This window comes from Anastrepha ludens, chromosome X (assembly GCF_028408465.1).
Source record: "Anastrepha ludens isolate Willacy chromosome X, idAnaLude1.1, whole genome shotgun sequence".
Taxonomy (NCBI): domain Eukaryota; kingdom Metazoa; phylum Arthropoda; class Insecta; order Diptera; family Tephritidae; genus Anastrepha; species Anastrepha ludens.
In genome coordinates, this window is record NC_071503.1 from 81,664,521 (window position 1) to 81,736,609 (window position 72,089).

Consider the following 72,089-nt stretch of genomic DNA (forward strand, 5'->3'; position numbering starts at 1 on the left):
GGACGCCAGTTATCCGTAAGCTCCGTTCGAGACTTGGTTATTTATTAGAAGGACCTCAAGCCTGACAGATTCTCGGCACGGCTCGCATCACACCTTAATCCAGCCCTTCACCCCCGACCACGTTAAAAGTACCTTGAGTAGTGCTGTACTATTGAGGAGTATCGAACCCTACCCATAGTACCCTTAACTTAGCTAAGTACCTCCTGAAAATAGGAAAACTCTGGTACTTATTACCAGCTGGCACCCTCGGGGAGGGTTCAGTGGAGGATTTTCGCCAGCCTAACATACGTACATAACTTACATATGATACATACATATTATAATTTAACTAAACTTGCGTTTCCGTCATGTGCCGTCTGGAATTAAGCAATTCCAAAGAATTGCTTTATTAAAACTGCAATAATGCAACTTATACTTTTATTGAACACTTATTAACTTTTTTCTTAACAAAGCCGTCTGTGTTAAATTAAATATTCGAGTTGAATTTTAGTTAGTGGGAACGGAAATGCAAATTATTAATAGCGAACTAAATAAATGGGTAAACAGTTCTTGGAACTGCATTTATGTAAAAATAAAGTAGTAAATTAATGTGAGAAGTACATATTTATGTACGTACTATATGTATATTAGTATTTATATTATATTGGCTTGTGTTAAGGGGTTATATGTACGCAGTTATGACTTTCAAAAAAATCGATTTTTTCTTATTACATTTTTGTAATGTACATATATTCAAAAGTATACGCACGAAATTTGAAGTAGATCTAAGCAATACTTTCGGAGTTATACCTAAATATGTAGAGATGCCTCGGCACGTTTTAAGGTAGGTATTGAAACTTTAAACGTGTTTTTTTCAAAACGGCATTTTTCAAGTCGGTATACACGATATCTCGAAAATGGCTTGTTTGATCAACCGTTTTAACTCAATCTTTAAAGATACATTTTCTAGTAATTAATCGTTCCTTTTGTAAATCTGATACTTATTTTCCATTTTATAATCAATTTACGGCCAAATTTTAACGTAAAAATCGAAATCATTTCTTTTAAAAGCTGCCAATTTGTGAAAATTCACTATTTTGATTAGCCGAACGATTAATTACTAGATAATCTAATATACTAACAAAATTTGTTTGGTTTTTTGATTTCAGATAATCCAATCCTGAGTTACGATGTACACCGTAAATCGTCTTTTTTTAAAGGAGGTTCGAGAAATCGCCTGCAGCGCGCTCTATAATCAACATTTTCATAAATAAAAAATTTTGTTACGTTCTTGAAGGATGCTTTTATAACCGCCAAAAAATTTCAAATTAAAATATTCTGAAGTTTCTTCAGGATAAATCCTTGACAACCCGTCTTTTATTTGCTTCATAACTGCGTATAACCCCTTAAGGGAATAACGGAAGATATTACAATATAACACTCTATCTCAAATCTTACCCCCAATATTTGCTACATGGCCCGGGCTTGGTTAGCTGTACTCATTTTAGAAACCATTCCGCCAATCATTTTCCCCAATGAGTCCGCTGAGTTGTTGGATTTGTTTTCCTTCTCAATACATCTTCTTTTGAAGAGATTGATGGCTCCTCCATTCTATACCTCAGCACTTCTGCCACGTTTTTTTCCATTAGGTTGCTGTGACTGGGGTAGAGCAACTGACGGAGATGAAGCTTAGATTACTGATGTTGATGGCGATGCTGAATCAACATCAATACACTTTCCTGCCATACCGGTCGCGGTATTAAAATAATTGTGTTCTAGAATTAAAAATACTAATAAATACAGGGTCCGGCTCTCGAAATGTAACCAAGCTCAGACCGCTCGCGCAGCTGATGCACGGGCATCAGCTGTCTGTTAGCGCGGAAACATTTTGCCGAGAGTAAGCGCGAAAAAAAATCAGTAATGGATTTCAATAGTGTGATTGCATAATAGGTTGTCTTTTTGAATCCAAGGTTGTTCAAATGGTTTATAACGGTTTGATGACTCGTGCCCAGCTCTTGACCGATGCTACGGCTGCTACTATGCCGGTCTCTTTCGATCAATTCAGCGATTTTATCGCAATTTTTGACGACAGGCCTTCCGGACCGTGGCGCATCTTCGATCACCTCTGCACCAGAACGAAAACGTTGAAACCATCGTTGTGCGGTGGAAATGGAAACTGTATCGGGTCCATAAACTGCACAAATTTTATAGGCAGCATGAGATGCATTTTTGCCTTTATCGTAGTAGTACCAGAGAATGTTAATGCAATGAGAAGGTGCAAATGTTACTGTGAGCTTTTTTTAGTACAATTGAGATTTGAAAGATTTGTAATAAGGTCATTTAGCACACCGAGTTTATAGACACCTCACTGACTTTTGCCCACACAAATATTAGAAACACCACATATCTTTCACCTCAACACACAACACATTTCTCACCTCGACATTAAACCAATTAAATTTTTACTATTTTCGTATTTTTGAAATAATAAGCGAATACGTAAAATTTATTACATCATTTTTTTTTTCAATTACATTAAAAAAAAACGATTTAAAAAAAAAAATTTATAAAAAAAAGTTTGCGCCGGGAATTGAACTCGAGTCTAACATGTGGCGAGGAAAAATAGGCGGTGAGTTTATTTCTTCGAATGCTTATTTTTTGACCATTTTGTTACTTTTGAAATGATAAGCGGATACATAAAATGTATTACAAATTTTTTTACGATTACATTAAAAAAAAAAAATGTGAAAACGAAAAAAAAAAAATATGTGCCGAGAATTGATGGCGAGTCACGTGGGGAGGATAAATACGCAGAGCGTTTATTTATGCGCCTGTGAACAAAAGGTTTTGTGCATGCGCGCGACGCGAATAAATTTTAATAAAGTTCTGAAAGTAATTCATGAAGTTTTTCATTACACACATATGTACATAAATGAACGTATACTTTATATGTAAATAAATGATGGTATATGAAATATACATAAGTACATAATATGTATGTACATGTCAATAGGAGGTATTTGCATTCAGAAAAAAAGAACGGTTTAAGATAAATCAACACTTATTTTATATTGTATGTCAATTTATAGTTTATGTATTCGACAGCATTTACATACATATGTATGTATGTACATTTGTATATGAAAAACAATAATGCACAAGCGCAAGAACATCATATCACATATGCAAGTATGCCCAAATAACCTTGACTTATGTATGTACACATGTCATACCACATCACATTCTTACAAGAAATCAAATACACATACGCACTAGTGAACGAGCTTCTTCCTAACAAGTGCAAAAACAATTCTGCTCTATGTATGCATATATACCGACTTTATGTCCTAGCTATATACATACATACATATATACCTACTTGCCTTCTAAACTTCCTACAAAATAATTGTATTCATATGTTACTACATCCATGCACGTTCATACATTGAAGCATACATATACATATGCGCGAGCACAGCGCTCCCTTCTTGCTTCCGCGTACTTTTGTCTTTCACCAGTCGATATTCCTAATATTGTACTTACAAAAACACAATACTTTGATAGACGCAAAAGCAACAGCAAGCACAACGCGATGGCCGCTTTGCCACCACACATTCTAAAATGTTCTAGAACACAACAAAAACACATACATACCTCACATGCGCATGTCGCCCAAAGCTAAAATCTAAGCCTAGCGACTACAAAAACAAAATACATTCGTAGACGCAGTCGCAGCGGCCATGATTCTATCAGCGACGGCGCTGAACAATTTAGAACAAAAACAAAAAGTTCATTCATAAGTTCGAGTTCATATTTCAATTTCATTCATAAAACGAGCCGCCCAATGCCAATTTTCGCGACCATTCGAAAATAGTCAATATTGGAATATTTCGCGTGGAATTATTTGCCAATATTTCATAAATCTTAAATTTTTGTCATGTCGAGTGGCCGCGGCTCCGTATGTATGTATGCACCCTTATATGTACATATGTAAATATGTCTTCTAACTGTGCGACAGTCGCGAGTTAATGCGACTTCCAGCGAATCACACATTGCTGTCCGCAAAGCCGCATATATGTACCTTATGATCAGAAAGTACCGGGAATGTTTAAATTAAACAAAACTGAGTTAAATTTAAGGCAAATTTATATTATCTCCTTCAAAATATGACCCGTCTGAAGCAACATACATGTGCCAACGTTTAACCCAGTCCTCCAAACACCCCCGGCAGGCCGATTTGTATTCTCTTTGATCAGTGCGATGGCGCGTTATCATCATGCAAAATCTGAGAATTGTTTGCTCACATTTCCGGGGGTTTCCAACACACAGCATCTATCTAAGGTTTCAAAACGGATAAATAATATTCTCTATTGACTGTTTGGCCCGATGGAAGGTACTCATGGTGGACTATGCCTTGGCAATCGAAGGAAACAGTCAATATCACCTTCCCGGTTCTTTTTGCTCATAGGGTATACATATCCCATCTTTTCACTGACGGACAAGAAGACGGTCGCAGTTGCTGTTTTTTATATGCATACATTTTGCGTTCGTTGAAGGTTTGTATATATTTGTATACATATGCGTGTATGCGCGTTTGGCTTTCTGGATGCATCCATGGATATTAGAATATTTTCTCATCAATATGTGTATGTAAGTATTCAGATTTGACTGAAGAGATTAAATATAGGAATGCATATTCATATGATTCCCTTTATGGCTGTTTTACATATAAATTAATTCAAAAGAAGTATGAATAATGTTATATAGAAAATAAATTTCTAAATAACAGGTATTAGAAAAACCTGAATACACTATTTTAAATCAATTCTAATTAAATCAAATATAAAAAATGAAATAAAAATATCGAGCATAAAACTGTATACAGGATTTGAACCTGAGTCAAACCTGAGACTATGTACCGCATACACAACACATCTTTCACGGTTGCGCTAATTTACAATTATTAATGAAGTTATCTAAATCACTCATTTATTCGATTCGCACTTTTATATGCACATATTCTGCGTTAGTTGAAAGTTTCCCAGCAAGAAGAGTGGCGGTCAGGTTACCCTTCACGTAACCGCCACGCGTGGTCGTTAAACTATCACTAACCACGCCCCTTTACAATCACTTTGTTAAAAGCGTTGGGAAAATCGTGCCAAAAATTTTGTGTACGTGTGATTTTTTATCCCTTTCATACATATGGATTCGTTTGCCAGTGCCAGTTTCATATAAACGTAGCGACGAACAAAATAACTTTTAGGCCAGCGCCGGCAGCATAGCGCGATAGCCGAGCGGCTAGCAATGCAATTTTCCAATCCAAAATCCCCGGTTCGAGTCACAAACAAATTTTTTTTTTTTTATATTTATTTCATTTTGTTTTAGTTTAATGGTTTTCTTTTACAAATTGACGACAAATATAACGTAAATAACATTTATTTAACTCTATTAATATATTTACACTTATATTTAAGAAACTGTGTTTTCACGAAACTATTTTAATAACAAAAGTACGTTTACATTTAATTTGATTAGTATTTTTGATTAGTAATTTATTTATTTACTAGTTATTAGTATACCTACTTCTTTATATATATTATAATTATATTTAAAAAATTATATTAAGGCAAAATTAGTGTGAAAATAGTATAAACTGTAATATTTGAAGGCAAAAGGTAAATACATTCATTGATTAATAGTTAATTTTACATTTTTTTTAGTTCTAATTAATAATTTATTTACATATAACTTTTTTATATATATTAAGTGTTAAATATTATTTCTTATTTAAATTCCGCTGCCGATAATTTCGCTGCTTAAAACGGTGGTGACTAAGCTCAATTGACCTACGAATGTTCTTCTCGTAAGTTGCTCGTCCGCATAGCTGAAAAATATCTGAAACAAAAAAACAGATACAATGTTATAGATGCGGTGTATATATGTATATATGTAAATTTTTTTTTTAATTTTTGTGCAAAATTTTAGAACTAGTTATTTACCATATTACAATTTTAAATAAAGTGAATAACCAAAAACAAAAGAAAGTACAAATTTACCTACCAAAAAGTATGTCCGAAACAAGAGAATATTGGGACAATGCTTCATTGTTGCCCCTACCATCCCAGTTGCAAAGCGACAACATTTCATTACTATAAAGTTGACGAAGCAAATCGTCAACAGTCGTTTCAGGACCCTTAATTTTCAAAAGTAAAGTTTTCTAAAAATTAAAACAAAAACATCTATTAGACAAGAACGAAGAAATTATTTTTTTACTAACCATTGCCTCAAGATATTGTTGTTGCAGCAGCTTTTTTTCAAATTCTTCAGCTGCAGCTAGCGTTTGCAATGGTAATGTGGACGATATTTCCGTTTGAATTTCATCCACTTCTTCTCCAGTCATTTTACAAACAGAATGATGAATCCTGCGGAGTAGGACCTTACATTCACGCACCGTCTTAAATTGTGTTAGCTGCTCACTGGCTTCGATTTTCTGTATAGTTATCAAAATAAGAATGTAAATAAATAGTTTGATACGACAGTGGTATGCCGCTAAATACGTACATTTTCATTAAATATGTTTTCTAAATTAGTTAGTCGCTTGCCGAAATGAAAGAATTGGTCCATAACTATTTTCTGGTTTTCCAATAATTTTGCTTGGTTTGTTAAAACCGTTTTTTACAATTCCTCAACTGCTGGGAAAAATTAAAAATTTAAGTTTAAATTAACAATATAAATATAATATATATATATGCATTTAAAAATACCCACTGGCTGCTGAGCCTCAATGCCAATGCTTTCTTCGCTGAACAAAAACTCCATATCTGTAATAATAGCATAAAAAAACAGCAGTATCAAATTTCTTAATATTTTAAATGTTAAATCTAATTTTCAAAAACGTGGAAAAGGTGATGCAGAACTGGTTTGCCTTCATGGGGTATGCAAAAGTATTTGTATGCAATGTCCTCTTTGGGTATTTTTATTTCTTCATTACCTAATTGATCACCTAGTATTATACCTAGTGCCGGAGAAGATTGTACCGGTTGGTCAAAATAGTTTTCTAATTTGCCAAAACTGTATCCTATTAAATAATCACCTATACCTATTATTTTGACAGGCACAACTTTTCTGCTAAAACAGTAGGAATCTTTTTCTTTTTTGTGATCAATTTTGAAAGCACCAATTTTTGAAATATTCTCGACATCATTTCCTTCTTCTAGCCTAAAATGTATTTGCTCAAGAATTTTGTTTGGCTTTTTAACGATTTTCTTTAAATATTGCATATAGTTTTCAAACTTATATGCCGAAAAACTATCAAGAGTTCCATACTGCCTAGCACAATCTGTTATGTGCAACTACCCATGCACATTATAACTAACTAAATAGTCACCAAAGATTTGCCCAAACAAATGAACAAACTCCTGCAAAATATTCTGTGCTACGTCTGCTTCAGTTTTTAATGATTTTTGGCTTGATAATAGCCGTATTCCAGTGTGCAATAGGAGGAAGAGAAAGTAAAAATCACTACCAATACAGTCTTTTAATACAAAAATTCCAATATACAATAAAAATTGTCTGTATTCCGTCGATTTCCAATTATTGATTTCATTGAAATCCCTGCACACGTGACCAAAATCTGTAGGAACATATTTTGACAAAAAATTAATTTTTTCATTAATTTTAGTGATATTAGCTCTCTTCATTAACAACTGAGTCAACTTTTTAGTTACACCAAGATCGACTAGGTGCATTGGATCAAGTGGAAATTGCGACACCATTTTAAAACCTGATTTTTCTAAAATGCTTTCGCAAGTTCTAAAAGTAGAACTATGATGTGCCGGTTCTGCTCTATATTTAAAAGAAACATCAGAGCGTAGGTTATGAACTTTTTTCGAAAAACAAATCCTTTTATTTACATAACTTCCTACTTGATCACACTTTGAGCAACTATTTTTACCATTGTGAGACTGTACACCTGTGACAAAGGCACGGGCAGGTGTATCACAGCAAAATAAACGGATATCAAACTTTTTCTTTATGGGATTTGATCCCACTTGAAGTCCGTTTTCTTTCAAATAAATTACTTCCTCACAAAAATCTTTTAAGTAATCATTGACGTTCCACGGTTTTTCCGTCCCAGAAAAGCAAGCAATGGTAAAAGGGTACTCGTTTGGAAAGCCAACGATTGCCCCAAGGATGGGCCACAAAACTTTACTTGAACTGTTATACAACTTAAGCCCATCAATGCCTACGTCAATTTTTACTTCATCACCTCCTAGGACTAGTTTGCGGTTGTGTGCTTTGCAGTCTTCCACAAGGCTTCTTATTAGCGGCGACGGCAGTGGACCTGTGTCGTCTCCGGCAAAATAGAACGAGGTTAGCCAGATGTTGCTTCCGCTCACTTCCCAGCTAACCGTCGTAGTATCTGCGTTACTGAAATTTTGAATCATAAATATGTTAAGATGTGCTTTTGCAATTATGCATGCTCTTTTAGTACCTTCACAATTGGTCTTGTATACTTTATAACCTCATGTCCTCAGACCGCAGATTTCGCCATTCCGTACCCAGGGTTCCTGGATGAGGACTACATCCGACTGATCTTCTGCCAGACGATCCAGGAGGGCAAGGCAGGCTTCCTTACAATGATGTAGGTTTATCTGCAGAAGATGCATCAGCTGTTAGCGTTATGTCTGGGTCTTCTTTGTTTTCGCATAAAAGTTCCCTTTCGGAATACTTACGCTGTTGTACGGAATACTTACCCTCCCGTTCGAAGTACAACCTCCCTAAGCCCATTTCTGAGCCTGAAGAGGTGTATTCTTCTTCGGTGGGATGGTCGTCTTCGCTCATTGGCTCGGTTTCGCTCATGGGTTCTAGTTCGCTCATGAGCTTTGCACTTTCCTTCGTGGTGAGGAACTCAATTGCATCCGTGTAGGTTTTATAAATGTGAAGCTTCACCTTTACAAAACCGTATCTCAATTGCCCATCGCATTTCGCTAACGGTTCAATTGAGTTTTCTGTGAGGAGCAGGAGAGCCTGCATGGTGGCGCGCTTCTGTTCTTTCGATTCTTTCACGCTGTTTTTGTTGGTAAGTGTTTTGACATACCTTCACTCCTGCGTTGGGATATCCGGATTGCAGACCCGAATGAGCTTCATAATCTCTTCCGGGTCTTCGACGGTTGAAGGTTACCAAACCCTTGCTCGTGGCCTGGACGGAATATCCTTCCTGTCCACGACCATTAGCTTGGCATTTGGGTACACTTCGCCGACTTTGGAGATGGCCTCTTTATGCAGCTGAACCGATCTCTCATCGTCGCACGCTATTATTTTTATCTGGCCTTGGTGCCAGCCTAAGTCTTCGCACGCAGGGGGGGCCGGGGTTCTCCAGAATAACCTTCAGTGCCACTTTCGTTAGCTCGGCTTCGATCCATTTCCATTGGGCCTTGGGGATCGTACCTTCAGGATAGTTCTCGTCCAGGACTCCTATGATAAAGCGGTCTTTTGCAACCTCTGCAAATGATCTTCTGGGCGTCACGCCCATTGATTTGTGCCTTTTTGCGCTTGGCTTATTATCCTCCAAGGACCGCTGTCGTTTTGGAGCCGATTGTATTGGTTTGAAGTCGGGGTTGAAATCAGGAATGATCGCATTCGCTCTTTCAATCGCCTCTTTCAACTCCTGTGACATTTCACCTTCCTTTGGGTGAGTTTCGTGCACCCTCCTTAGGAGCCGAGCTGCGTTTCTGCGATCCTGGTAGCTCGCTTTCGCTGGGTCTACCACCCTCACAAGCGGTCATCCTTCGGTACCGGAGCTAGCAGTAGCAGTGCTTCCGGTCGGGACCGTTTTTGGGGGCTGTACTTGTACTTGGACCTGTGTCCAGTTCTGATTGTGTGGCAACTGGCCTCGCTTTCGCTGAGACTGTCGCTGTATGTTTCGATCGACTTATTAAGCCGATGGATGGCGTTTTCTTCGAGCTCAGTGCGACCGTTGCTTTTATTGCGGAACTGTTTGTTCCTGTCGGTCTATTAGAAGGAGGACCGATCTCCTTTTTTTGTTTGTTTTTGAATTAGGACTCTGCATTTTTGGACCCACGAGTGTCGGAGAAAGGATGTCCGCCCGTGCATAGCTCCGAACTACACGAGTAAGGCTAGTTATTACGGAGGACGCCAGTTATCCGTAAGCTCCGTTCGAGACTTGGTTATTTATTAGAAGGACCTCAAGCCTGACAGATTCTCGGCACGGCTCGCATCACACCTTAATCCAGCCCTTCACCCCCGACCACGTTAAAAGTACCTTGAGTAGTGCTGTACTATTGAGGAGTATCGAACCCTACCCATAGTACCCTTAACTTAGCTAAGTACCTCCTGAAAATAGGAAAACTCTGGTACTTATTACCAGCTGGCACCCTCGGGGAGGGTTCAGTGGAGGATTTTCGCCAGCCTAACATACGTACATAACTTACATATGATACATACATATTATAATTTAACTAAACTTGCGTTTCCGTCATGTGCCGTCTGGAATTAAGCAATTCCAAAGAATTGCTTTATTAAAACTGCAATAATGCAACTTATACTTTTATTGAACACTTATTAACTTTTTTCTTAACAAAGCCGTTTGTGTTAAATTAAATATTCGAGTTGAATTTTAGTTAGTGGGAACGGAAATGCAAATTATTAATAGCGAACTAAATAAATGGGTAAACAGTTCTTGGAACTGCATTTATGTAAAAATAAAGTAGTAAATTAATGTGAGAAGTACATATTTATGTACGTACTATATGTATATTAGTATTTATATTATATTGGCTTGTGTTAAGGGGTTATATGTACGCAGTTATGACTTTCAAAAAAATCGATTTTTTCTTATTACATTTTTGTAATGTACATATATTCAAAAGTATACGCACGAAATTTGAAGTAGATCTAAGCAATACTTTCGGAGTTATACCTAAATATGTAGGGATGCCTCGGCACGTTTTAAGGTAGGTATTGAAACTTTAAAGGTGTTTTTTTCAAAACGGCATTTTTCAAGTCGGTATACACGATATCTCGAAAATGGCTTGTTTGATCAACCGTTTTAACTCAATCTTTAAAGATACATTTTCTAGTAATTAATCGTTCCTTTTGTAAATCTGATACTTATTTTCCATTTTATAATCAATTTACGGCCAAATTTTAACGTAAAAATCGAAATCATTTCTTTTAAAAGCTGCCAATTTGTGAAAATTCACTATTTTGATTAGCCGAACGATTAATTACTAGATAATCTAATATACTAACAAAATTTGTTTGGTTTTTTGATTTCAGATAATCCAATCCTGAGTTACGATGTACACCGTAAATCGTCTTTTTTTAAAGGAGGTTCGAGAAATCGCCTGCAGCGCGCTCTATAATCAACATTTTCATAAATAAAAAAATTTTGTTACGTTCTTGAAGGATGCTTTTATAACCGCCAAAAATTTTCAAATTAAAATATTCTGAAGTTTCTTCAGGATAAATCCTTGACAACCCGTCTTTTATTTGCTTCATAACTGCGTATAACCCCTTAAGGGAATAACGGAAGATATTACAATATAACACTCTATCTCAAATCTTACCCCCAATATTTGCTACATGGCCCGGGCTTGGTTAGCTGTACTCATTTTAGAAACCATTCCGCCAATCATTTTCCCCAATGAGTCCGCTGAGTTGTTGGATTTGTTTTCCTTCTCAATACATCTTCTTTTGAAGAGATTGATGGCTCCTCCATTCTATACCTCAGCACTTCTGCCACGTTTTTTTCCATTAGGTTGCTGTGACTGGGGTAGAGCAACTGACGGAGATGAAGCTTAGATTACTGATGTTGATGGCGATGCTGAATCAACATCAATACACTTTCCTGCCATACCGGTCGCGGTATTAAAATAATTGTGTTCTAGAATTAAAAATACTAATAAATACAGGGTCCGGCTCTCGAAATGTAACCAAGCTCAGACCGCTCGCGCAGCTGATGCACGGGCATCAGCTGTCTGTTAGCGCGGAAACATTTTGCCGAGAGTAAGCGCGAAAAAAAATCAGTAATGGATTTCAATAGTGTGATTGCATAATAGGTTGTCTTTTTGAATCCAAGGTTGTTCAAATGGTTTATAACGGTTTGATGACTCGTGCCCAGCTCTTGACCGATGCTACGGCTGCTACTATGCCGGTCTCTTTCGATCAATTCAGCGATTTTATCGCAATTTTTGACGACAGGCCTTCCGGACCGTGGCGCATCTTCGATCACCTCTGCACCAGAACGAAAACGTTGAAACCATCGTTGTGCGGTGGAAATGGAAACTGTATCGGGTCCATAAACTGCACAAATTTTATAGGCAGCATGAGATGCATTTTTGCCTTTATCGTAGTAGTACCAGAGAATGTTAATGCAATGAGAAGGTGCAAATGTTACTGTGAGCTTTTTTTAGTACAATTGAGATTTGAAAGATTTGTAATAAGGTCATTTAGCACACCGAGTTTATAGACACCTCACTGACTTTTGCCCACACAAAAATTAGAAACACCACATATCTTTCACCTCAACACACAACACATTTCTCACCTCGACATTAAACCAATTAAATTTTTACTATTTTCGTATTTTTGAAATAATAAGCGAATACGTAAAATTTATTACATCATTTTTCTTTTCAATTACATTAAAAAAAAACGATTTAAAAAAAAAAATTTATAAAAAAAAGTTTGCGCCGGGAATTGAACTCGAGTCTAACATGTGGCGAGGAAAAATAGGCGGTGCGTTTATTTCTTCGAATGCTTATTTTTTGACCATTTTGTTACTTTTGAAATGATAAGCGGATACATAAAATGTATTACAAATTTTTTTACGATTACATTAAAAAAAAAAAATGTGAAAACGAAAAAAAAAAAATATGTGCCGAGAATTGATGGCGAGTCACGTGGGGAGGATAAATACGCAGAGCGTTTATTTATGCGCCTGTGAACAAAAGGTTTTGTGCATGCGCGCGACGCGAATAAATTTTAATAAAGTTCTGAAAGTAATTCATGAAGTTTTTCATTACACACATATGTACATAAATGAACGTATACTTTATATGTAAATAAATGATGGTATATGAAATATACATAAGTACATAATATGTATGTACATGTCAATAGGAGGTATTTGCATCCAGAAAAAAAGAACGGTTTAAGATAAATCAACACTTATTTTATATTGTATGTCAATTTATAGTTTATGTATTCGACAGCATTTACATACATATGTATGTATGTACATTTGTATATGAAAAACAATAATGCACAAGCGCAAGAACATCATATCACATATGCAAGTATGCCCAAATAACCTTGACTTATGTATGTACACATGTCATACCACATCACATTCTTACAAGAAATCAAATACACATACGCACTAGTGAACGAGCTTCTTCCTAACAAGTGCAAAAACAATTCTGCTCTATGTATGCATATATACCGACTTTATGTCCTAGCTATATACATACATACATATATACCTACTTGCCTTCTAAACTTCCTACAAAATAATTGTATTCATATGTTACTACATCCATGCACGTTCATACATTGAAGCATACATATACATATGCGCGAGCACAGCGCTCCCTTCTTGCTTCCGTGTACTTTTGTCTTTCACCAGTCGATATTCCTAATATTGTACTTACAAAAACACAATACTTTGATAGACGCAAAAGCAACAGCAAGCACAACGCGATGGCCGCTTTGCCACCACACATTCTAAAATGTTCTAGAACACAACAAAAACACATACATACCTCACATGCGCATGTCGCCCAAAGCTAAAATCTAAGCCTAGCGACTACAAAAACAAAATACATTCGTAGACGCAGTCGCAGCGGCCATGATTCTATCAGCGACGGCGCTGAACAATTTAGAACAAAAACAAAAAGTTCATTCATAAGTTCGAGTTCATATTTCAATTTCATTCATAAAACGAGCCGCCCATATGCCAATTTTCGCGACCATTCGAAAATAGTCAATATTGGAATATTTCGCGTGGAATTATTTGCCAATATTTCATAAATCTTAAATTTTTGTCATGTCGAGTGGCCGCGGCTCCGTATGTATGTATGCACCCTTATATGTACATATGTAAATATGTCTTCTAACTGTGCGACAGTCGCGAGTTAATGCGACTTCCAGCGAATCACACATTGCTGTCCGCAAAGCCGCATATATGTACCTTATGATCAGAAAGTACCGGGAATGTTTAAATTAAACAAAACTGAGTTAAATTTAAGGCAAATTTATATTATCTCCTTCAAAATATGACCCGTCTGAAGCAACATACATGTGCCAACGTTTAACCCAGTCCTCCAAACACCCCCGGCAGGCCGATTTGTATTCTCTTTGATCAGTGCGATGGCGCGTTATCATCATGCAAAATCTGAGAATTGTTTGCTCACATTTCCGGGGGTTTCCAACACACAGCATCTCTCTAAGGTTTCAAAACGGATAAATAATATTCTCTATTTTGAATGTTTGGCCCGATGGAAGGTACTCATGGTGGACTATGCCTTGGCAATCGAAGGAAACAGTCAATTTCACCTTCCCGGTTCTTTTTGCTCATAGGGTATACATATCCCATCTTTTCACTGACGGACAAGAAGACGGTCGCAGTTGCTGTTTTTTATATGCATACATTTTGCGTTCGTTGAAGGTTTGTATATATTTGTATACATATGCGTGTATGCGCGTTTGGCTTTCTGGATGCATCCATGGATATTAGAATATTTTCTCATCAATATGTGTATGTAAGTATTCAGATTTGACTGAAGAGATTAAATATAGGAATGCATATTCATATGATTCCCTTTATGGCTGTTTTACATATAAATTAATTCAAAAGAAGTATGAATAACGTTATATAGAAAATAAATTTCTAAATAACAGGTATTAGAAAAACCTGAATACACTATTTTAAATCAATTCTAATTAAATCAAATATAAAAAATGAAATAAAAATATCGAGCATAAAACTGTGTACAGGATTTAAACCTGAGTCAAACCTGAGACTATGTACCGCATACTCAACACATCTTTCACGGTTGCGCTAATTTACAATTATTAATGAAGTTATCTAAATCACTCATTTATTCGATTCGCACTTTTATATGCACATATTCTGCGTTAGTTGAAAGTTTCCCAGCAAGAAGAGTGGCGGTCAGGTTACCCTTCACGTAACCGCCACGCGTGGTCGTTAAACTATCACTAACCACGCCCCTTTACAATCACTTTGTTAAAAGCGTTGGGAAAATCGTGCCAAAAATTTTGTGTACGTGTGATTTTTTATCCCTTTCATACATATGGATTCGTTTGCCAGTGCCAGTTTCATATAAACGTAGCGACGAACAAAATAACTTTTAGGCCAGCGCCGGCAGCATAGCGCGATAGCCGAGCGGCTAGCAATGCAACTTTCCAATCCAAAATCCCCGGTTCGAGTCACAAACAAATTTTTTTTTTTTTATATTTATTTCATTTTGTTTTAGTTTAATGGTTTTCTTTTACAAATTGACGACAAATATAACGTAAATAACATTTATTTAACTCTATTAATATATTTACACTTATATTTAAGAAACTGTGTTTTCACGAAACTATTTTAATAACAAAAGTACGTTTACATTTAATTTGATTAGTATTTTTGATTAGTAATTTATTTATTTACTAGTTATTAGTATACCTACTTCTTTATATATATTATAATTATATTTAAAAAATTATATTAAGGCAAAATTAGTGTGAAAATAGTATAAACTGTAATATTTGAAGGCAAAAGGTAAATACATTCATTGATTAATAGTTAATTTTACATTTTTTTTTAGTTCTAATTAATAATTTATTTACATATAACTTTTTTATATATATTAAGTGTTAAATATTATTTCTTATTTAAATTCCGCTGCCGATAATTTCGCTGCTTAAAACGGTGGTGACTAAGCTCAATTGACCTACGAATGTTCTTCTCGTAAGTTGCTCGTCCGCATAGCTGAAAAATATCTGAAACAAGAAAACAGATACAATGTTATAGATGCGGTGTATATATGTATATATGTTAATTTTTTTTTTAATTTTTGTGCAAAATTTTAGAACTAGTTATTTACCATATTACAATTTTAAATAAAGTGAATAACCAAAAACAAAAGAAAGTACAAATTTACCTACCAAAAAGTATGTCCGAAACAAGAGAATATTGGGACAATGCTTCATTGTTGCCCTACCATCCCAGTTGCAAAGCGACAACATTTCATTACTATAAAGTTGACGAAGCAAATCGTCAACAGTCGTTTCAGGACCCTTAATTTTCAAAAGTAAAGTTTTCTAAAAATTAAAACAAAAACATCTATTAGACAAGAACGAAGAAATTATTTTTTTACTAACCATTGCCTCAAGATATTGTTGTTGCAGCAGCTTTTTTTCAAATTCTTCAGCTGCAGCTAGCGTTTGCAATGGTAATGTGGACGATATTTCCGTTTGAATTTCATCCACTTCTTCTCCAGTCATTTTACAAACAGAATGATGAATCCTGCGGAGTAGGACCTTACATTCACGCACCGTCTTAAATTGTGTTAGCTGCTCACTGGCTTCGATTTTCTGTATAGTTATCAAAATAAGAATGTAAATAAATAGTTTGATACGACAGTGGTATGCCGCTAAATACGTACATTTTCATTAAATATGTTTTCTAAATTAGTTAGTCGCTTGCCGAAATGAAAGAATTGGTCCATAACTATTTTCTGGTTTTCCAATAATTTTGCTTGGTTTGTTAAAACCGTTTTTTACAATTCCTCAACTGCTGGGAAAAATTAGAAATTTAAGTTTAAATTAACAATATAAATATAATATATATATATATGCATTTAAAATACCCTTGTCGCCAACTGGCTGCTGAGCCTCAATGCCAATGCTTTCTTCGCTGAACAAAAACTCCATATCTGTAATAATAGCATAAAAAAACAGCAGTATCAAATTTCTTAATATTTTAAATGTTAAATCTAATTTTCAAAAACGTGGAAAAGGTGATGCAGAACTGGTATAAGTAAGTGTTTGCCTTCATGGGGTATGCAAAAGTATTTGTATGCAATGTCCTCTTTGGGTATTTTTATTTCTTCATTACCTAATTGATCACCTAGTATTATACCTAGTGCCGGAGAAGATTGTACCGGTTGGTCAAAATAGTTTTCTAATTTGCCAAAACTGTATCCTATTAAATAATCACCTATACCTATTATTTTGACAGGCACAACTTTTCTGCTAAAACAGTAGGAATCTTTTTCTTTTTTGTGATCAATTTTGAAAGCACCAATTTTTGAAATATTCTCGACATCATTTCCTTCTTCTAGCCTAAAATGTATTTGTTCAAGAATTTTGTTTGGCTTTTTAACGATTTTCTTTAAATATTGCATATAGTTTTCAAACTTATATGCCGAAAAACTATCAAGAGTTCCATACTGCCTAGCACAATCTGTTATGTGCAACTACCCATGCACATTATAACTAACTAAATAGTCACCAAAGATTTGCCCAAACAAATGAACAAACTCCTGCAAAATATTCTGTGCTACGTCTGCTTCAGTTTTTAATGATTTTTGGCTTGATAATAGCCGTATTCCAGTGTGCAATAGGAGGAAGAGAAAGTAAAAATCACTACCAATACAGTCTTTTAATACAAAAATTCCAATATACAATAAAAATTGTCTGTATTCCGTCGATTTCCAATTATTGATTTCATTGAAATCCCTGCACACGTGACCAAAATCTGTAGGAACATATTTTGACAAAAAATTAATTTTTTCATTAATTTTAGTGATATTAGCTCTCTTCATTAACAACTGAGTCAACTTTTTAGTTACACCAAGATCGACTAGGTGCATTGGATCAAGTGGAAATTGCGACACCATTTTAAAACCTGATTTTTCTAAAATGCTTTCGCAAGTTCTAAAAGTAGAACTATGATGTGCCGGTTCTGCTCTATATTTAAAAGAAACATCAGAGCGTAGGTTATGAACTTTTTTCGAAAAGCAAATCCTTTTATTTACATAACTTCCTACTTGATCACACTTTGAGCAACTATTTTTACCATTGTGAGACTGTACACCTGTGACAAAGGCACGGGCAGGTGTATCACAGCAAAATAAACGGATATCAAACTTTTTCTTTATGGGATTTGATCCCACTTGAAGTCCGTTTTCTTTCAAATAAATTACTTCCTCACAAAAATCTTTTAAGTAATCATTGACGTTCCACGGTTTTTCCGTCCCAGAAAAGCAAGCAATGGTAAAAGGGTACTCGTTTGGAAAGCCAACGATTGCCCCAAGGATGGGCCACAAAACTTTACTTGAACTGTTATACAACTTAAGCCCATCAATGCCTACGTCAATTTTTACTTCATCACCTCCTAGGACTAGTTTGCGGTTGTGTGCTTTGCAGTCTTCCACAAGGCTTCTTATTAGCGGCGACGGCAGTGGACCTGTGTCGTCTCCGGCAAAATAGAACGAGGTTAGCCAGATGTTGCTTCCGCTCACTTCCCAGCTAACCGTCGTAGTATCTGCGTTACTGAAATTTTGAATCATAAATATGTTAAGATGTGCTTTTGCAATTATGCATGCTCTTTTAGTACCTTCACAATTGGTCTTGTATACTTTATAACCTCATGTCCTCAGACCGCAGATTTCGCCATTCCGTACCCAGGGTTCCTGGATGAGGACTACATCCGGCTGATCTTCTGCCAGACGATCCAGGAGGGCAAGGCAGGCTTCCTTACAATGATGTAGGTTTATCTGCAGAAGATGCATCAGCTGTTAGCGTTATGTCTGGGTCTTCTTTGTTTTCGCATAAAAGTTCCCTTTCGGAATACTTACGCTGTTGTACGGAATACTTACCCTCCCGTTCGAAGTACAACCTCCCTAAGCCCATTTCTGAGCCTGAAGAGGTGTATTCTTCTTCGGTGGGATGGTCGTCTTCGCTCATTGGCTCGGTTTCGCTCATGGGTTCTAGTTCGCTCATGAGCTTTGCACTTTCCTTCGTGGTGAGGAACTCAATTGCATCCGTGTAGGTTTTATAAATGTGAAGCTTCACCTTTACAAAACCGTATCTCAATTGCCCATCGCATTTCGCTAACGGTTCAATTGAGTTTTCTGTGAGGAGCAGGAGAGCCTGCATGGTGGCGCGCTTCTGTTCTTTCGATTCTTTCACGCTGTTTTTGTTGGTAAGTGTTTTGACATACCTTCACTCCTGCGTTGGGATATCCGGATTGCAGACCCGAATGAGCTTCATAATCTCTTCCGGGTCTTCGACGGTTGAAGGTTACCAAACCCTTGCTCGTGGCCTGGACGGAATATCCTTCCTGTCCACGACCATTATTTATTTTATTTATTTATTTATTTATTTATTGTCTTTGAATGGATACATTCTTACAGACTATATTAAGCTAATGTACAATAGTTTAGTAGTATACTAAGAAAAGAACGATTTAAGATGATTGACTAAGATGCCATACGGCCATGTAAAATCAGCACCAGAAGAATTGAAAAACATATTTAAATCTGCACATGTCCTAGGAATCGGAGCATTCACCCCATAGTTGGTTCTCGAGAAGCCAATTTTAAAGGTTTCATACTGTCGGAGCCTCATACTGGGTATATTAAATTGAATTTTACTTAAAAGGGAAGGACAATCAATAGATCCAGAAATGATGCGAATAATAAATGAGCACGATAGAATAGATCGTCTGCTATCAAGTGGTTTTAAGTCAATTAATAAACATCGAGAGCGGTACGATGGAACAGGTTCAGAAAAGTTTAAAGATCGGAGCGCAAAACGAAGAAAGACTTTCTGAACTCTCTCAATCCGATTAGACAGACCTATTTGGTACGGTCTCCAAATAATAGCGGCATACTCTAATCTTGATCTAACAAAAGCACAATACAATGTTTTGAGAGTGTGTGGGTTGGTAAATGCAGAACAATTACGGCGAACGAATGCTAGCATCGCATATGATCGTCTTATGACGTGGTTAACATGGCTGGTGAAATTCAGCTTAGAGTCGAAAATAACGCCTAAGTCTTTAATTTCCTCAACGGATTGCAAAGGTAAGCCAGCAATATTATACGAAGTATGCAAAGTATTGTTTGATTTAGCATATTTTACGTGAAAGCATTTGCTAATATTTAGTGACAAACGGTTTAAATAGCACCAGTTCCGAACATTGTGCAAGTCGGTTTGCAACTTTTCAGAGTCCCTAACACTGTTAATCACCGCAAATATTTTAAGATCATCAGCATACAACAAGTGGTCTGCAAACGAAAAGCAAGAACCAATATCGTTAATAAAAAGTATAAAGAGGAGGGGTCCTAGAATACTTCCCTGTGGGACACCAGAGGATGCAATAAATGCACGGGATGTCGTATTATCAACGGCTACAACGCAGTGCCTGTTGGACAAATATGATTTGATCCATGACAAAAACGTGGAGTGTATACCCAATGATGCAAGCTTCGACAAGAGTATCCGGTGCGATACTTTGTCAAACGCTTTAGAGAAGTCTGTGTAAATTGCATCAACTTGAGATCTGTTCTGGAAGGCTGAAATGCAGTAATCATTGAAAATAGACAAGTTAGTGACAGTGGAGCGACTTGCAACAAAACCATGCTGGTTGGTAGATATTAGGCCTTTGACAGCAAAATATAACTTTTCATTCACTGTTATCTCAAAAAGTTTTGAGACAGACGAAAGCTTCGAAATCGGTCTGTAGTTGCTAACATCGTTTTTATTTCCACTCTTAAATATAGGCGTAACGGAAGTAAATTTCCAGTCGTCAACAAAGATACCAGAGGACAACGATTTATTGAATATAATTGTGAGAGGCTCAGCAAGACACAAGCAATTCTTCAGCAAAATGCCCGAAAGGCCATCCGAGTCAGTTTTCGTTGTAGACTTAAGCTTCATAATACCCTTGACGACATCAGTAACAGATAGGCACAAAGTCCCAAAATTGAGAGGTGAAAAACTATTAGAGGGTAAACTAGAATCGGAGTCTAAGTCGGGTTCAAAATTAGAGCAGAAAAAGTCAGCAAATAAATTGGCAGATTCTATGGCAGAATTTGCATATTTACCATTATAAAAAACATTGTTTGGCACCATTGAGCAAGACTTTTTTGATTTGATGAATTGCCAAAAGGCCTTCGAATCCGAAATAATAGTGTTTTCGAAATTCAAGATGTAATTTCTATATAAGAACTTGTTCAAACAGTTAAACTCTTTTAAATGGCATTGAAATTTTGAGAAGTGCATTGGGTCTCCAGACCTTTTATACAGTTTAGAAAATTTGTTTTTTAGATTCTTTAGATGCCTAAGCCGTTTGGTATGCCAAGGTGACTTATATACTTTCTTACGATAAACAGGAATGTGCTTCAGACACAGCTCAGAAACCTTAGTCTTAAAAAAATGAAAACAAGAGGTAACATCATTGTCGTGGAAGGCATTATCCCAGTCAATACTTAATAAAATTTCGTTTAAAATTGAGAAGTCACATAAGTTGTAGTTGAATTTGATGTTAGGCTCATCGGATACCTCAGAAAACTCATAAAATTCCAACTCAAGAGAGAGAGGAACATGATGTTTATCAGTTAAAGATATGGGAGCAATGCCTTCCGACAACGTGTAGTTGATGTTATTTGAAATGAACACTAGATCTAGGATTCTATTAAGGCTGTTATAAAAACCATTAATTTGTGATAAATCAATGCTTAAAAAGCTATCAATGACATGAATTTCGGCTGAAGAATTTACATTAGAAGCCATAAAAGCAGCCGAGTTTCTAAGTGGGGACCAACTCAGACGACATAAATTAAAATCACCAAGGACACAAAGATGACTGTCACCAGCTATGCTTGATGCTAATGACACAACATTGTCAGAATGTGCAAAGTATAAATGATCCGGACTATTCGGCGGAATGTAGGATCCACACACATAAACTGTTCCAGATGAGCCATAAACACGTACACAAAGCTGATCAATGAGTGTGTCAGAATTGGTAAGAGTAACCAATGATGCCCGAAATTTTCTCCGAACAGCAATGAGAACACCACCTCCTCTGGAACATCCAGATTTGACAGGGTCACGGTCTTTACGGAAAACATCGTACAAATTGAGATCAAAAATTTCACAATCGAAGAAATTAGCTTGGCATTTGGGTACACTTCGCCGACTTTGGAGATGGCCTCTTTATGCAGCTGAACCGATCTCTCATCGTCGCACGCTATTATTTTTATCTGGCCTTGGTGCCAGCCTAAGTCTTCGCACGCAGGGGGGGCCGGGGTTCTCCAGAATAACCTTCAGTGCCACTTTCGTTAGCTCGGCCTCGATCCATTTCCATTGGGCCTTGGGGATCGTACCTTCAGGATAGTTCTCGTCCAGGACTCCTATGATAAAGCGGTCTTTTGCAACCTCTGCAAATGATCTTCTGGGCGTCACGCCCATTGATTTGTGCCTTTTTGCGCTTGGCTTATTATCCTCCAAGGACCGCTGTCGTTTTGGAGCCGATTGTATTGGTTTGAAGTCGGGGTTGAAATCAGGAATGATCGCATTCGCTCTTTCAATCGCCTCTTTCAACTCCTGTGACATTTCACCTTCCTTTGGGTGAGTTTCGTGCACCCTCCTTAGGAGCCTAGCTGCGTTTCTGCGATCCTGGTAGCTCGCTTTCGCTGGGTCTACCACCCTCACAAGCGGTCATCCTTCGGTACCGGAGCTAGCAGTAGCAGTGCTTCCGGTCGGGACCGTTTTTGGGGGCTGAATCGCAGTTGACTGCCGGGCTAGTGCACCTCTACTTGTACTTGGACCTGTGTCCAGTTCTGATTGTGTGGCAACTGGCCTCGCTTTCGCTGAGACTGTCGCTGTATGTTTCGATCGACTTATTAAGCCGATGGATGGCGTTTTCTTCGAGCTCAGTGCGACCGTTGCTTTTATTGCGGAACTGTTTGTTCCTGTCGGTCTATTAGAAGGAGGACCGATCTCCTTTTTTTGTTTGTTTTTGAATTAGGACTCTGCATTTTTGGACCCACGAGTGTCGGAGAAAGGATGTCCGCCCGTGCATAGCTCCGAACTACACGAGTAAGGCTAGTTATTACGGAGGACGCCAGTTATCCGTAAGCTCCGTTCGAGACTTGGTTATTTATTAGAAGGACCTCAAGCCTGACAGATTCTCGGCACGGCTCGCATCACACCTTAATCCAGCCCTTCACCCCCGACCACGTTAAAAGTACCTTGAGTAGTGCTGTACTATTGAGGAGTATCGAACCCTACCCATAGTACCCTTAACTTAGCTAAGTACCTCCTGAAAATAGGAAAACTCTGGTACTTATTACCAGCTGGCACCCTCGGGGAGGGTTCAGTGGAGGATTTTCGCCAGCCTAACATACGTACATAACTTACATATGATACATACATATTATAATTTAACTAAACTTGCGTTTCCGTCATGTGCCATCTGGAATTAAGCAATTCCAAAGAATTGCTTTATTAAAACTGCAATAATGCAACTTATACTTTTATTGAACACTTATTAACTTTTTTCTTAACAAAGCCGTCTGTGTTAAATTAAATATTCGAGTTGAATTTTAGTTAGTGGGAACGGAAATGCAAATTATTAATAGCGAACTAAATAAATGGGTAAACAGTTCTTGGAACTGCATTTATGTAAAAATAAAGTAGTAAATTAATGTGAGAAGTACATATTTATGTACGTACTATATGTATATTAGTATTTATATTATATTGGCTTGTGTTAAGGGGTTATATGTACGCAGTTATGACTTTCAAAATAATCGATTTTTTCTTATTACATTTTTGTAATGTACATATATTCAAAAGTATACGCACGAAATTTGAAGTAGATCTAAGCAATACTTTCGGAGTTATACCTAAATATGTAGAGATGCCTCGGCACGTTTTAAGGTAGGTATTGAAACTTTAAACGTGTTTTTTTCAAAACGGCATTTTTCAAGTCGGTGTACACGATATCTCGAAAACGGCTTGTTTGATCAACCGTTTTAACTCAGTCTTTAAAGATACATTTTCTAGTAATTAATCGTTCCTTTTGTAAATCTGATACTTATTTTCCATTTTATAATCAATTTACGGCCAAATTTTAACGTAAAAATCGAAATCATTTCTTTTAAAAGCTGCCAATTTGTGAAAATTCACTATTTTGATTAGCCGAACGATTAATTACTAGATAATCTAATATACTAACAAAATTTGTTTGGTTTTTTGATTTCAGATAATCCAATCCTGAGTTACGATGTACACCGTAAATCGTCTTTTTTTAAAGGAGGTTCGAGAAATCGCCTGCAGCGCGCTCTATAATCAACATTTTCATAAATAAAAAAATTTGTTACGTTCTTGAAGGATGCTTTTATAACCGCCAAAAATTTTCAAATTAAAATATTCTGAAGTTTCTTCAGGATAAATCCTTGACAACCCGTCTTTTATTTGCTTCATAACTGCGTATAACCCCTTAAGGGAATAACGGAAGATATTACAATATAACACTCTATCTCAAATCTTACCCCCAATATTTGCTACATGGCCCGGGCTTGGTTAGCTGTACTCATTTTAGAAACCATTCCGCCAATCATTTTCCCCAATGAGTCCGCTGAGTTGTTGGATTTGTTTTCCTTCTCAATACATCTTCTTTTGAAGAGATTGATGGCTCCTCCATTCTATACCTCAGCACTTCTGCCACGTTTTTTTCCATTAGGTTGCTGTGACTGGGGTAGAGCAACTGACGGAGATGAAGCTTAGATTACTGATGTTGATGGCGATGCTGAATCAACATCAATACACTTTCCTGCCATACCGGTCGCGGTATTAAAATAATTGTGATCTAGAATTAAAAATACTAATAAATACAGGGTCCGGCTCTCGAAATGTAACCAAGCTCAGACCGCTCGCGCAGCTGATGCACGGGCATCAGCTGTCTGTTAGCGCGGAAACATTTTGCCGAGAGTAAGCGCGAAAAAAAATCAGTAATGGATTTCAATAGTGTGATTGCATAATAGGTTGTCTTTTTGAATCCAAGGTTGTTCAAATGGTTTATAACGGTTTGATGACTCGTGCCCAGCTCTTGACCGATGCTACGGCTGCTACTATGCCGGTCTCTTTCGATCAATTCAGCGATTTTATCGCAATTTTTGACGACAGGCCTTCCAGACCGTGGCGCATCTTCGATCACCTCTGCACCAGAACGAAAACGTTGAAACCATCGTTGTGCGGTGGAAATGGAAACTGTATCGGGTCCATAAACTGCACAAATTTTATAGGCAGCATGAGATGCATTTTTGCCTTTATCGTAGTAGTACCAGAGAATGTTAATGCAATGAGAAGGTGCAAATGTTACTGTGAGCTTTTTTTAGTACAATTGAGATTTGAAAGATTTGTAATAAGGTCATTTAGCACACCGAGTTTATAGACACCTCACTGACTTTTGCCCACACAAAAATTAGAAACACCACATATCTTTCACCTCAACACACAACACATTTCTCACCTCGACATTAAACCAATTAAATTTATACTATTTTCGTATTTTTGAAATAATAAGCGAATACGTAAAATTTATTACATCATTTTTTTTTTCAATTACATTAAAAAAAAAACGATTTAAAAAAAAAAATTTATAAAAAAAAGTTTGCGCCGGGAATTGAACTCGAGTCTAACATGTGGCGAGGAAAAATAGGCGGTGCGTTTATTTCTTCGAATGCTTATTTTTTGACCATTTTGTTACTTTTGAAATGATAAGCGGATACATAAAATGTATTACAAATTTTTTTACGATTACATTAAAAAAAAAAAATGTGAAAACGAAAAAAAAAAAAATATGTGCCGAGAATTGATGGTGAGTCACGTGGGGAGGATAAATACGCAGAGCGTTTATTTATGCGCCTGTGAACAAAAGGTTTTGTGCATGCGCGCGACGCGAATAAATTTTAATAAAGTTCTGAAAGTAATTCATGAAGTTTTTCATTACACACATATGTACATAAATGAACGTATACTTTATATGTAAATAAATGATGGTATATGAAATATACATAAGTACATAATATGTATGTACATGTCAATAGGAGGTATTTGCATCCAGAAAAAAAGAACGGTTTAAGATAAATCAACACTTATTTTATATTGTATGTCAATTTATAGTTTATGTATTCGACAGCATTTACATACATATGTATGTATGTACATTTGTATATGAAAAACAATAATGCACAAGCGCAAGAACATCATATCACATATGCAAGTATGCCCAAATAACCTTGACTTATGTATGTACACATGTCATACCACATCACATTCTTACAAGAAATCAAATACACATACGCACTAGTGAACGAGCTTCTTCCTAACAAGTGCAAAAACAATTCTGCTCTATGTATGCATATATACCGACTTTATGTCCTAGCTATATACATACATACATATATACCTACTTGCCTTCTAAACTTCCTACAAAATAATTGTATTCATATGTTACTACATCCATGCACGTTCATACATTCAAGCATACATATACATATGCGCGAGCACAGCGCTCCCTTCTTGCTTCCGTGTACTTTTGTCTTTCACCAGTCGATATTCCTAATATTGTACTTACAAAAACACAATACTTTGATAGACGCAAAAGCAACAGCAAGCACAACGCGATGGCCGCTTTGCCACCACACATTCTAAAATGTTCTAGAACACAACAAAAACACATACATACCTCACATGCGCATGTCGCCCAAAGCTAAAATCTAAGCCTAGCGACTACAAAAACAAAATACATTCGTAGACGCAGTCGCAGCGGCCATGATTCTATCAGCGACGGCGCTGAACAATTTAGAACAAAAACAAAAAGTTCATTCATAAGTTCGAGTTCATATTTCAATTTCATTCATAAAACGAGCCGCCCATATGCCAATTTTCGCGACCATTCGAAAATAGTCAATATTGGAATATTTCGCGTGGAATTATTTGCCAATATTTCATAAATCTTAAATTTTTGTCATGTCGAGTGGCCGCGGCTCCGTATGTATGTATGCACCCTTATATGTACATATGTAAATATGTCTTCTAACTGTGCGACAGTCGCGAGTTAATGCGACTTCCAGCGAATCACACATTGCTGTCCGCAAAGCCGCATATATGTACCTTATGATCAGAAAGTACCGGGAATGTTTAAATTAAACAAAACTGAGTTAAATTTAAGGCAAATTTATATTATCTCCTTCAAAATATGACCCGTCTGAAGCAACATACATGTGCCAACGTTTAACCCAGTCCTCCAAACACCCCCGGCAGGCCGATTTGTATTCTCTTTGATCAGTGCGATGGCGCGTTATCATCATGCAAAATCTGAGAATTGTTTGCTCACATTTCCGGGGGTTTCCAACACACAGCATCTCTCTAAGGTTTCAAAACGGATAAATAATATTCTCTATTTTGAATGTTTGGCCCGATGGAAGGTACTCATGGTGGACTATGCCTTGGCAATCGAAGGAAACAGTCAATTTCACCTTCCCGGTTCTTTTTGCTCATAGGGTATACATATCCCATCTTTTCACTGACGGACAAGAAGACGGTCGCAGTTGCTGTTTTTTATATGCATACATTTTGCGTTCGTTGAAGGTTTGTATATATTTGTATACATATGCGTGTATGCGCGTTTGGCTTTCTGGATGCATCCATGGATATTAGAATATTTTCTCATCAATATGTGTATGTAAGTATTCAGATTTGACTGAAGAGATTAAATATAGGAATGCATATTCATATGATTCCCTTTATGGCTGTTTTACATATAAATTAATTCAAAAGAAGTATGAATAACGTTATATAGAAAATAAATTTCTAAATAACAGGTATTAGAAAAACCTGAATACACTATTTTAAATCAATTCTAATTAAATCAAATATAAAAAATGAAATAAAAATATCGAGCATAAAACTGTGTACAGGATTTAAACCTGAGTCAAACCTGAGACTATGTACCGCATACTCAACACATCTTTCACGGTTGCGCTAATTTACAATTATTAATGAAGTTATCTAAATCACTCATTTATTCGATTCGCACTTTTATATGCACATATTCTGCGTTAGTTGAAAGTTTCCCAGCAAGAAGAGTGGCGGTCAGGTTACCCTTCACGTAACCGCCACGCGTGGTCGTTAAACTATCACTAACCACGCCCCTTTACAATCACTTTGTTAAAAGCGTTGGGAAAATCGTGCCAAAAATTTTGTGTACGTGTGATTTTTTATCCCTTTCATACATATGGATTCGTTTGCCAGTGCCAGTTTCATATAAACGTAGCGACGAACAAAATAACTTTTAGGCCAGCGCCGGCAGCATAGCGCGATAGCCGAGCGGCTAGCAATGCAACTTTCCAATCCAAAATCCCCGGTTCGAGTCACAAACAAATTTTTTTTTTTTTATATTTATTTCATTTTGTTTTAGTTTAATGGTTTTCTTTTACAAATTGACGACAAATATAACGTAAATAACATTTATTTAACTCTATTAATATATTTACACTTATATTTAAGAAACTGTGTTTTCACGAAACTATTTTAATAACAAAAGTACGTTTACATTTAATTTGATTAGTATTTTTGATTAGTAATTTATTTATTTACTAGTTATTAGTATACCTACTTCTTTATATATATTATAATTATATTTAAAAAATTATATTAAGGCAAAATTAGTGTGAAAATAGTATAAACTGTAATATTTGAAGGCAAAAGGTAAATACATTCATTGATTAATAGTTAATTTTACATTTTTTTTAGTTCTAATTAATAATTTATTTACATATAACTTTTTTATATATATTAAGTGTTAAATATTATTTCTTATTTAAATTCCGCTGCCGATAATTTCGCTGCTTAAAACGGTGGTGACTAAGCTCAATTGACCTACGAATGTTCTTCTCGTAAGTTGCTCGTCCGCATAGCTGAAAAATATCTGAAACAAGAAAACAGATACAATGTTATAGATGCGGTGTATATATGTATATATGTTAATTTTTTTTTTAATTTTTGTGCAAAATTTTAGAACTAGTTATTTACCATATTACAATTTTAAATAAAGTGAATAACCAAAAACAAAAGAAAGTACAAATTTACCTACCAAAAAGTATGTCCGAAACAAGAGAATATTGGGACAATGCTTCATTGTTGCCCTACCATCCCAGTTGCAAAGCGACAACATTTCATTACTATAAAGTTGACGAAGCAAATCGTCAACAGTCGTTTCAGGACCCTTAATTTTCAAAAGTAAAGTTTTCTAAAAATTAAAACAAAAACATCTATTAGACAAGAACGAAGAAATTATTTTTTTACTAACCATTGCCTCAAGATATTGTTGTTGCAGCAGCTTTTTTTCAAATTCTTCAGCTGCAGCTAGCGTTTGCAATGGTAATGTGGACGATATTTCCGTTTGAATTTCATCCACTTCTTCTCCAGTCATTTTACAAACAGAATGATGAATCCTGCGGAGTAGGACCTTACATTCACGCACCGTCTTAAATTGTGTTAGCTGCTCACTGGCTTCGATTTTCTGTATAGTTATCAAAATAAGAATGTAAATAAATAGTTTGATACGACAGTGGTATGCCGCTAAATACGTACATTTTCATTAAATATGTTTTCTAAATTAGTTAGTCGCTTGCCGAAATGAAAGAATTGGTCCATAACTATTTTCTGGTTTTCCAATAATTTTGCTTGGTTTGTTAAAACCGTTTTTTACAATTCCTCAACTGCTGGGAAAAATTAAAAATTTAAGTTTAAATTAACAATATAAATATAATATATATATATATGCATTTAAAATACCCTTGTCGCCAACTGGCTGCTGAGCCTCAATGCCAATGCTTTCTTCGCTGAACAAAAACTCCATATCTGTAATAATAGCATAAAAAAACAGCAGTATCAAATTTCTTAATATTTTAAATGTTAAATCTAATTTTCAAAAACGTGGAAAAGGTGATGCAGAACTGGTATAAGTAAGTGTTTGCCTTCATGGGGTATGCAAAAGTATTTGTATGCAATGTCCTCTTTGGGTATTTTTATTTCTTCATTACCTAATTGATCACCTAGTATTATACCTAGTGCCGGAGAAGATTGTACCGGTTGGTCAAAATAGTTTTCTAATTTGCCAAAACTGTATCCTATTAAATAATCACCTATACCTATTATTTTGACAGGCACAACTTTTCTGCTAAAACAGTAGGAATCTTTTTCTTTTTTGTGATCAATTTTGAAAGCACCAATTTTTGAAATATTCTCGACATCATTTCCTTCTTCTAGCCTAAAATGTATTTGCTCAAGAATTTTGTTTGGCTTTTTAACGATTTTCTTTAAATATTGCATATAGTTTTCAAACTTATATGCCGAAAAACTATCAAGAGTTCCATACTGCCTAGCACAATCTGTTATGTGCAACTACCCATGCACATTATAACTAACTAAATAGTCACCAAAGATTTGCCCAAACAAATGAACAAACTCCTGCAAAATATTCTGTGCTACGTCTGCTTCAGTTTTTAATGATTTTTGGCTTGATAATAGCCGTATTCCAGTGTGCAATAGGAGGAAGAGAAAGTAAAAATCACTACCAATACAGTCTTTTAATACAAAAATTCCAATATACAATAAAAATTGTCTGTATTCCGTCGATTTCCAATTATTGATTTCATTGAAATCCCTGCACACGTGACCAAAATCTGTAGGAACATATTTTGACAAAAAATTAATTTTTTCATTAATTTTAGTGATATTAGCTCTCTTCATTAACAACTGAGTCAACTTTTTAGTTACACCAAGATCGACTAGGTGCATTGGATCAAGTGGAAATTGCGACACCATTTTAAAACCTGATTTTTCTAAAATGCTTTCGCAAGTTCTAAAAGTAGAACTATGATGTGCCGGTTCTGCTCTATATTTAAAAGAAACATCAGAGCGTAGGTTATGAACTTTTTTCGAAAAGCAAATCCTTTTATTTACATAACTTCCTACTTGATCACACTTTGAGCAACTATTTTTACCATTGTGAGACTGTACACCTGTGACAAAGGCACGGGCAGGTGTATCACAGCAAAATAAACGGATATCAAACTTTTTCTTTATGGGATTTGATCCCACTTGAAGTCCGTTTTCTTTCAAATAAATTACTTCCTCACAAAAATCTTTTAAGTAATCATTGACGTTCCACGGTTTTTCCGTCCCAGAAAAGCAAGCAATGGTAAAAGGGTACTCGTTTGGAAAGCCAACGATTGCCCCAAGGATGGGCCACAAAACTTTACTTGAACTGTTATACAACTTAAGCCCATCAATGCCTACGTCAATTTTTACTTCATCACCTCCTAGGACTAGTTTGCGGTTGTGTGCTTTGCAGTCTTCCACAAGGCTTCTTATTAGCGGCGACGGCAGTGGACCTGTGTCGTCTCCGGCAAAATAGAACGAGGTTAGCCAGATGTTGCTTCCGCTCACTTCCCAGCTAACCGTCGTAGTATCTGCGTTACTGAAATTTTGAATCATAAATATGTTAAGATGTGCTTTTGCAATTATGCATGCTCTTTTAGTACCTTCACAATTGGTCTTGTATACTTTATAACCTCATGTCCTCAGACCGCAGATTTCGCCATTCCGTACCCAGGGTTCCTGGATGAGGACTACATCCGGCTGATCTTCTGCCAGACGATCCAGGAGGGCAAGGCAGGCTTCCTTACAATGATGTAGGTTTATCTGCAGAAGATGCATCAGCTGTTAGCGTTATGTCTGGGTCTTCTTTGTTTTCGCATAAAAGTTCCCTTTCGGAATACTTACGCTGTTGTACGGAATACTTACCCTCCCGTTCGAAGTACAACCTCCCTAAGCCCATTTCTGAGCCTGAAGAGGTGTATTCTTCTTCGGTGGGATGGTCGTCTTCGCTCATTGGCTCGGTTTCGCTCATGGGTTCTAGTTCGCTCATGAGCTTTGCACTTTCCTTCGTGGTGAGGAACTCAATTGCATCCGTGTAGGTTTTATAAATGTGAAGCTTCACCTTTACAAAACCGTATCTCAATTGCCCATCGCATTTCGCTAACGGTTCAATTGAGTTTTCTGTGAGGAGCAGGAGAGCCTGCATGGTGGCGCGCTTCTGTTCTTTCGATTCTTTCACGCTGTTTTTGTTGGTAAGTGTTTTGACATACCTTCACTCCTGCGTTGGGATATCCGGATTGCAGACCCGAATGAGCTTCATAATCTCTTCCGGGTCTTCGACGGTTGAAGGTTACCAAACCCTTGCTCGTGGCCTGGACGGAATATCCTTCCTGTCCACGACCATTATTTATTTTATTTATTTATTTATTTATTTATTGTCTTTGAATGGATACATTCTTACAGACTATATTAAGCTAATGTACAATAGTTTAGTAGTATACTAAGAAAAGAACGATTTAAGATGATTGACTAAGATGCCATACGGCCATGTAAAATCAGCACCAGAAGAATTGAAAAACATATTTAAATCTGCACATGTCCTAGGAATCGGAGCATTCACCCCATAGTTGGTTCTCGAGAAGCCAATTTTAAAGGTTTCATACTGTCGGAGCCTCATACTGGGTATATTAAATTGAATTTTACTTAAAAGGGAAGGACAATCAATAGATCCAGAAATGATGCGAATAATAAATGAGCACGATAGAATAGATCGTCTGCTATCAAGTGGTTTTAAGTCAATTAATAAACATCGAGAGCGGTACGATGGAACAGGTTCAGAAAAGTTTAAAGATCGGAGCGCAAAACGAAGAAAGACTTTCTGAACTCTCTCAATCCGATTAGACAGACCTATTTGGTACGGTCTCCAAATAATAGCGGCATACTCTAATCTTGATCTAACAAAAGCACAATACAATGTTTTGAGAGTGTGTGGGTTGGTAAATGCAGAACAATTACGGCGAACGAATGCTAGCATCGCATATGATCGTCTTATGACGTGGTTAACATGGCTGGTGAAATTCAGCTTAGAGTCGAAAATAACGCCTAAGTCTTTAATTTCCTCAACGGATTGCAAAGGTAAGCCAGCAATATTATACGAAGTATGCAAAGTATTGTTTGATTTAGCATATTTTACGTGAAAGCATTTGCTAATATTTAGTGACAAACGGTTTAAATAGCACCAGTTCCGAACATTGTGCAAGTCGGTTTGCAACTTTTCAGAGTCCCTAACACTGTTAATCACCGCAAATATTTTAAGATCATCAGCATACAACAAGTGGTCTGCAAACGAAAAGCAAGAACCAATATCGTTAATAAAAAGTATAAAGAGGAGGGGTCCTAGAATACTTCCCTGTGGGACACCAGAGGATGCAATAAATGCACGGGATGTCGTATTATCAACGGCTACAACGCAGTGCCTGTTGGACAAATATGATTTGATCCATGACAAAAACGTGGAGTGTATACCCAATGATGCAAGCTTCGACAAGAGTATCCGGTGCGATACTTTGTCAAACGCTTTAGAGAAGTCTGTGTAAATTGCATCAACTTGAGATCTGTTCTGGAAGGCTGAAATGCAGTAATCATTGAAAATAGACAAGTTAGTGACAGTGGAGCGACTTGCAACAAAACCATGCTGGTTGGTAGATATTAGGCCTTTGACAGCAAAATATAACTTTTCATTCACTGTTATCTCAAAAAGTTTTGAGACAGACGAAAGCTTCGAAATCGGTCTGTAGTTGCTAACATCGTTTTTATTTCCACTCTTAAATATAGGCGTAACGGAAGTAAATTTCCAGTCGTCAACAAAGATACCAGAGGACAACGATTTATTGAATATAATTGTGAGAGGCTCAGCAAGACACAAGCAATTCTTCAGCAAAATGCCCGAAAGGCCATCCGAGTCAGTTTTCGTTGTAGACTTAAGCTTCATAATACCCTTGACGACATCAGTAACAGATAGGCACAAAGTCCCAAAATTGAGAGGTGAAAAACTATTAGAGGGTAAACTAGAATCGGAGTCTAAGTCGGGTTCAAAATTAGAGCAGAAAAAGTCAGCAAATAAATTGGCAGATTCTATGGCAGAATTTGCATATTTACCATTATAAAAAACATTGTTTGGCACCATTGAGCAAGACTTTTTTGATTTGATGAATTGCCAAAAGGCCTTCGAATCCGAAATAATAGTGTTTTCGAAATTCAAGATGTAATTTCTATATAAGAACTTGTTCAAACAGTTAAACTCTTTTAAATGGCATTGAAATTTTGAGAAGTGCATTGGGTCTCCAGACCTTTTATACAGTTTAGAAAATTTGTTTTTTAGATTCTTTAGATGCCTAAGCCGTTTGGTATGCCAAGGTGACTTATATACTTTCTTACGATAAACAGGAATGTGCTTCAGACACAGCTCAGAAACCTTAGTCTTAAAAAAATGAAAACAAGAGGTAACATCATTGTCGTGGAAGGCATTATCCCAGTCAATACTTAATAAAATTTCGTTTAAAATTGAGAAGTCACATAAGTTGTAGTTGAATTTGATGTTAGGCTCATCGGATACCTCAGAAAACTCATAAAATTCCAACTCAAGAGAGAGAGGAACATGATGTTTATCAGTTAAAGATATGGGAGCAATGCCTTCCGACAACGTGTAGTTGATGTTATTTGAAATGAACACTAGATCTAGGATTCTATTAAGGCTGTTATAAAAACCATTAATTTGTGATAAATCAATGCTTAAAAAGCTATCAATGACATGAATTTCGGCTGAAGAATTTACATTAGAAGCCATAAAAGCAGCCGAGTTTCTAAGTGGGGACCAACTCAGACGACATAAATTAAAATCACCAAGGACACAAAGATGACTGTCACCAGCTATGCTTGATGCTAATGACACAACATTGTCAGAATGTGCAAAGTATAAATGATCCGGACTATTCGGCGGAATGTAGGATCCACACACATAAACTGTTCCAGATGAGCCATAAACACGTACACAAAGCTGATCAATGAGTGTGTCAGAATTGGTAAGAGTAACCAATGATGCCCGAAATTTTCTCCGAACAGCAATGAGAACACCACCTCCTCTGGAACATCCAGATTTGACAGGGTCACGGTCTTTACGGAAAACATCGTACAAATTGAGATCAAAAATTTCACAATCGAAGAAATTAGCTTGGCATTTGGGTACACTTCGCCGACTTTGGAGATGGCCTCTTTATGCAGCTGAACCGATCTCTCATCGTCGCACGCTATTATTTTTATCTGGCCTTGGTGCCAGCCTAAGTCTTCGCACGCAGGGGGGGCCGGGGTTCTCCAGAATAACCTTCAGTGCCACTTTCGTTAGCTCGGCCTCGATCCATTTCCATTGGGCCTTGGGGATCGTACCTTCAGGATAGTTCTCGTCCAGGACTCCTATGATAAAGCGGTCTTTTGCAACCTCTGCAAATGATCTTCTGGGCGTCACGCCCATTGATTTGTGCCTTTTTGCGCTTGGCTTATTATCCTCCAAGGACCGCTGTCGTTTTGGAGCCGATTGTATTGGTTTGAAGTCGGGGTTGAAATCAGGAATGATCGCATTCGCTCTTTCAATCGCCTCTTTCAACTCCTGTGACATTTCACCTTCCTTTGGGTGAGTTTCGTGCACCCTCCTTAGGAGCCTAGCTGCGTTTCTGCGATCCTGGTAGCTCGCTTTCGCTGGGTCTACCACCCTCACAAGCGGTCATCCTTCGGTACCGGAGCTAGCAGTAGCAGTGCTTCCGGTCGGGACCGTTTTTGGGGGCTGAATCGCAGTTGACTGCCGGGCTAGTGCACCTCTACTTGTACTTGGACCTGTGTCCAGTTCTGATTGTGTGGCAACTGGCCTCGCTTTCGCTGAGACTGTCGCTGTATGTTTCGATCGACTTATTAAGCCGATGGATGGCGTTTTCTTCGAGCTCAGTGCGACCGTTGCTTTTATTGCGGAACTGTTTGTTCCTGTCGGTCTATTAGAAGGAGGACCGATCTCCTTTTTTTGTTTGTTTTTGAATTAGGACTCTGCATTTTTGGACCCACGAGTGTCGGAGAAAGGATGTCCGCCCGTGCATAGCTCCGAACTACACGAGTAAGGCTAGTTATTACGGAGGACGCCAGTTATCCGTAAGCTCCGTTCGAGACTTGGTTATTTATTAGAAGGACCTCAAGCCTGACAGATTCTCGGCACGGCTCGCATCACACCTTAATCCAGCCCTTCACCCCCGACCACGTTAAAAGTACCTTGAGTAGTGCTGTACTATTGAGGAGTATCGAACCCTACCCATAGTACCCTTAACTTAGCTAAGTACCTCCTGAAAATAGGAAAACTCTGGTACTTATTACCAGCTGGCACCCTCGGGGAGGGTTCAGTGGAGGATTTTCGCCAGCCTAACATACGTACATAACTTACATATGATACATACATATTATAATTTAACTAAACTTGCGTTTCCGTCATGTGCCATCTGGAATTAAGCAATTCCAAAGAATTGCTTTATTAAAACTGCAATAATGCAACTTATACTTTTATTGAACACTTATTAACTTTTTTCTTAACAAAGCCGTCTGTGTTAAATTAAATATTCGAGTTGAATTTTAGTTAGTGGGAACGGAAATGCAAATTATTAATAGCGAACTAAATAAATGGGTAAACAGTTCTTGGAACTGCATTTATGTAAAAATAAAGTAGTAAATTAATGTGAGAAGTACATATTTATGTACGTACTATATGTATATTAGTATTTATATTATATTGGCTTGTGTTAAGGGGTTATATGTACGCAGTTATGACTTTCAAAAAAATCGATTTTTTCTTATTACATTTTTGTAATGTACATATATTCAAAAGTATACGCACGAAATTTGAAGTAGATCTAAGCAATACTTTCGGAGTTATACCTAAATATGTAGAGATGCCTCGGCACGTTTTAAGGTAGGTATTGAAACTTTAAACGTGTTTTTTTCAAAACGGCATTTTTCAAGTCGGTGTACACGATATCTCGAAAACGGCTTGTTTGATCAACCGTTTTAACTCAGTCTTTAAAGATACATTTTCTAGTAATTAATCGTTCCTTTTGTAAATCTGATACTTATTTTCCATTTTATAATCAATTTACGGCCAAATTTTAACGTAAAAATCGAAATCATTTCTTTTAAAAGCTGCCAATTTGTGAAAATTCACTATTTTGATTAGCCGAACGATTAATTACTAGATAATCTAATATACTAACAAAATTTGTTTGGTTTTTTGATTTCAGATAATCCAATCCTGAGTTACGATGTACACCGTAAATCGTCTTTTTTTAAAGGAGGTTCGAGAAATCGCCTGCAGCGCGCTCTATAATCAACATTTTCATAAATAAAAAAATTTGTTACGTTCTTGAAGGATGCTTTTATAACCGCCAAAAATTTTCAAATTAAAATATTCTGAAGTTTCTTCAGGATAAATCCTTGACAACCCGTCTTTTATTTGCTTCATAACTGCGTATAACCCCTTAAGGGAATAACGGAAGATATTACAATATAACACTCTATCTCAAATCTTACCCCCAATATTTGCTACATGGCCCGGGCTTGGTTAGCTGTACTCATTTTAGAAACCATTCCGCCAATCATTTTCCCCAATGAGTCCGCTGAGTTGTTGGATTTGTTTTCCTTCTCAATACATCTTCTTTTGAAGAGATTGATGGCTCCTCCATTCTATACCTCAGCACTTCTGCCACGTTTTTTTCCATTAGGTTGCTGTGACTGGGGTAGAGCAACTGACGGAGATGAAGCTTAGATTACTGATGTTGATGGCGATGCTGAATCAACATCAATACACTTTCCTGCCATACCGGTCGCGGTATTAAAATAATTGTGTTCTAGAATTAAAAATACTAATAAATACAGGGTCCGGCTCTCGAAATGTAACCAAGCTCAGACCGCTCGCGCAGCTGATGCACGGGCATCAGCTGTCTGTTAGCGCGGAAACATTTTGCCGAGAGTAAGCGCGAAAAAAAATCAGTAATGGATTTCAATAGTGTGATTGCATAATAGGTTGTCTTTTTGAATCCAAGGTTGTTCAAATGGTTTATAACGGTTTGATGACTCGTGCCCAGCTCTTGACCGATGCTACGGCTGCTACTATGCCGGTCTCTTTCGATCAATTCAGCGATTTTATCGCAATTTTTGACGACAGGCCTTCCAGACCGTGGCGCATCTTCGATCACCTCTGCACCAGAACGAAAACGTTGAAACCATCGTTGTGCGGTGGAAATGGAAACTGTATCGGGTCCATAAACTGCACACATTTTATAGGCAGCATGAGATGCATTTTTGCCTTTATCGTAGTAGTACCAGAGAATGTTAATGCAATGAGAAGGTGCAAATGTTACTGTGAGCTTTTTTTAGTACAATTGAGATTTGAAAGATTTGTAATAAGGTCATTTAGCACACCGAGTTTATAGACACCTCACTGACTTTTGCCCACACAAAAATTAGAAACACCACATATCTTTCACCTCAACACACAACACATTTCTCACCTCGACATTAAACCAATTAAATTTATACTATTTTCGTATTTTTGAAATAATAAGCGAATACGTAAAATTTATTACATCATTTTTTTTTTCAATTACATTAAAAAAAAAACGATTTAAAAAAAAAAATTTATAAAAAAAAGTTTGCGCCGGGAATTGAACTCGAGTCTAACATGTGGCGAGGAAAAATAGGCGGTGCGTTTATTTCTTCGAATGCTTATTTTTTGACCATTTTGTTACTTTTGAAATGATAAGCGGATACATAAAATGTATTACAAATTTTTTTACGATTACATTAAAAAAAAAAAATGTGAAAACGAAAAAAAAAAAAATATGTGCCGAGAATTGATGGTGAGTCACGTGGGGAGGATAAATACGCAGAGCGTTTATTTATGCGCCTGTGAACAAAAGGTTTTGTGCATGCGCGCGACGCGAATAAATTTTAATAAAGTTCTGAAAGTAATTCATGAAGTTTTTCATTACACACATATGTACATAAATGAACGTATACTTTATATGTAAATAAATGATGGTATATGAAATATACATAAGTACATAATATGTATGTACATGTCAATAGGAGGTATTTGCATCCAGAAAAAAAGAACGGTTTAAGATAAATCAACACTTATTTTATATTGTATGTCAATTTATAGTTTATGTATTCGACAGCATTTACATACATATGTATGTATGTACATTTGTATATGAAAAACAATAATGCACAAGCGCAAGAACATCATATCACATATGCAAGTATGCCCAAATAACCTTGACTTATGTATGTACACATGTCATACCACATCACATTCTTACAAGAAATCAAATACACATACGCACTAGTGAACGAGCTTCTTCCTAACAAGTGCAAAAACAATTCTGCTCTATGTATGCATATATACCGACTTTATGTCCTAGCTATATACATACATACATATATACCTACTTGCCTTCTAAACTTCCTACAAAATAATTGTATTCATATGTTACTACATCCATGCACGTTCATACATTCAAGCATACATATACATATGCGCGAGCACAGCGCTCCCTTCTTGCTTCCGTGTACTTTTGTCTTTCACCAGTCGATATTCCTAATATTGTACTTACAAAAACACAATACTTTGATAGACGCAAAAGCAACAGCAAGCACAACGCGATGGCCGCTTTGCCACCACACATTCTAAAATGTTCTAGAACACAACAAAAACACATACATACCTCACATGCGCATGTCGCCCAAAGCTAAAATCTAAGCCTAGCGACTACAAAAACAAAATACATTCGTAGACGCAGTCGCAGCGGCCATGATTCTATCAGCGACGGCGCTGAACAATTTAGAACAAAAACAAAAAGTTCATTCATAAGTTCGAGTTCATATTTCAATTTCATTCATAAAACGAGCCGCCCATATGCCAATTTTCGCGACCATTCGAAAATAGTCAATATTGGAATATTTCGCGTGGAATTATTTGCCAATATTTCATAAATCTTAAATTTTTGTCATGTCGAGTGGCCGCGGCTCCGTATGTATGTATGCACCCTTATATGTACATATGTAAATATGTCTTCTAACTGTGCGACAGTCGCGAGTTAAAGCGACTTCCAGCGAATCACACATTGCTGTCCGCAAAGCCGCATATATGTACCTTATGATCAGAAAGTACCGGGAATGTTTAAATTAAACAAAACTGAGTTAAATTTAAGGCAAATTTATATTATCTCCTTCAAAATATGACCCGTCTGAAGCAACATACATGTGCCAACGTTTAACCCAGTCCTCCAAACACCCCCGGCAGGCCGATTTGTATTCTCTTTGATCAGTGCGATGGCGCGTTATCATCATGCAAAATCTGAGAATTGTTTGCTCACATTTCCGGGGGTTTCCAACACACAGCATCTCTCTAAGGTTTCAAAACGGATAAATAATATTCTCTATTTTGAATGTTTGGCCCGATGGAAGGTACTCATGGTGGACTATGCCTTGGCAATCGAAGGAAACAGTCAATATCACCTTCCCGGTTCTTTTTGCTCATAGGGTATACATATCCCATCTTTTCACTGACGGACAAGAAGACGGTCGCAGTTGCTGTTTTTTATATGCATACATTTTGCGTTCGTTGAAGGTTTGTATATATTTGTATACATATGCGTGTATGCGCGTTTGGCTTTCTGGATGCATCCATGGATATTAGAATATTTTCTCATCAATATGTGTATGTAAGTATTCAGATTTGACTGAAGAGATTAAATATAGGAATGCATATTCATATGATTCCCTTTATGGCTGTTTTACATATAAATTAATTCAAAAGAAGTATGAATAATGTTATATAGAAAATAAATTTCTAAATAACAGGTATTAGAAAAACCTGAATACACTATTTTAAATCAATTCTAATTAAATCAAATATACTACGACGGTTAGCTGGGAAGTGAGCGGAAGCAACATCTGGCTAACCTCGTTCTATTTTGCCGGAGACGACACAGGTCCACTGCCGTCGCCGCTAATAAGAAGCCTTGTGGAAGACTGCAAAGCACACAACCGCAAACTAGTCCTAGGAGGTGATGAAGTAAAAATTGACGTAGGCATTGATGGGCTTAAGTTGTATAACAGTTCAAGTAAAGTTTTGTGGCCCATCCTTGGGGCAATCGTTGGCTTTCCAAACGAGTACCCTTTTACCATTGCTTGCTTTTCTGGGACGGAAAAACCGTGGAACGTCAATGATTACTTAAAAGATTTTTGTGAGGAAGTAATTTATTTGAAAGAAAACGGACTTCAAGTGGGATCAAATCCCATAAAGAAAAAGTTTGATATCCGTTTATTTTGCTGTGATACACCTGCCCGTGCCTTTGTCACAGGTGTACAGTCTCACAATGGTAAAAATAGTTGCTCAAAGTGTGATCAAGTAGGAAGTTATGTAAATAAAAGGATTTGCTTTTCGAAAAAAGTTCATAACCTACGCTCTGATGTTTCTTTTAAATATAGAGCAGAACCGGCACATCATAGTTCTACTTTTAGAACTTGCGAAAGCATTTTAGAAAAATCAGGTTTTAAAATGGTGTCGCAATTTCCACTTGATCCAATGCACCTAGTCGATCTTGGTGTAACTAAAAAGTTGACTCAGTTGTTAATGAAGAGAGCTAATGTTACTAAAATTAATGAAAAAATTAATTTTTTGTCAAAATATGTTCCTACAGATTTTGGTCACGTGTGCAGGGATTTCAATGAAATCAATAATTGGAAATCGACGGAATACAGACAATTTTTATTGTATATTGGAATTTTTGTATTAAAAGACTGTATTGGTAGTGATTTTTACTTTCTCTTCCTCCTATTGCACACTGGAATACGGCTATTATCAAGCCAAAAATCATTAAAAACTGAAGCAGACGTAGCACAGAATATTTTGCAGGAGTCTGTTCATTTGTTTGGGAAAATCTTTGGTGACTATTTAGTTAGTTATAATGTGCATGGGTTGTTGCACATAACAGATTGTGCTAGGCAGTATGGAACTCTTGATAGTTTTTCGGCATATAAGTTTGAAAACTATATGCAATATTTAAAGAAAATCGTTAAAAAGCCAAACAAAATTCTTGAGCAAATACATTTTAGGCTAGAAGAAGGAAATGATGTCGAGAATATTTCAAAAATTGGTACTTTCAAAATTGATCACAAAAAAGAAAAAGATTCCTACTGTTTTAGCAGAAAAGTTGTGCCTGTCAAAATAATAGGTATAGGTGATTATTTAATAGGATACAGTTTTGGCAAATTAGAAAACTATTTTGACCAACCGGTACAATCTTCTCCGGCACTAGGTATAATACTAGGTGATCAATTAGGTAATGAAGAAATAAAAATACCCAAAGAGGACATTGCATACAAATACTTTTGCATACCCCATGAAGGCAAACACTTACTTATACCAGTTCTGCATCACCTTTTCCACGTTTTTGAAAATTAGATTTAACATTTAAAATATTAAGAAATTTGATACTGCTGTTTTTTTATGCTATTATTACAGATATGGAGTTTTTGTTCAGCGAAGAAAGCATTGGCATTGAGGCTCAGCAGCCAGTTGGCGACAAGGGTATTTTAAATACATATATATATATATTATATTTATATTGTTAATTTAAACTTAAATTTTTAATTTTTCCCAGCAGTTGAGGAATTGTTAAAAACGGTTTTAACAAACCAAGCAAAATTATTGGAAAACCAGAAAATAGGTATGGACCAATTCTTTCATTTCGGCAAGCGACTAACTAATTTAGAAAACATATTTAATGAAAATGTACGTATTTAGCGGCATACCACTGTCGTATCAAACTATTTATTTACATTCTTATTTTGATAACTATACAGAAAATCGAAGCCAGTGAGCAGCTAACACAATTTAAGACGGTGCGTGAATGTAAGGTCCTACTCCGCAGGATTCATCATTCTGTTTGTAAAATGACTGGAGAAGAAGTGGATGAAATTCAAACGGAAATATCGTCCACATTACCATTGCAAACGCTAGCTGCAGCTGAAGAATTTGAAAAAAAGCTGCTGCAACAACAATATCTTGAGGCAATGGTTAGTAAAAAAATAATTTCTTCGTTCTTGTCTAATAGATGTTTTTGTTTTAATTTTTAGAAAACTTTACTTTTGAAAATTAAGGGTCCTGAAACGACTGTTGACGATTTGCTTCGTCAGCTTTATAGTGATGAAATGTTGTCGCTTTGCAACTGGGATGGTAGGGGCAACAAGGAAGCATTGTCCCAATATTCTCTTGTTTCAGACATACTTTTTGGTAGGTAAATTTGTACTTTCTTTTGTTTTTGGTTATTCACTTTATTTAAAATTGTAATATGGTAAATAACTAGTTCTAAAATTTTGCACAAAAATTAAAAAAAAAATTAACATATATACATATATACACCGCATCTATAACATTGTATCTGTTTTCTTGTTTCAGATATTTTTCAGCTATGCGGACGAGCAACTTACGAGAAGAACATTCGTAGGTCAATTGAGCTTAGTCACCACCGTTTTAAGCAGCGAAATTATCGGCAGCGGAATTTAAATAAGAAATAATATTTAACACTTTATATATATAAAAAAGTTATATGTAAATAAATTATTAATTAGAACTAAAAAAAATGTAAAATTAACTATTAATCAATGAATGTATTTACCTTTTGCCTTCGAATATTACAGTTTATACTATTTTCACACTAATTTTGCCTTAATATAATTTTTTAAATATAATTATAATATATATAAAGAAGTAGGTATACTAATAACTAGTAAATAAATAAATTACTAATCAAAAATACTAATCAAATTAAATGTAAACGTACTTTTGTTATTAAAATAGTTTCGTGAAAACACAGTTTCTTAAATATAAGTGTAAATATATTAATAGAGTTAAATAAATGTTATTTACGTTATATTTGTCGTCAATTTGTAAAAGAAAACCATTAAACTAAAACAAAATGAAATAAATATAAAAAAAAAAAAACTTGTTTGTGACTCGAACCGGGGATTTTGGATTGGAAAGTTGCATTGCTAGCCGCTCGGCTATCGCGCTATGCTGCCGGCGCTGGCCTAAAAGTTATTTTGTTCGTCGCTACGTTTATATGAAACTGGCACTGGCAAACGAATCCATATGTATGAAAGGGATAAAAAATCACACGTACACAAAATTTTTGGCACGATTTTCCCAACGCTTTTAACAAAGTGATTGTAAAGGGGCGTGGTTAGTGATAGTTTAACGACCACGCGTGGCGGTTACGTGAAGGGTAACCTGACCGCCACTCTTCTTGCTGGGAAACTTTCAACTAACGCAGAATATGTGCATATAAAAGTGCGAATCGAATAAATGAGTGATTTAGATAACTTCATTAATAATTGTAAATTAGCGCAACCGTGAAAGATGTGTTGTGTATGCGGTACATAGTCTCAGGTTTGACTCAGGTTCAAATCCTGTACACAGTTTTATGCTCGATATTTTTATTTCATTTTTTATATTTGATTTAATTAGAATTGATTTAAAATAGTGTATTCAGGTTTTTCTAATACCTGTTATTTAGAAATTTATTTTCTATATAACATTATTCATACTTCTTTTGAATTAATTTATATGTAAAACAGCCATAAAGGGAATCATATGAATATGCATTCCTATATTTAATCTCTTCAGTCAAATCTGAATACTTACATACACATATTGATGAAAAAATATTCTAATATCCATGGATGCATCCAGAAAGCCAAACGCGCATACACGCATATGTATACAAATATATACAAACCTTCAACGAACGCAAAATGTATGCATATAAAAAACAGCAACTGCGACCGTCTTCTTGTCCGTCAGTGAAAAGATGGGATATGTATACCCTATGAGCAAAAAGAACCGGGAAGGTGATATTGACTGTTTCCTTCGATTGCCAAGGCATAGTCCACCATGAGTACCTTCCATCGGGCCAAACATTCAAAATAGAGAATATTATTTATCCGTTTTGAAACCTTAGAGAGATGCTGTGTGTTGGAAACCCCCGGAAATGTGAGCAAACAATTCTCAGATTTTGCATGATGATAACGCGCCATCGCACTGATCAAAGAGAATACAAATCGGCCTGCCGGGGGTGTTTGGAGGACTGGGTTAAACGTTGGCACATGTATGTTGCTTCAGACGGGTCATATTTTGAAGGAGATAATATAAATTTGCCTTAAATTTAACTCAGTTTTGTTTAATTTAAACATTCCCGGTACTTTCTGATCATAAGGTACATATATGCGGCTTTGCGGACAGCAATGTGTGATTCGCTGGAAGTCGCATTAACTCGCGACTGTCGCACAGTTAGAAGACATATTTACATATGTACATATAAGGGTGCATACATACATACGGAGCCGCGGCCACTCGACATGACAAAAATTTAAGATTTATGAAATATTGGCAAATAATTCCACGCGAAATATTCCAATATTGACTATTTTCGAATGGTCGCGAAAATTGGCATATGGGCGGCTCGTTTTATGAATGAAATTGAAATATGAACTCGAACTTATGAATGAACTTTTTGTTTTTGTTCTAAATTGTTCAGCGCCGTCGCTGATAGAATCATGGCCGCTGCGACTGCGTCTACGAATGTATTTTGTTTTTGTAGTCGCTAGGCTTAGATTTTAGCTTTGGGCGACATGCGCATGTGAGGTATGTATGTGTTTTTGTTGTGTTCTAGAACATTTTAGAATGTGTGGTGGCAAAGCGGCCATCGCGTTGTGCTTGCTGTTGCTTTTGCGTCTATCAAAGTATTGTGTTTTTGTAAGTACAATATTAGGAATATCGACTGGTGAAAGACAAAAGTACACGGAAGCAAGAAGGGAGCGCTGTGCTCGCGCATATGTATATGTATGCTTGAATGTATGAACGTGCATGGATGTAGTAACATATGAATACAATTATTTTGTAGGAAGTTTAGAAGGCAAGTAGGTATATATGTATGTATGTATATAGCTAGGACATAAAGTCGGTATATATGCATACATAGAGCAGAATTGTTTTTGCACTTGTTAGGAAGAAGCTCGTTCACTAGTGCGTATGTGTATTTGATTTCTTGTAAGAATGTGATGTGGTATGACATGTGTACATACATAAGTCAAGGTTATTTGGGCATACTTGCATATGTGATATGATGTTCTTGCGCTTGTGCATTATTGTTTTTCATATACAAATGTACATACATACATATGTATGTAAATGCTGTCGAATACATAAACTATAAATTGACATACAATATAAAATAAGTGTTGATTTATCTTAAACCGTTCTTTTTTTCTGAATGCAAATACCTCCTATTGACATGTACATACATATTATGTACTTATGTATATTTCATATACCATCATTTATTTACATATAAAGTATACGTTCATTTATGTACATATGTGTGTAATGAAAAACTTCATGAATTACTTTCAGAACTTTATTAAAATTTATTCGCGTCGCGCGCATGCACAAAACCTTTTGTTCACAGGCGCAGAAATAAATGCTCTGCGTATTTATCCTCCCCACGTGACTCGCCATCAATTCTCGGCACATATTTTTTTTTTTCGTTTTCAAATTTTTTTTTTTTAATGTAATCGTAAAAAATTTGTAATACATTTTATGTATCCGCTTATCATTTCAAAAGTAACAAAATGGTCAAAAAATAAGCATTCGAAGAAATAAACGCACCGCCTATTTTTCCTCGCCACATGTTAGACTCGAGTTCAATTCCCGGCGCAAACTTTTTTTTATAAATTTTTTTTTTAAATCGTTTTTTTTTTTTTTAATGTAATTGAAAAAAAAATGATGTAATAAATTTTACGTATTCGCTTATTATTTCAAAAATACGAAAATAGTAAAAATTTAATTGGTTTAATGTCGAGGTGAGAAATGTGTTGTGTGTTGAGGTGAAAGATATGTGGTGTTTCTAATTTTTGTGTGGGCAAAAGTCAGTGAGGTGTCTATAAACTCGGTGTGCTAAATGACCTTATTACAAATCTTTCAAATCTCAATTGTACTAAAAAAGCTCACAGTAACATTTGCACCTTCTCATTGCATTAACATTCTCTGGTACTACTACGATAAAGGCAAAAATGCATCTCATGCTGCCTATAAAATTTGTGCAGTTTATGGACCCGATACAGTTTCCATTTCCACCGCACAACGATGGTTTCAACGTTTTCGTTCTGGTGCAGAGGTGATCGAAGATGCGCCACGGTCCGGAAGGCCTGTCGTCAAAAATTGCGATAAAATCGCTGAATTGATCGAAAGAGACCGGCATAGTAGCAGCCGTAGCATCGGTCAAGAGCTGGGCACGAGTCATCAAACCGTTATAAACCATTTGAACAACCTTGGATTCAAAAAGACAACCTATTATGCAATCACACTATTGAAATCCATTACTGATTTTTTTTCGCGCTTACTCTCGGCAAAATGTTTCCGCGCTAACAGACAGCTGATGCCCGTGCATCAGCTGCGCGAGCGGTCTGAGCTTGGTTACATTTCGAGAGCCGGACCCTGTATTTATTAGTATTTTTAATTCTAGAACACAATTATTTTAATACCGCGACCGGTATGGCAGGAAAGTGTATTGATGTTGATTCAGCATCGCCATCAACATCAGTAATCTAAGCTTCATCTCCGTCAGTTGCTCTACCCCAGTCACAGCAACCTAATGGAAAAAAACGTGGCAGAAGTGCTGAGGTATAGAATGGAGGAGCCATCAATCTCTTCAAAAGAAGATGTATTGAGAAGGAAAACAAATCCAACAACTCAGCGGACTCATTGGGGAAAATGATTGGCGGAATGGTTTCTAAAATGAGTACAGCTAACCAAGCCCGGGCCATGTAGCAAATATTGGGGGTAAGATTTGAGATAGAGTGTTATATTGTAATATCTTCCGTTATTCCCTTAAGGGGTTATACGCAGTTATGAAGCAAATAAAAGACGGGTTGTCAAGGATTTATCCTGAAGAAACTTCAGAATATTTTAATTTGAAATTTTTTGGCGGTTATAAAAGCATCCTTCAAGAACGTAACAAAATTTTTTATTTATGAAAATGTTGATTATAGAGCGCGCTGCAGGCGATTTCTCGAACCTCCTTTAAAAAAAGACGATTTACGGTGTACATCGTAACTCAGGATTGGATTATCTGAAATCAAAAAACCAAACAAATTTTGTTAGTATATTAGATTATCTAGTAATTAATCGTTCGGCTAATCAAAATAGTGAATTTTCACAAATTGGCAGCTTTTAAAAGAAATGATTTCGATTTTTACGTTAAAATTTGGCCGTAAATTGATTATAAAATGGAAAATAAGTATCAGATTTACAAAAGGAACGATTAATTACTAGAAAATGTATCTTTAAAGATTGAGTTAAAACGGTTGATCAAACAAGCCATTTTCGAGATATCGTGTATACCGACTTGAAAAATGCCGTTTTGAAAAAAACACGTTTAAAGTTTCAATACCTACCTTAAAACGTGCCGAGGCATCTCTACATATTTAGGTATAACTCCGAAAGTATTGCTTAGATCTACTTCAAATTTCGTGCGTATACTTTTGAATATATGTACATTACAAAAATGTAATAAGAAAAAATCGATTTTTTTGAAAGTCATAACTGCGTACATATAACCCCTTAACACAAGCCAATATAATATAAATACTAATATACATATAGTACGTACATAAATATTTACTTCTCACATTAATTTACTACTTTATTTTTACATAAATGCAGTTCCAAGAACTGTTTACCCATTTATTTAGTTCGCTATTAATAATTTGCATTTCCGTTCCCACTAACTAAAATTCAACTCGAATATTTAATTTAACACAGACGGCTTTGTTAAGAAAAAGGTTAATAAGTGTTCAATAAAAGTATAAGTTGCATTATTGCAGTTTTAATAAAGCAATTCTTTGGAATTGCTTAATTCCAGACGGCACATGACGGAAACGCAAGTTTAGTTAAATTATAATATGTATGTATCATATGTAAGTTATGTACGAATGTTAGGCTGGCGAAAATCCTCCACTGAACCCTCCCCGAGGGTGCCAGCTGGTAATAAGTACCAGAGTTTTCCTATTTTCAGGAGGTACTTAGCTAAGTTATGGGTACTATGGGTAGGGTTCGATACTCCTCAATAGTACAGCACTACTCAAGGTACTTTTAACGTGGTCGGGGGTGAAGGGCTGGATTAAGGTGTGATGCGAGCCGTGCCGAGAATCTGTCAGGCTTGAGGTCCTTCTAATAAATAACCAAGTCTCGAACGGAGCTTACGGATAACTGGCGTCCTCCGTAATAACTAGCCTTACTCGTGTAGTTCGGAGCTATGCACGGGCGGACATCCTTTCTCCGACACTCGTGGGTCCAAAAATGCAGAGTCCTAATTCAAAAACAAACAAAAAAAGGAGATCGGTCCTCCTTCTAATAGACCGACAGGAACAAACAGTTCCGCAATAAAAGCAACGGTCGCACTGAGCTCGAAGAAAACGCCATCCATCGGCTTAATAAGTCGATCGAAACATACAGCGACAGTCTCAGCGAAAGCGAGGCCAGTTGCCACACAATCAGAACTGGACACAGGTCCAAGTACAAGTAGAGGTGCACTAGCCCGGCAGTCAACTGCGATTCAGCCCCCAAAAACGGTCCCGACCGGAAGCACTGCTACTGCTAGCTCCGGTACCGAAGGATGACCGCTTGTGAGGGTGGTAGACCCAGCGAAAGCGAGCTACCAGGATCGCAGAAACGCAGCTAGGCTCCTAAGGAGGGTGCACGAAACTCACCCAAAGGAAGGTGAAATGTCACAGGAGTTGAAACAGGCGATTGAAAGAGCGAATGCGATCATTCCTGATTTCAACCCCGACTTCAAACCAATACAATCGGCTCCAAAACGACAGCGGTCCTTGGAGGATAATAAGCCAAGCGCAAAAAGGCACAAATCAATGGGCGTGACGCCCAGAAGATCATTTGCAGAGGTTGCAAAAGACCGCTTTATCATAGGAGTCCTGGACGAGAACTATCCTGAAGGTACGATCCCCAAGGCCCAATGGAAATGGATCGAGGCCGAGCTAACGAAAGTGGCACTGAAGGTTATTCTGGAGAACCCCGGCCCCCCCTGCGTGCGAAAACTTAGGCTGGCACCAAGGCCAGATAAAAATAATAGCGTGCGACGATGAGAGATCGGTTCAGCTGCATAAAGAGGCCATCTCCAAAGTCGGCGAAGTGTACCCAAATGCCAAGCTAATGGTCGTGGACAGGAAGGATATTCCGTCCAGGCCACGAGCAAGGGTTTGGTAACCTTCAACCGTCGAAGACCCGGAAGAGATTATGAAGCTCATTCGGGTCTGCAATCCGGATATCCCAACGCAGGAGTGAAGGTATGTCAAAACACTTACCAACAAAAACAGCGTGAAAGAATCGAAAGAACAGAAGCGCGCCACCATGCAGGCTCTCCTGCTCCTCACAGAAAACTCAATTGAACCGTTAGCGAAATGCGATGGGCAATTGAGATACGGTTTTGTAAAGGTGAAGCTTCACATTTATAAAACCTACACGGATGCAATTGAGTTCCTCACCACGAAGGAAAGTGCAAAGCTCATGAGCGAACTAGAACCCATGAGCGAAACCGAGCCAATGAGCGAAGACGACCATCCCACCGAAGAAGAATACACCTCTTCAGGCTCAGAAATGGGCTTAGGGAGGTTGTACTTCGAACGGGAGGGTAAGTATTCCGTACAACAGCGTAAGTATTCCGAAAGGGAACTTTTATGCGAAAACAAAGAAGACCCAGACATAACGCTAACAGCTGATGCATCTTCTGCAGATAAACCTACATCATTGTAAGGAAGCCTGCCTTGCCCTCCTGGATCGTCTGGCAGAAGATCAGCCGGATGTAGTCCTCATCCAGGAACCCTGGGTACGGAATGGCGAAATCTGCGGTCTGAGGACATGAGGTTATAAAGTATACAAGACCAATTGTGAAGGTACTAAAAGAGCATGCATAATTGCAAAAGCACATCTTAACATATTTATGATTCAAAATTTCAGTAACGCAGATACTACGACGGTTAGCTGGGAAGTGAGCGGAAGCAACATCTGGCTAACCTCGTTCTATTTTGCCGGAGACGACACAGGTCCACTGCCGTCGCCGCTAATAAGAAGCCTTGTGGAAGACTGCAAAGCACACAACCGCAAACTAGTCCTAGGAGGTGATGCCAATGCCCACCATACCGTATGGGGGAGCTCGGATACAAACGAACGAGGTGAGTCTCTCTTTAATTATATTATGTATATGTAGTAAGCTTGCAGTGTGTAACAAAGGCAACGAACACACATTTATTACGCGCAATAGACAAGAAGTTCTTGATATTACGCTAGCATGTCACACCCTCTACGGAAAGATGACGAAGTGGAGGGTTCTGAATGAACACTCTTACTCCGATCATCGCTACATAGAAATAAAATTTGATGGAAACAGCTCACCAGCAGGAACTTGAAAAAGACCAACTGGCATATATATAAACGGGAACTTAAGGAAATACTTCCAAATTCCCAAAATATTACTATTGAAGACAGCGAATCACTGAACGAACACGTACAAGTCCTTACGGAGGTCTGTAGAACTGCGCTAAACAAGGCTTGCCCTTTAATTAAGTATAAGGGGAAGAAAAAGCCGCCATGGTGGTCAGAAGACCTGACTACATTAAGAAACGACAGCAGAAAACAGTTTAATAGAGCGAAAGCGACATGAGAGAGTAAAGTCTGGGACTGCTATTACAGTAAGCTAAAAATTTACAAAAAGGAAGTTAGGAAAGCAAAAAAGTTTGGTTGGAGAACGTTCTGTGGAGAAATCGAAGGAACCACAGAGGCTTCCAGACTGCATAAAATCCTTTAAAAAAAAACGCTATTCCACCGGAAACCTCCAAAAACCGGACAGAAGTTGGACTACTTTGAGTGACGAAACTCTGAAGTTGCTAGTGGACACACACTTTCCCAGCAACGAATCATCTAACGTATTAATCAACAATAGTACAGAAAGACCAAATTCTGACATTGAAGAAATAATCACTGAAACCAGGATAACCTGGGCAGTGAACACGTTCAAACCATTTAAATCACCGGGTCCAGATGGATTATTCCCGGCCCAAATACAACATTCACTCAACTACATCATGGAGTGGTTGACGGCCATATTTAAGGCTGCTCTGAAGCTTAAAAGTGTCACATCAGTATGGAAAGTGGTATTTATCCCTAAAGCGGGAAAAAGTTCACACACAACACCTAAGGATTTTAAGGGAATTAGCCTATCCTCCTTTCTGCTAAAAACATTAGAAAGAATTTTAGAAGAGCATATTAGGGCTAACATCAGCCCTAATAAGCTCAGTATCTCACAACATGCGTATTGTAAAGGGAAATCTACTGAAACAGCACTTAACTCACTTGTTACAGAAATCGAGAAGTCAATGTATAATAAAGAATTCACACTGGTAGCCCTTCTAGATATCGAGGGCGCGTTCAACAACATCCTACTGGATACCATAATAAAGGCACTGACGGATTTCGGGATCTCTGGCGCTCTGGTTGAGTTCATCAAAAACATGCTCTTGAGCAGATTTGTGATCGCAACCCTAGGGGCCTCAGAGATCAAGAAAAAAGTTAGCAGAGGAACACCTCAAGGCGGTGTGCTGTCCCCTCTCCTATGGGTGCTGGCACTAAACTCATTGCTAAAGAGCCTAGAGGAGAGGGGACAACACGTCGTAGCATATGCGGACGATGTTGCAATGGTAGTAAGAGGGAAACATGGTTGAAAACTGGTCAAAAGAAAATGGGCTAAGCGTCAACCCCAATAAAACTGAACTCATCCTATTTACCAGGAAACACAAAATTTCAAATATAGCTCCTCCGACTCTAGGTGGAACGGCACTGTCATTTAGTGATGAGGCCCGCTACTTAGGTCTAATACTAGACCGAAAGCTAACTTGGAAGGCAAATGTCGAAGATAGAGTAAAAAGGGCGACAATAGCACTATACTCTTGTAAACAGCTGATAGGACTAAGTTGGGGTCTCTCCCCTTCTATCGTATACTGGCTTTACACGGCAATTGTCAGACCAATCCTAACATACGGCATATTAGTATGGTGGCCAGCTCTAGATAAATTGTACATTAAAAGAACCATGGCACACGTACAAAGAATGGCCAGTCTTTGCATCTGCGGGGCCCTCAGAACCACACCCACAGATGCACTAAATATTATGCTTAACATTTTACCAATAGAGCAGTACGGTAAGCAAACAGCTGCCAAAGCAACTCTCAGACTAAGAGAAATCGGCCTACTCAGAAGGAACCAAAGAGGACACTCCTCAATTTTAGAACAATTCCCCTGCATTCCCAACACAACGGATTTCTGTAGGACCAAGGACATCAGTTTTAATAAATCCTTTGTCACAGTATTTCCTTCCAAAGAGGAATGGGATAACGGGCTCATTGTTAAGATAAATGACTTAAACATCTACACAGATGGCTCAAAACTGGACAACAAAGTAGGTGGAGGGGTCTACTCCGATAAACTCAGAGTATGCCAATCATTTCGCTTACCTGATCATTGCAGTGTATTTCAGGCGGAAGTCACTGCCATAAAATAGGGACTTAAAGAAATAAAAACTAAAGTAATATATTATCCACAAATGAAGTCTTCATTTACTCGGACAGTCAAGCAGCAATAAAAGCGCCGGAATCAAAAACGCACTCGTCAAAAACAGTTCTAGAATGTTTTAAACTACTAGATGACATATCTAAGTGCTACAAGGTGCACCTTATGTGGGTACCAGACCACAGGAACATTGCAGGAAACTGTAAGCCGGATGAACTTGCAAGAACCGGCACAACGCTCGATCTCGAACCGGATAAGACGCTGATACCCATGCCCATAGCCACTTGTAAATTACTTATAGACAGGGAAACCATCCAAAAGGTAAATACAAGCTGGCAAAACCTCACAACATGCGAACTAAGCAGACAGACATGGCCGAACTGGAACAGCGGTCGATCGAAGATCTTGCTAAGATTCAACAGAGAATCTATAAGAAAAATGATAGGTGTATTAACTGGTCATTGTTTAATAGGCAGCCACGCTAGAAGGTTAGGACTCCCGTACTTCGATTTCTGTAGAAGCTGTCTTAATACAGAAGAAGAGGAAACAGTCAGACACCTTTTATGTGAATGTGAAAGCCTAGCTACGAGGCTAAGGCTGCGCACTCTTCATACAGCATTTCTAACCGATGTAGCGGATATAGCCCATCTAAAACTAACGAAGCTCTGCTCGTTTATTAAAGCAACCGGATGGTTTGAAAAGGAACACGTAGAGTAAGGGTAAGCTCCAGTGGTATCACAATGGACCTGTGGAAGGTCTAAGTGTGTCTTATGACAACCACCCTACCTACCTACCTACGTATGTTAAGTGTGTATTATAGAAATGGAAGTTTGGTTTTAGTTTGCAACAATCCATTGCATTATCTTCTATAGTATTATTTTAAAACATGGCGCTTATTCTGACTAAACTACAATACAATATATACAGATATGAAATATATATCAAAAGAAAGGTTTTGATGAGCATATTTCCGGAAAATTATAAAAATTAAAATTGGTTAATTTGTTCATGAAATATTTGCGTGTAAAGTTATCAAAATTTTCATATTGATGACAGCGATGTCTATGCAAAGCGAGACACACAAATATACGCATATATATGAGTACGTTTGCTTTGTTTAGTTCTCTTTCTAATGAGCACAGCATTGTATGGGCAAAGAACTCTTTAATTGTTTTGTTTTGTTCTCTTTACTAATAAATATGTATTCATGAACATAGTCCCTGCGAATTTTTTTCAAAATTTTGTTGTGATGGCAATAATTGGTATGAATTGACAATTGACTTGAAATTTGTCAATTCACTTAAAACAACGGTAACAGTGCAAATTAGAAAGAGTTTTGGACAAACGCAAAATAGAATTTATTTTAAGATAAAAGTACATCCATATTTAATTTTAAAATATGCCTAGAGGACGACCAAGAAGAGTTCGTAGAAGAGTTCCTACTTTAAGTGGAGGAATCGAGCAGGTAAGTAAGTGATAAATGTTTGAAACGTCACGTATTGGATATGATTGGTAGAAGTATCCACTTTTGTTTTCGTTCATATATGGTACAATTGAACTACAATATATAAACGTATGTATGTATTTAAAAATTTTGTGTGCGTTTGATCATTTTTGCAAAACTCAAAATTTTAAATAGTTTTAAAAAATGAGGAGAGAGAGACAAATTAGTTATTTATTTGATACTATTTCAAAGGTAGACTGTATTTGGGCTATTCTCAGAAAAATTTTATAGTAATAGACGATGCCCAACGCCATTTAAATGAACACTATTACCTATCAAATCAACGAACTTTTTGACACAGATATACATTTTTAAGTGTTTTTTTTCTTTGTATTGTATTCTATGTGTACATGTATATTTTTATGTATGCAGCCATTATCAAATCATATATGAATATGAACTTTGAAAATTTTGTTTACCATTCTTCTTAACATTTTTTAAAACGTAAAGATCTGTGAAAAAAAAATGTCACATATGCTGTTTACTTTCCGTGGGAAAAAAGCCCACCCGATTTTCGGGGGTTACATACTAGTTAATATGATTAGTAAGCAAACTTGATGAGAAAATATTTATATTTATATATTAGGTGCGCAACTAAGTTCCCGCTGTTTTTTTGATGAAAATACAACTTTATTCTGAAAAAAGTTTACAAGTGACTCATTGAAAGTATTGCCCATCGTTGGCTACTACTTTTTCCCATCTTTCTGGTAGATCTCGTATACCGTCGCGGTAAAACTGTTCATCTTTTGAGGCTATCCACGGATTAATCCATTTTTTGACGTCTTCATATAAATGAAACTGCTGTGCCATCGATCGGAACAGGTGATAATCGGACGGCGCAATATCTGGAGAATATGGCGGGTGGGGTAGGATTTCCCATTTCGTATTGCGGCTGCTTCTCGGGCAGTGCTCAGCTCAATCGCATCAATTGAAGTCGATACCGATCCCCAGTGATGGTTTCGCTTGGTTTTAACAGTTCATAATAAATAACACCAACTTGGTCCCACCAAATACATGGCATACCCTCCGCAGCGTGAATATTCGGCACAGGCGACGACGTAGAAGCATGACCGGGGAGTCCTCATGACTTTCTTTTCCTTGGATTGCTGTAATGAACCCATTTTGCATCACCCGTCACGATGCGATGAAGAACACCCTTCCTTTTTTGCCGCTAGAGCAGTTGTTCACAGGCGAAAAAACAACGTTCAACATCCCTTGGTTTTAACTCATGAGGAACCCAAGTGCCCTGTTTCTGAATCATTTCTAAAGTAGGCAATCGCTTGGAAATAGATTGGCGGGTAACTCCTAATACTGAAGCAAGCTCTTCTTGCGTTCAACACGGATCCTCATTGAGCAATGCCCCCAATTCAGCGTCTTCGAAGGTTTTTGGCCTTCACACGGACGGTCGTCAGCATTAAACTCACCGTCTTTGAAGCGACGGAACCAATCTCGGCACGTTGTTTCTCCTAAAGCAGCATCTCCATAAACTTTTTGTAGCTCTCGATGAGCTTTAGCAGCCGTTTTTTTCGAATGAAAGAGGAAAATCAACACTTCCCGTAAATGACGACAGTCCTATCCAACATGAAAGTAAAAAGTGAAAAGCTTTTTTCATTTGGGATAGTACTAGGATTTTTATCCTTAATACGGACTCTACAAAAATAAAGATATTAAGATATATTCTTAGAGAAAATAAATAATGAAAAGGATAACAAGATTTATCCTTTAAATAAAATAAGGATATAAAGATATGTTCTTGAAAAAAGGCTTACCCCTAACAAAAAAAGCAGGACGAAAACCAGTTCACGCCGGGAACTGCACCGCATTGAATAGCAACAACTCACGAGAGCTTCAAATTCATCAAGAAAATGCTAACTAAAAACAACTGCATTAGTTCCAAGAAGACAACCCCTTCAAGAGGACGACAGTATCAACTAAAAGTAAGATTAGATTGATTTTTATTGTTTACTAGCGGACCCTCTGCCTGCTTCGCTAGGCGTTTCAAAATTAGAAATGAATAATGAACACTCGATTTAAATTCACTCTATGTGTATTTATTCTTTTTTTACAATATTAAATTAATGTCAATTTTAAACTCAAACTAACACGGAGCCTTTGCGTAAACTACATTTTTTGTTTTGCCCTGAGTTGTGGTATAAATAAACAAAACTGATGGCTTACCTCGTGAACATGATACATATAATTGTCCGTGGGAGAAGCATTGATATTCTAAGTCAATTCCTTGTGTTTTGTTTATTGTCATTGCAAATGCAAGACGTATTGGAAATTGCAATCTTTTGAAGTCAAAAGCTAAATCTGGTGGAGTCAGCGGAATACGCTTCACCTTTGAATTTTCCTTTTAAAATTGTTGCTTCAATAAGATTCTTCATGACCTTTTTGACTGCTAATCTTGTTCCGTTACACAATCGTGGCTGATTTAAATTTCTAAGTAAAATAATTGGTGCACCAACTTTCAATTGTAAGCGATGAGCCGGCAGTCCAGGTAAATCCAAGGAATTTAAAAATTCTTCTTATAACTGTATCAATTGATTTAAATGTTACAATCTCACTAGGCACATCATTTAAAATATTCGCATTCAATTGACCAACATCCTTATTTTTCGCCGCCAGTATTGCCTTTCAGCTAACCAATTGTGATTTTGATAATTTTGCGCAATATTTGGAAAAACATTTGAAACTAATTCTTGTTTTGTGTGTGCGAAATTACAAAAATTATCTGGCAAAGTGATTAAGCCAGTAGCAGCCTCAATAGGAATTTGTCCATTTCCTATTTTCAGAAGTTGTCTTGAAAATTCGTCTGCCGATGCATAATTTTGCAAATAAACTCGGAGATTTGTTTTCAAAGTCAAAGTTTTTACGTGCCTCCATAAATGGGATGTCTTTAAACATGCTTTTAATTCATCTGCTGGTGTTGAGCGGGGAATTACTGGCAAAGTTTGCAGAAAATCACCAGACAATAATATTAAAGCGCCACCAAATATTTCTTGATTATTACGTAAATCTTTCAAAGTTCTATCCAATGCTTCTACTGATTTTTTATGTCCCATTGTACATTCATTAGACTTTCACCACAAAAAAATTACTCAAACCCATGAACAAAGTTATACTAATAGAAACCAGATCTTAATACTCGAGCTACCATCAAATTAACACATTTTATTTTTTAAAAGAACATTTATGGCGACTGTCGATCCATATTGATGGATTTCAAAAAATGTATGGATTCAACCGCTGAATAATTTCGTATATTTTAAATCCATCTGAACTTTTACATTTGCGCATTTATATAATATATGTATATGTATTTAACATTTAATTTAAGTAAACGTTTCAATATTTGACCAAAAACTTTGAATTTCGAAAAATACAGGCTTTGGTTATTAATGGAATCAAATATATTTAACGAATTTTTATTTTATCTAAATCATAAAACGTTCAAATGAAGCTCAAAATATTTTCCCAGTTTAAAAAAAAAGCAATGGGCTTTGATGCCGTGTCACGCATGCATAAAAAGGAAAGAAAAGAGAGGACAACTATTGCGTTACGAATAATACAGTCGCATACGTCACTCAACATCGAAACAATGTTATTCATGTCTGTGTATATTCTATTCATTTGCGTGTATTCTCATTCCGTATACGTAATGCCCGTATAAGGGAAACACGCAAATATTGTATTTTTCACACTTACACAACGCACGCATACTTTTACCGATTTCTTTAAAACTTCACATAAACCATCTATGGACCAATACCAATGATCTGTGAAAGTTTGATTGAAATCGGTGAATGCGTTTAGGCGTGAATCGGCGACTAACGAACACAAAAAAACGTCTCCATTTTTATATATAAGATATATGTAAATAGGATATAAACATTTTTTATAATACATTTACTTTTTATTTAGATTGAGTGAAGTTGAAAAAAATGCGTATTTCAAACAGCTACCAAGCGAGGACGATGACGATAGTTCGGACCCTTCGGACAGTGAAGACGACGAGTTGTTTCCAAGCGGCAATAGAACGCATAATTCTCGATATACTGAAGCGTGAGATAATGTAGAATTTGAAAATGAAGAAAGTGCAAAGTCGGAGAGGAAAAACAGCAACAAAAAGAAGAAGAAGACGACGACGATGACGCCGAAAGAGAAGGTGACGCTGAGGAGCGGAGCGAAGATGAAGCAGCCGCACCCACAGGTACTTTTTGTTTTCTATTATTGTGTATACCGAAATATTCCTCATAGTACAATAAGGCTAGAGCCCAACGTGTCTCTTCGTTTTGCAGCACGTAAATACTCTCTCTCTCTCGTCAAGTAAAATCGATGTATGCACACTGGTGGGGCTCGTCCGCCCCTATGTTACAATACATTTCCGGCAAATTTATCTATAATCATACAGCTGCTATACTGCACTGCAGCCAAGCCCCGCCAGTGTGCATACACAGATCCTAATTGGCGATAGATACAGTGTCTTTGACTATACAAAACAGCTGAGATACACTCTATGCCTACCATACTATACTTATCCGATCATTGTTTAGATAGTGGTAGGGTAAAAGTTGGTATCTTATATCTGGTGGTGAAAATCATAAGTTCTGTTTTACGCGGGTTTAGACCTAGGCCACAGCCTGTGGCGCAAGAGCTCGCCTAACGCCCTTTGGATGATCCCACTGATCGTATTGGGACACAGTCCTGCCGCTATTAACACCACATCATCAGCGTACGCCACCGCTTTTACCCCACATCTATTAAGTTTTGTTAAGACTTTGCTAATAACGCATAACCAGAGAAGTGGAGACAATACTCCCCCCTGTGGAGTGCCACTGTGGACCTTCTTGGTTATGCTGATGTTACCCATATTAGCTTTGATGATCCTGGTTTCTAGCATCTGTACTAACATTGTTAAAGGCGCCTTCTATATCCAAGAATGCCGCCATGGTTTAATGTTTGTTCTCTAGAGAGCACTCTATTGATCGGATTACCTCGTGAAGCGCTGTCTCCGTAGATTTGCCTTTCAGGTACGCATGTTGTGCTGTTGATATACCCGAGCTCTCCAAAGAGCTTCTGAGATATATATCCAAAAGTCTTTCAAAGGTTTTTAACAGGAAAGACGAAAGACTGATTGGCCTATAGTCCTTCGCTGATTAATGTCCCCTCCTGTCTTTTTTTGGAATGAAGACGTCCTTGACTAGTTTCCAACTACCTGGAATATGACCTAGGTTTAAACACGCTTTAAAAATTTCTTCTAGCCATAGTAGAATACACTCCAAGGTTTCCTGTAACATCTTTGGAATAATCCCATCTGACCCCGGAGATTTAAAAGGTGAGAAAGATTTAATTGCCCATGCAACTTTCTCCTTCGTAATTATTTCTTTTGCAAGATGCTGTGGATTGTATTGGCTCCGCCTCCCACTTTCGTGGACGCTGCACCCCGGGAAATACGTGTTTAGCAGAAGTTCTAACGACTCTTCTGTCGTAGCAGTCCAAGTACCATCAGGCTTCTTGACCCAAGAAGCCATTGAATGGTCTTTGGACAAAACACGGCTAAGCCTAGCAGAATCCCTGGTGGATTCGATTGACGAACAAAATTCGCTCCAGCTCTCTTTCTTGGCGGCCCTAATTGCCTTCTTGTACTGTCTCCGACTATCTTTGTAAAATTGTCACTTTCCTGTCGAGTAGCTGAGGTTAAACGTTGATCTAGATTTTTCCCTTAGTTTTGAGAGCTCACTGCTCCACCAAGGAGGATGGGATTATTTGCTAAATTTTATGGGGCAGGACGTTTCGGTGAGAGTGATTTGGTGGATGGGAATCTCTCCTATCCTTTTATTGACTATGTTTCTGAACCTCTTGCAGTTGGCTTTTTAGTGGATTTCCATACGGTAAGGGCGGATCAACATTAAGTTCCAGATCGTACAAGATCCACCTGTGATCCGAAAAAGACCTTTTATTAGAGACCAATTGTCTAACCTTACTTCCTCCCATCTCCTGAAGTACTCCGTACTGAGAAAGATGAAAGTGGGAGTGGTACTTTGAAAAAACAAAAAAAAAAGGTCCGAAAAACAAAGCCGTGATTCTTCTTAGTACGATGCGGCAAACTTTCAGATGGCCGCTAGCTTTCTTCTACAATATGTTGGATATTGCTTGTGTTGCTGCTTACCTCATTTATTATGAAAATAATAATATGCTTTCCAACAAAAGTAATCGACGCAGAATCTTTTTGCGCCAGCTTTCAGAAGAGTTAGCTATGCCGGTAATTCAAGAGCGATTCCAACCAGCAGGTTATGCGAAACCACGCAACGAAGCATGCAGTCGAAAGTTACTCCGAAAAACCAGTAGCGGTGATAGTAGCTGCCGACAACCAACGTCGAGACGTCACTGGCAGAAAAGTTGTAGTTGGGTCATGCTACATTTACAACGAGCATCCTATTCGTAAGCGAAGAAAGACAAGGAAGTGTTGTGCCGAGTTCGAGAAGACCGTTTGTGATGAGCACTCAGTAATGATCAATAAATGTTTACATTGCGATCAGTAATTTTGAATTACGCTAAAGATTAATCATTAAGATTTAATTATTTATGTTTATTTCTCTAATTTTTACTTTTATTAATTTTCGCGTATTACTGACGATGCCTATAGTGCAATGTCGATGTTTTTTTCGTAACAATCACATTGCAAAATGTCATAATTATTGTTATATACAGTATATTTATTCAATAAACAATTTAATAAGAAATTAATTTATAATTAATTACTAATAATCTTATTTACTTTTTATTTGTATAAATAAAGATATTTTCATGACTAATACATGAATCTCGTGTTTTCTGTATAGGGGCTAATACATTTAATTTTTTCGAAATGCAAAAATCTCAAAAAAGTCTAACAATTTTTCAAAATATGTTCAATTTATATTTCGATACAAAATTAGTCCAGTCATGCGGATCTATGAGGAGGTTGACCTATCTCTCATAGTTATTCAACAAAATGTACGCCGATGGCCACCCGGGTACCGGGTGTCAACACAAGGATTAAATATTTATGTATGTCACATAAAAGTGAATAGTTTTAAACTTACTTATGCTATACACCACCAAGGTGGAGCTTAGAAGATTTTGAAAACATGATGACAGCACTGGAATTCGAGCTAAGAGGAAACCGGCCGATTCTCATCGCAGAAGACTTCATTGCATGGTTGAGGCCATGGGGTAGTCGGTACACAACTCCGAAAGGGCGATTATTAGAAGATACTATGGCAGCAATGGACCTTGTTCTGCTCAACGTCCCAGGAGAGAACACATTCGACTGCGCCAGTGGGCAAGCAATCGCTTTTACGGATTCCACCATGAGGAAGGAAACTAATGACCGTCATCAAGTGGTGACTGACATCGACTACATTCCGCAACAGAAGAAGTCTTAAGCACGTTAAGGCGTATAAAAGACAACAAAGCACCAGACCCAGACGGCGTTCCTAACATCGTCTTTAAGGCAGCAGTGCAGGCGACACCAGAAATCTTTGCGAGTATGTTTAAGCATGCCTTAATGAAGGGACCTTCCCGCGCAGATGGAAATTGCAACGACTAGTTCTGTTACTCAAAGCAGGCAAGCAACCAAATCAATCCTCGGCATACAGACCCCTGTGTATGCTCGACACGGTGGGTAAAGTGCTTGAGCGCATCATTTGTGACCGGCTATAAAGCTATCTGGAATGCCCAACCGGCCTATCTGGCAAACAATTTGGCTTCAAACGGGCTAGATCGACTGTGGACGCTATTAGAACGGTGGGAAATAAAGCGCGCGAAGCCATTAGCGGAGGACACACACGGATGCAGTTCTGTGCAATTATCACGCTAGACGTCAAAAATGCGTTCAATTCGGCGAGGTGGTCAAACATTTTGCTGTCTCTAAGAAATCTCCAACTCCCTGGATATCTAATACGCATAATACGAAGCTACTTTAGGGATAGAATCTTGCAGTATGATTAGGATGACGTTCTAAAGACATATAAAGTCACTGGTGGCGTCCTTTAGGGATCAGTCCATGCACCCTCACTGTGGAATGCCATGTACGACGGAATACTTAGGTTAAAATTGCGGGATAAAGTAACACTGGTAGGCTATGCCGATGACATTGCTCTCGTGGTCACGGACAAGAGGCTAGACCACCTGCAGAAGGAGTGTAATGATGCAGCAGCTAGGGTCCAACTATGGCTTTCTGCAGCGGGGCTGAAGTTGGCCGTACAAAAAACAGAAGCGGTCCTCGTAACTGCGCGAAGAAAAAACAGAGTGCATGAAATTGCAAATAGGTGCACCGGCGAAATGCACTAAGAGTCGCGTGCGTATACAGGACCGTATCAGACGACGCCATCGCTGGAAAGCTCCCAATAGATATACTTGTGCAGGAAATGGGACAACTTTATGACAGACAAGGAGTAAAGCCGACAACTGAAGAGAAAGCTGCAGAACGTCTGCATTCGTTAGAAAAATGGCAAAGCAGATGGGACTCCTCTGTTAACAGACGTTGGACTTATAGACTTATCTCCAAAATTAGCCAATGGGTGACCAGAAGGCACGGTGACGTAGATTAGTATTTAACTCAAATATTGAGCGGCCACGGATGTTTCTTGGAGTACCTCCATCGTTTTCACATGGAGAACACTTCCTTCTCTCCAAGCTGCAACAATGCAATAGAAAACGCGGAGCACGAGTTTTTCTACTGCGATCGTTTCAACGAAGAACGCCGAACACTTGAGTTAGTCTTGGGTTTACAGCTTAATCAATAACATGTGTGCATCATATGACTGTTGAGACGCAGTTAAAGTTTTGCAAAGAGGATAATGCTGCACCTGCAACGCGCGGAGTGGCAGCGAAACGCAGCGAAAAGCAAATCAGCCCTCGATAGGAGGAGGACTGTCTACGAACTGACGACAAATAACAGACGGCCGAGTCATGGGATCTCGACGGCAAAAGACGGTATAATATTACCACAACATCTTTTTTGCTGCAGATGCAAAAGAAACCTCGAAAGCGTATAATATCGATACGCCCATGTGAGAGGAACCTGAGAGCATGCCACACGTACCACTGTCATGACGGCACTGAGACATTAGAAAGACATTAAAAGTCGAGCCTATAGCATGAAGCTGGCTACAAATATGGTCGATCCAGACGTGGGTGAATAGTATTGGTCCATTTAATGAACATCGTTCTGGGCCTTTCCGAAGTAATGCAAGCTATTTCGGGAAGGGAGTCTCCCCAGAAGAGGAAGAGAAATTGTTTTAGTGGTTACACCATTCGACGCAGTTGACGACGGTCGCTGTAAGTGCGAAGGCATTTTAAACCCGCCACACCCCCCACAAAAAAAAAAAAAATATTTACTTATATTACCATTAAACGACCTATGCTCCAACTAAGAGTTACGGGATCTTATATATATTTATGTATACATACATAAATACATGTCCGCTCATATTTGTATTTATCTATAAAGGTTATGTTGAACCAATGATTATTTTCCTAGGCAGCACAAAACTTAGGTAGTGGGGGTGCACAAATGTTGACCAGAGAAGCGACAATTCTGCGGTAAGGAAGCCACAATCCTGCTGTTGAATCAAAATCCTGTTGTTTCCGATGAAATGATGACAAAATCCTGTAGCCTATATGAGACGAAATGAGTACAAAGCCAAAATCCTTAAGGAAACCAAAATCCTTCAGCTTCAGACGAAACGACGACAAAAAATATTAGCTATTTTTTTCAGCACTCCAAATTACGATTTACAATTTACAATATATTTTCAAAAATGTTCCCCTTTATATACAAAAAATATTTCAATCAAAGCCTATTTCTTTTTACAGAAAAACAGAACCTACTTATTTTCACATATAACAAGTGCTGATAAACCTTAAAGTATATAACCCACACGTGTCATATACTGTTTCAGTTTACATTATGACTGAATATTTGAGTATTTTAGTATTCCCTGAAAGTACCCTCTTTCAAGATACAGGTAAGACGGCTAATTTCTGTATCGGGCGATAGGAAGGCCCATTAGCCGTACGAAGATATACAACGCGTACATAACCATCTTGCCCAAGAACGGTGGATTCGACACGACCAAGTTTCCAGCATTTTGGTGGTAAATTGTCGTCGTGAATTATGACTAACGCTCCAACTGTGAGGTTTGGTGTAGGTGTCGTCGACTTGACCCTTGCCCGTAGATCATTAATATAGTATGCAGACCAGCGACGCCAAAATCGTTATTTAATTGAAGTGATCATTTCGAAATGATCCAAGTTAGAAATATTTTTATGTTCCATGGAAGGCTCAGAAAGAGCACGTGATGAATCACCAACCAAAAAGTGTCGAGCTCCAAAATCGTTCGGGTCTGACGGCAGCGACGAAAGTGGACGGGAGTTGAGTATTTCTTCTATTTCAGCGATGACGGTGCTCAGCTCTTCAAAAGGTAATTTCGTGTTTGCCAACGTGAGGTAAAGCAGACCATTTGTGCTTTTTACAGCTGCTTCCCAAAGGCCGCCAAAATGAGGTGACCTGGGAGGTATGAAGTGAAAATTAATGAAGTCTGATGAACAAAATTTGAAAACTTCTTCTTGTGTCTTAGTATTAAACAGATATTTTTTAAGCTCCTTAAGGTGATTGGCTGCTCCGACGAAATTCGTGGCATTATCACAAAATATATCGCATGGCATCTTCCGATGACTACCCATGCGTTTAAGTGCTTTTAAAAATGCCTTCCTTGATAAGTCTGAGACTACCTCAATATGAATCGCTTTGGTCAAAACAAACGAAAACGGCCAGATATGTCTTGTTTGGCGGCTTTCCACGAATCCGTAAAAATGTGTTGATGGCCACATAAATCAATTCCGCAACGTTCAATTGCACGACGAGGTGTGAGACGTGCAGCTGGCAGGGGTCCCATAATTCGCTGTGTTAACTTTGGTCTGTAGCGAACGCAATGTACACACGAATGAGCAATACGGCGAGCGACATCTTTAGCGTTAAATATCCAGAATTGGTGACGAATTAAGGCTACCAATGCCTTGGGACCTGCATGGTAATTTTGCAGATGTAAACGGCGAACATATTTTATAACAAACTGCGAGTTGCTGGGCAGCAACATTGGATGCTTTTGAGAGTCTGGTAGATCTGTGTTATCCAAACGACCACCAACCTTTATAAGCTCGAAACCGGTTGAGTTGTCTAGAATGTTACAAATTTCCAGCTGCTTTTTAATGGAAGACCTTTTCTTAGTAAATGAAATGCTGCTGTTGAATAATCCAAATGAGACAATATAACGAATGTCGCAGTTCCTGAGGTGTTGGCGAAGAATTTGTTGGCTTGGATCTCTTTCTGCATGTGTCACTAAACGTAAACATCCATGTAACGAGACTTAGACGGCGATTGTATGAATTAATTTGCTCGATGGTTTCTAGGATGTAATTAGTTTCCACAACGACAGCAAATAAGTTTTTTCGCTTTTTGGCGGTGATGATTTCAATATCGATGTAAAAGTTTGTCCCCTTTAACGGGCTATTTTTAAAACCATTTCGAAGTTTTTAAGTCAGCGACAGTGCAACCACGCAATACCAAATCTGCGGGATTTTGTTGAGTGGGTTCGAATCTCCACTGGCCTTTTGCTGTTAACTGTATGTTGAAGACTCTGTTGCCGACAAACGTTGACAACGTCGCCGAGTGTTGTTGCAACCAATGAAGAATTGGTCCAAAAACAAGCGAAAGTGAGTTTGTCTGAAAAAATGTGCTTTACTTTATTATAAAGGGTGGTTAAGTTTCAAGGGCCGGTCTAGATTTTGAATAAAATACAACTTTTTAAAGAAATTGTTGACACTTCTCTTTATTATGATAATATTGGTATGGCTCAATTACGTATGGAACAAAATATTGGCCAAGTGGCTGCCGCGGCCACGGCGGCACACCTCCATCCGATGGTCCAAATTTTCGATGACGCTGAGGCAAAATTGAAGTTCTACGCCGTTAATGTGCCGAATTATCTTTAACACTATTCACAGTAACTGCCTGATCGGCCCCATTTTGGAAAAAAATACGGCCCAATGATGCCGTCGGCCCATAAACCGCACCAAACAGCCACTCTTTGTGGGTGCATTGGTTTTTCGGCTATCACTCTTGGATTATCATTCGCCCAAATGCGGCAATTCTGCTTATTGACAAATCCACTGAGATGAAACTGTGCTTCATCACTGAAGATGATTTTCTTCGAAATGCATTTTCATTTGAACGCCCGTTTTTATAATAAGCCTGAATAACTTTATCGCGTTGCTCGATTGTGTATCTTTCCATGTTTCAAATTGAATTAGTCTGAAATTGAAAAATGTTAAATGAAATGCCAAAAAAATCTGACGTTTAGGCTGGGTTTACATTCAACATCGGCCCTTGAAATTTAACCACCCTTAATAATTGAACGAGAATAGGTGCTCTGCAAAGCTCGAGCTTCGGAAATGATTGTTTTTTGACTGAAGCCACTCGTGACTTCGATGTCAGCAGGTGAACAACAATATTACCATCAGCGTCTTCGACGCGTAAGTACAATGAGCAACCATGCGCCCGAAGCGACGCGTCGCAAAAGCCGTGAATTTGAAAATTGCACGTGCTGGTTGTGGGCAAAAACGAGGCACCGCAAGCGTTGTTAGCAAACTGAGTGACGATAAATATTTGCCCCAAGCGAGTTGCAGATTTTGTGCCACAGACTCATCCCGATCGAGCTTTAAAAGCCCAAGCTCTTGCAGTATAATTTTAGATGTGATCAGCAGTGCTGCCAACAATCCGAGTGTATTGAAGAGTGATGAAGCAGTCGAAAGAATTATCCATTTTGTAATCGTAGTATGGATTTGCTTTGGTAAAAACTCGAATAGCAACATGTCACTATGTTGATCATGTGTTATGCTTAACCGTTTCGGGACGGGAACTTTTGTGACGTACAATCTCAAAGAAAAGTGTTTATTTCGTCTCCTATGGCTATTTTAAGAAAAGTAATTTGATAATATATTTTTAGCGCATCCCTAAAAGGAGATATTGTCCTGGGACAAAAACATCCCAAATCCATCTGTATTCAAAAATATTAATAAAAAAGGTGATATGATCCTGGGATAAAAACATCCCAAATCTATCTGTATTCAAAAATATTAATAAAAATTCTAGACTTAAATTCACTCGATTTCATTTTATTTTGTCGTTTATATATTCAATTTTATCTTATAAGACATTATATTTATATCTGATGGCAAGGAGTAAAACATTTTTTACAAAATGCCATGTTGCAAGCAATGCAAATCTGATTCGTTCGGCTCTCTTTGCCATTTTTAGCACAATTTACGCATCGTTGTCTCTTGTTCGTTCTTTGTGGCAAATGATCTCCCAGATTTTGTTTAATTTTTTTCTTCATTGCGGAGACCGGTCCTGTTCGAACTTTGCGCTGAATTTTCTCATTCTTTTTCCCTTCGTCGGAGAGGCATTCGGATAGCTCTACCAAGAATCCCAAGAACGGTTCTCTTTTCTGACGTGGATGGTTGGTTTCCGCCTGGATAATCCAAACATTTACGGCGCATGTCATCATAAGTCGAAAGAAAACTTTTCGCCACCATTTAGCAGACTTTCGGTCTAGTTCATATAGGGTAACCATTTTATCGGCCAAATCTACGCCACCCATAATGTTTCGGTATGTTTTCACTAAATCTGGACAAGTCACATCAACTCTGGTGCCATCTTTTTGTTTTCTTTGAACGGTTCCCACTGTAGCCTCATGACAATTGCTTAGAAGCATTACATGTTTAGTATCTTGCCAAACCACTGCCAAAGTACCAGATGAATTACACTTGAAAACATATTCTCCTCTGCTTAGTTTTTCAGTAACTTTAGGTAAATTTTTTCTGTTAGATATACAGGTACCTAAAGCTGGAAAAGGAATATTATTTATCAATTTTGTTGACGTGAAAAAACGGTCAAAACACAATGTTGTGTCAGGATATCTGATGGTCGATGCCAATTTCATAATAACGCGTTCACCTAATGTGGATGATGTATGCGAATTGTCTTCTTTTCCAGAATATATATTAAAATCGTAAGTATAGCCAGTCATACTGTCGCATCTCATCCATAATTTTATTCCTCTCTTCACTGGCTTCAATGGCATATACTGCTTCAAGGTAGAGCGACCCAAAAATTTGGTCATAGACTCATCAATGCTTTGGAATGGAGAGTCGGATCTACATTTTTGAAAGGTGCTTTTGAGGCAATTGACCAAATCATCAATGAAATATGTTTTAGGTTTTGGCTCAGGCTGGTATGATAACGAGGAAAAATATAGTTTGGACATAACGTGTAAGAACCGATCTCTGGACATGGCTTTTTTTATGTATGGATTTCCCAATGAAGGGCTATTTGAAAAATAGTCCTTCAAAGAAGGCACTCGATTATATGACATTACAAATGTACATCCGAGAATTATGAGGATCTCACCAAAATCGGTTCTAGCTCGTTTGTTTTTTACATGGCTTATATTGTGAATATCAATTCTCTCATTGGTACAATATATTATGTGATGAATAAAGCTTCTAGGCAATAGCTTGAAAAATACCTCCAAAGGTTTCAGTCCACGAGTTATGCCCTCACTACTAATGATTCGTTCTTGGCTAATAGTGAATCGTGGCTTGAATGTCGGTTGTGGGTCTGCCCATATTATAATATCATCAGGCCATTCATTCACATTATCTTCTTCCAAACGTTCAACTTCGTATATTTCATCATCAGTACTTTCATTTTCACCATCATTTTCATCTATAGCACTTTCATTTCCACGATCAATTTCTATTTCTTCATCATATGCTCTGCCGGGCTGTGTGTTTTCTCCATCTTCTGAATCAATGTTGCTTTTTTCACTGGGACTGTATGCGGAACCACTATCAGCAAACAGATCATCCTCATCACTCGATTCATTCAAAAAGTTCTGAATTTGTGAAACACCCAGTCTGCGTGGTCTCTCCATTCTGTAAGTAAAATAATGTACATGAGTACGTATGGGATAATAATATCCCAGAAATAAACAGATTTGGGATGATTTCTTCCCGCGGAACTTACCTTGACTTCTTATAAGGAAAATAAGTTATTCTTTATTCTAAACTTTTTATTTCAATAGATTAGCACTATTTGCACAAAATGTAACTATATTTCAAAGCTTTTTCCAAACAAATACCATCTACGCAACAACGTGTCTAAGAAAATGACATTTAATAAAAAACTGATGACTCCAACCAACAACTGGTATTTTTGTTTTTGTAGAGAAGAGTATAATGAATGATTTGGGACTGTTTTGAACCAAATCGCTTCCATATTGTGACAGATACGATTTTTTTTATTTCTTCGGGATAAAAACATCCCCATCGTCCCGAAACGGTTAAAGCGCTGGTTACATAATATTCTGTGAATTTAAGCGCCTTTGAAGTTGGGCATTCCCGGAAATCTGAATGATTGGAGTGCCACTTTGTTAATGGAAAATTACTCCTATTGAGTACGGAAGTTACTTGACTTTTTATCGTTTGCAATGCATCGATTTTGTCACCTTCACAAAGCATATCGTTTACATATAAAGATGACTTCACAACTGAGGCACCAATTGAGAATTCATCCATGCATTTGTCTGCCAAATAGTGTAGGCTGCGGGGTGTAGGGCAGATCGCCTCCGCGTGGTGCACCCTGGGTAGCGCTAAATGATCTGCGGCCTCAACGGCCTCCTGAACGATGACGACCCCCCCCTCGCTTTTTCGGATTTGGACAAATTCTTTTCACTACTTTTTCGACTTTTTCTGACCCCTGTGCTGGTAGTCGCGGCACTCTGTCACCTGAGTATGCTGAGGTGAAACTCAGCAGAAATGGCTGATGGGCTAATGACGTGACTGCCCCCGTCCCGTTAAAACCCTGGCAGGCCTCGGAGTACGTTCCAAATCCGTAGCCATTGGGTTGGCGGTGTAGGTGCGGTTGAGACGACTCCCGTCTTTGTGTCCGGTCTGGCTCTGAACGCATGCCCCATAAGGACATGCGTCAACCCTCGCATGGCCTCCCTGCTATGGCACAGACAACCATGGGACCATTTAAGGACGACTACACACTACGGGTTTGGATAGCGGCTTCGAGTGGGGACCCAACAACAACAACAATGAACAATAACAATAATAAAAACAGAAACACAACAACAACAAACAATAACAGCACAATAACCCTGCAGAAAGCTTCAGGGGGTAGCGGGAGTTCGGAACCGAACCCCAAAACCACCTCTCTCAGGACTGGAGGAGGGAAATCACCTCCCAAGAAACCCACGCCCCGGGGGGTAGTCTCTAGTGGGGGTAAGTCGTCGGAATCGACGAGTAGGGCAGTGACCAAGGGGGACACCGGGGGAAAGTCGGAACCGGCTTTCTCCATAAATTCGGGGGTTAAAGGTGGGAACCCACCTTTAATAGGTAGCGGATCACAGACGGAACTGTCTGCGACTCCTGGAGCAGTGGCGCTGGATGGGGTAGCCAGCACCAGCAAAGGACTTTCACCTAGCTTTCCGGGGACTTCGGGGGAATCTCTTCGAGGACCCTCCGTTAAGCCTAAACGGCAGCCTGGACAGAGTAAGCGGTCCTTCTCTGACCTTCGTATGGCTACCAGGATCCTAGAGCGCTACGGTGGCCAGAATGACCCTCAGTTATCTGAGAGGCATTCTCAGACGCTCGAGTGGGCCAGGAAGGTGGTCAGAGGAGCAGAGGAGGGCAGCGGAAAGGG

The 72,089-nt window shown here is 37.7% G+C and overlaps 4 protein-coding genes across 4 annotated transcripts; 1 reads left to right on the plus strand and 3 right to left on the minus strand.

Moving 5' to 3' along the window:
• Positions 1-5,704: 5,704 nt before the first annotated feature.
• Positions 5,705-6,660, minus strand: LOC128870450 (uncharacterized). Its single transcript, XM_054113110.1, has 4 exons — positions 6,541-6,660; positions 6,257-6,469; positions 6,040-6,196; positions 5,705-5,874 (listed from the first exon to the last, which is right to left on the minus strand). Exons 1-4 carry the CDS (start codon positions 6,601-6,603, stop codon positions 5,756-5,758), a joined length of 552 nt encoding a protein of 183 aa, XP_053969085.1. The 5' UTR covers positions 6,604-6,660; the 3' UTR covers positions 5,705-5,755.
• A 9,237-nt stretch (positions 6,661-15,897) lies between these two features.
• On the minus strand, positions 15,898-17,241 carry LOC128869665 (uncharacterized). The gene is made up of 5 exons (XM_054112248.1): positions 16,881-17,241; positions 16,677-16,804; positions 16,393-16,605; positions 16,177-16,332; positions 15,898-16,011 (listed from the first exon to the last, which is right to left on the minus strand). The coding sequence occupies exons 2-5, from the start codon at positions 16,737-16,739 to the stop codon at positions 15,904-15,906; spliced, it is 540 nt and encodes a 179-aa protein (XP_053968223.1). The 5' UTR covers positions 16,740-16,804; positions 16,881-17,241; the 3' UTR covers positions 15,898-15,903.
• An 11,612-nt stretch (positions 17,242-28,853) lies between these two features.
• LOC128870482 (uncharacterized) lies at positions 28,854-31,418 on the minus strand. The gene is made up of 5 exons (XM_054113163.1): positions 29,893-31,418; positions 29,689-29,816; positions 29,405-29,617; positions 29,189-29,344; positions 28,854-29,023 (listed from the first exon to the last, which is right to left on the minus strand). The coding sequence occupies exons 2-5, from the start codon at positions 29,749-29,751 to the stop codon at positions 28,916-28,918; spliced, it is 540 nt and encodes a 179-aa protein (XP_053969138.1). The 5' UTR covers positions 29,752-29,816; positions 29,893-31,418; the 3' UTR covers positions 28,854-28,915.
• An 11,179-nt stretch (positions 31,419-42,597) lies between these two features.
• Positions 42,598-43,650, plus strand: LOC128870277 (uncharacterized). Its single transcript, XM_054112878.1, has 5 exons — positions 42,598-42,661; positions 42,738-42,865; positions 42,937-43,149; positions 43,210-43,366; positions 43,532-43,650. Exons 1-5 carry the CDS (start codon positions 42,598-42,600, stop codon positions 43,648-43,650), a joined length of 681 nt encoding a protein of 226 aa, XP_053968853.1.
• The last annotated feature ends 28,439 nt before the right edge of the window (positions 43,651-72,089 follow it).

What these genes read in the sequence shown, in the direction of transcription:
- LOC128870450 (XM_054113110.1), bottom strand. Translation starts at nt 6,603, where the DNA reads ATGGACCAATTCTTTCATTTCGGCAAGCGACTAACTAATTTAGAAAAC. An exon ending in AAAACATATTTAATGAAAAT is followed by an intron (nt 6,470 to 6,540) that starts GTACGTATTTAG and finishes ATAACTATACAG; the next exon opens with AAAATCGAAGCCAGTGAGCA. An exon ending in TGTTTCGGACATACTTTTTG is followed by an intron (nt 5,875 to 6,039) that starts GTAGGTAAATTT and finishes TTTTTGTTTCAG; the next exon opens with ATATTTTTCAGCTATGCGGA.
- LOC128869665 (XM_054112248.1), bottom strand. Translation starts at nt 16,739, where the DNA reads ATGGACCAATTCTTTCATTTCGGCAAGCGACTAACTAATTTAGAAAAC. An exon ending in AAAACATATTTAATGAAAAT is followed by an intron (nt 16,606 to 16,676) that starts GTACGTATTTAG and finishes ATAACTATACAG; the next exon opens with AAAATCGAAGCCAGTGAGCA. An exon ending in TGTTTCGGACATACTTTTTG is followed by an intron (nt 16,012 to 16,176) that starts GTAGGTAAATTT and finishes TTCTTGTTTCAG; the next exon opens with ATATTTTTCAGCTATGCGGA.
- LOC128870482 (XM_054113163.1), bottom strand. Translation starts at nt 29,751, where the DNA reads ATGGACCAATTCTTTCATTTCGGCAAGCGACTAACTAATTTAGAAAAC. An exon ending in AACAATATCTTGAGGCAATG is followed by an intron (nt 29,345 to 29,404) that starts GTTAGTAAAAAA and finishes TTTAATTTTTAG; the next exon opens with AAAACTTTACTTTTGAAAAT. An exon ending in TGTTTCGGACATACTTTTTG is followed by an intron (nt 29,024 to 29,188) that starts GTAGGTAAATTT and finishes TTCTTGTTTCAG; the next exon opens with ATATTTTTCAGCTATGCGGA.
- LOC128870277 (XM_054112878.1), top strand. Translation starts at nt 42,598, where the DNA reads ATGGAGTTTTTGTTCAGCGAAGAAAGCATTGGCATTGAGGCTCAGCAG. An exon ending in AACAATATCTTGAGGCAATG is followed by an intron (nt 43,150 to 43,209) that starts GTTAGTAAAAAA and finishes TTTAATTTTTAG; the next exon opens with AAAACTTTACTTTTGAAAAT. An exon ending in TGTTTCAGACATACTTTTTG is followed by an intron (nt 43,367 to 43,531) that starts GTAGGTAAATTT and finishes TTCTTGTTTCAG; the next exon opens with ATATTTTTCAGCTATGCGGA.